Source organism: Entelurus aequoreus, linkage group LG22 (assembly GCF_033978785.1).
Source record: "Entelurus aequoreus isolate RoL-2023_Sb linkage group LG22, RoL_Eaeq_v1.1, whole genome shotgun sequence".
NCBI lineage: Eukaryota > Metazoa > Chordata > Actinopteri > Syngnathiformes > Syngnathidae > Entelurus > Entelurus aequoreus.
In genome coordinates, this window is record NC_084752.1 from 20,255,536 (window position 1) to 20,327,624 (window position 72,089).

Here is a 72,089-nt window from a genome sequence, read left to right on the forward strand (position 1 = left end):
AAAAAGGGCTCGCCGTGTTTACAGCGGTGGTTCCTGGCAACGTGCGTCATTACACGTTTTGACATCCTGGAGGCGGAGCTACACGGACCCCGGCGACCAATCAGCGCCTCGGATCATGTGTGCTCGTCCGAGTGTATAAAAAGAGAGAAAGCGCCGGGCAGCTTTTTATTAGCCAGGACAAAAGACGCACGATCGATCGGACAGATTTAAGACAATAAAAGCTCAGCGACACGCGAGTGGAATGAAAACACCCGAGTTAGTTACCGGACTCCGCTTTGATTCCAACTAAAGGTACAAATCGACGACTTGGTATAGTAGAGTTCCACTATTTTGGAAGTTTTGCTGTTTTGATTTCTCATAACACAGCGGGACTTGCTGTGAAAAGTCGGGACACCTTCACGAACTAATTGTCTGATTTGAAAAGCAAAATATGTCCACACTAACGGAACAGCCTTTTTATGACGACTCCTTTCTCTCTGCTTATGGCCATCCAGGAGCAGCGCTGCCAGACTACAAGTTGCTCAAGCAGAACATGAACTTGAACTTCTCCGATCCTTACCGGAGCTCCAACTTCAAGTCTCAGCAGCACCTGCGCGCCGACGCCGAGTTCTATTGCGCGGCGGCGGCGGCAGCGGCGGACTCGTCCGGCTCTCTCAAGCTCGCTTCCCCCGATTTGGAGCGACTCATCATCCAGAACAGCAACGGGCTCATCACCACCACGCCGACGCCCAGCCAGTACGTGTACAACCGGGGCATCACCGAGGAGCAGGAGGGCTTCGCCGAGGGCTTCGTGAAGGCGCTGGACGACCTGCACAAGATGAACCAGATGGCACCGCCGAACGTGTCCATCGGAACCGGGGGCGTCGCCTGCGCGGCCCCCGGCTCCGTGTTCGGGGCGTCCATGCAGCCGGAACCGCTGGAGTACACCAACTTAAGCAGCTGCTCGACCAACCCCGGCTTGTCGTCGGCGGTCAGCTACCCGTCCACTACCATCAGCTACCTGCCGCACCACCCGGTGTACCAGCACCACCAGCACCACCACCAGCAGCTCCCCGCCGCCTCGGCGCACCCCTTCCACGCCGGGCTCCACGCCCCGCGCTTCGGCGGCCTGAAAGAGGAGCCCCAGACGGTCCCGGACATGCACAGCAGCGACAACAGCTCCCCGCCCATGTCCCCCATCGACCTGGAGAACCAGGAGCGCATCAAGGCGGAGCGCAAGCGGCTCAGGAACCGCCTGGCGGCGTCCAAGTGTCGGCGGCGCAAGCTGGAGCGCATCGCGCGTCTGGAGGACCGAGTGAAAGTACTGAAAACGGACAACGCCGGCCTGTCCAACACGGCAGTGCTGCTGCGGGAGCAGGTGGCGCAGCTCAAACAGAAAGTGATGACGCATGTGAGCAGCGGCTGTCACCTCATGTTGTCTCCCAAAGTCAAGTCTTACTGAGGACGCCAACACTGGACTGGAATTGCACTGACGGCACAAAGAACTGGGATTGTTGTGGCTGAAGTACAAAAAAAAACAACTTTGGGGCATTTTTGGAACTGGACTTGAACTGTTTACATTTTGTACATTGTCTTGTAACTTATTTCTGTTTGTCAGGTTGAGCCTGGCATTTCTTTTTGTATTTGTACAGTATATATATATATATATATATTTAAGTAAAAGAAAAGTCATAATTAAGAAATGTGTTTTTTTCTTTTCACACTGCCTGGGTTTGTCACTTTATCATTTTCCCTGTCAGCAATTTAAAGTTTCTTGACATTCAAAACAGCAGATAGCATTCTTTCCTATTGACGTACGAGCACTCCTTATAAGGTGCGCTTCTCACAAACGTCACAACGCCTAATAGATTTCCGGGAACTCCCTCCTACAATGCTGGTCAGAGGTCGCACCACCGTGTGTGTGCGTGTGTGTGTGTGTTCTTGTATTTATACCCTTCTTGAGACATCAACAAGGAAAAGTACCTTCCATATGAGGACCGGTGAACGAGTTAGAACCGAAAATCATGGTCCCAATATGGAAAACCATTGCATCTAATAGCGAGCCAAATACTAAAGTCCGTGAACATTGCTCCAAAGTCAGGATTTTTTTTTTGGTTGATTTAATGTGCATGTGGTTAGAGCAGGCGTCGGGAACCTTTTTGGCTGAGAGGGCCATGAAAGCCAAATATTTTAAAATGTATTTCCGTGAGAGCCATATAATATTCTTTAACTCTGAATACAACTAAATGCGTGCATTTTTAAGTAAGACCAACATTTTTAGAGTATAATAAGTCTCTTTTTCTGGCTTTGTAGTCTGGTTGATATGTGGTTATTTTTAACACTGTGATGACCAGCGGAATTATTCATTACTTATCGTGTTAAGCAATGTCAGTTAGGATTTTTCTGAGAGCCAGATGATCTGGCTTTAGAGCCATAGGTTCCCTACCCCTGGGTTAGAGTGTCCGCCTAGAGATTAAACCCTGGCCGAGTCATACCAAAGACTATAAAAATGGGACCCTTTCCTGCTTGGCACTCAGCATTAAGGGTTGAAATCGGGGGTTAAATCACAAAAAATGATTCCCGGGCGCGGCCACTGCTGCTGCTCCCCTCACTTCCCAGGGGGTGATCAAGGGTGATGGGTCAAATGCGGAGAATAATTTCGCCACACCTACTGTGTGTGACAATCATTGGTACTTTAACTTTAATACAAAAGTAAACATTGACAGGTGCAAAGGCAGCAGAATATGATAAAACAAGACGGCAGCGAAAGAAAGACTTCCCTATTCGTCCCCGAAAAACAGCTGATTTCTCAACTTCCAGCGCTCACGTAAGACAACCAGCATCCCATATGTGACCATAGGATGAAAAAATACACTACGGTACTAAGACTATAGTGGCCATTAACAGTTAGTTTCTACAGCTGCATTGCCCAAAGTGTGGCACCGGGGCCATCTGTGGTCCGTGACTCGTTTGTCATCGGCCTTAAGCGCATTACAAAAAAATAGAGACTTCATTTGCACCCCTGGTGGTGAAATCTATCAAAGTTATGGTGGTCCCAAAAAGGAGGGATTTCCCAAATTGATTGTGTGTCGATTTTAAAAGTGCTCCCCCTCTGTCCAACATATGTAATAACAAGTGTGTGTAAGATATTGAAATGCACCCCGTTTGGTCAAAATTAATATAAATAATTATGTATATAGAGACACACTGTTATAACTTGAGGTAAATAATGAAGATTAAAAACCAATTACAAACAAAAAATTCAACAAAAAAGTTAACTAAAAGCTTACTTTTTTATATTTGCATAGTATGTATATATTATTAATGTTGTAAATACAAATCTTTGTATATCTAGAAAGGGTGGTCCTAAAGAGGTAGGCATTTTTCGAAGGTCTCAAGAAGGTAACAAATACAAGAATATGTGTGTGTGTGTGAGTGAGTGTGTGTCAATGAGCGATGGGAATTCCCCAATTCTCCCAAACGGTAAACACAAAAGTTCCAGTGAAACAAGTTGATTGTTGTCAACAGAAGCTAGGTTAGGAATTTACTGAAATAAGTGTGACATGATGTGAATTGACAAGTGGGTGTCAAAGTGCCAAAAAAACACTTGTTTGAGACCATCTGATAGTCAGAAGTGTCTGAACAAGTTAAGACCAGCATAGATAATAAGTTATGTATTTAAAATAAAAAGACCAGCATAGATAAGTTATGTATTTAAAATGAAAATACCAGCATAGATAATAAGTTATGTATTTAAAATAAAAATAAAAAACACTTGCAAAGCATATTGTTAGTATAATCAATCCATCCATTATCTACCGCTTATCCCTTTCGGGGTGGCGGGGGGTGCTGGAGCCTCTCAGCTGCATTCGGGCGGAAGGCGGGGTACACCCTGGACAAGTCGCCATCTCATCGCAGGACCAACACAGATAGACAGACAACATTCACACACTAGTCAATTTAGTGTTGCCAATCAACATATAATTTTATGAATTCTTAAGCTGTATTTTCAGAATATATCATGATTATATTATGCTCAGTGGCCTTGTGGTCACAGTGTCCGCCCTGAGGCCGGTAGGTCGTGAGTTCAAACCCCCGCCGAGTCATACCAAAGACTACAAAAATGGGACCCGTTACCTCCCATCAAGGTATTGGAATTGGGGGTTAAATCCCGATTTCCGAGCGCGGCCACCGCTGCTGCTCTCTGCTCTCCTCACCTCCCAAGGGGATGGGTCAAATGTAGAGGGTAATTTCGCCACACCTAGTGTGTGTGACTATCGGTGGTACTTTAACTTTAACACTTTAGGGCAGGGATGGGCAAACTATGGCCCGTAGGTCTTTTGAATCTAGCCCGCCAAATAGAACCAAATTGATCCAAGATCTGTTTTGAGAATTGCCACAACAAAACTGATACTAGACTTTGACGCACCGGCAAAAAAAAGGGTGATCAACAACACTGTGCCCACTGAAAGAATCTGTTTACCTTGTAGTACCATATTTCTGTTTCTTTGAGATCCTGACCTTAGGACTCTTAGTTCCAACAGATATATGCTTTGAAGTGCATCTGTCAATTTTCAAAAGCCAATGTGGGCCCTCAGCCAAAAAAAGTTTTCCCACCCCTGCTTTAGGATCAACTTCAGCCTGGTTTATATTGTATTAACATTCTAAGAAATACTCAGCAATCTGTCTTTCGTTAGTATGCTGCCTTTCCAAGTGTAAACCTATAGTGCCACACAGGATTAAATAAACTCGACGGTCTTCAGACATGTTGATTGTGCAAACAGGTGATGTACTTCAAAGTAACTTTGCTCGAAAGAAATTACATTTTTGGCAGGAAAGTTGATAAAGTTGTGTTGTTTAGACTCAGGGTCCGAATGTCAAACAAGTGGCACCATCTAGTGGTGACCAAACGGTAGGACATTAAAAGCACCACAAAGTACTTTAGATTGGAATGGGACCTTTTTAGTCTTTTCTGAATTATAATTGTTGAATGGATACTTATGTTAAACAATGCCAAAGGTCGAATCATAAGGTTCATGCATTTTGATGTGAGCTCACAGTTTTGGATGCCTTTGTTCGCAGGTTTTATAGTCTGGCTACGTTGTGACCTCGGAGCGAGGTGGACGCACTTATTTACATAAAGTCAAGCTCTTAGCCAGACGGGGAGTAGCTACTCCCTCTCAGTATTATTGATAAAGTATTTTCATATAATCGTGGCATGCGCATAAGACCGCCGTGCAACATGCAGTGACATAAATACTACTAAAAGCAGCTTTTAAAAAACTGCAGAGTCTGGATCAATCGGACAGTGTGCAGGTGTACCTATCGCTGTGACTGGGTGAATCTGTTAAATAGGATTATTTTCGACCAGGTCTGTAAGAATGCAGCTGAGATTGGCTCCAGCACTACCCCGCATCCCCAAAAAAGGGACGAGCAGTAGAAAATGGATGGATGTCTGTAAGGAAAAAAATAGCGGTGATAACTTTTTTTCTTACAAAGATACATTTTCATAAGATAAATGATACTTTTGGTGTGGTTTTATTTGCACTCTGGGAACAATTCTAGGAACGAACATCTTGCAGACAGACTAAAAAAACAGGTTTTTATAGTGACCGGAACCAAATTTAAACCAAAGCATGTACAATACATTATCTAGACCACAAGGAAGTGTTTAATGTAGATTAACATCACCATAGGTCCTCTTTAATGAAGACAAAAAGGAGCACACTTCACCTTCCTTACTGCTTTAATAAATGATATTAGAAGCAGCCAGGAATATTAATACTTTTCTGGAAAATGAATAAATGTATGTTTCAGTGCTTGAGACTTGTCCCCCTCAGTTGTGTACTGGATGCACAAATACAACAAAAAGTATTTAACTGGGAATGGACAACAGACAATATGGAAAGCGGTGTACAACTACTCCACAGAAGCGCCTTCCGTGTGAGGGCAAGTGCACATTTTTACTGCTTGGAGAAGAAATTTTTACTCTTTTCAACGTCAGGAATGATGGTGTCGCTGCCTGGTTTCCAGCCTGCAGGGCACACTGTGAAAGAGAACAAAGTACCCGTTCTCGTATCAGTTATTGACAGAGCAGTATAGACATGTACAAAGTACAAACGTCAACTACCCTGTGGGATTATCTGATCATTCAATGTGTGTTTAGAGTAAAATCAACTTGCCAGCTCAAGGATGGGTTTCAAGTAATTTTCAGTAAATTTCATATCCTACAGTACAAATTATCTAACCTATCTACAATAGTTAAGGTTTGCATGATGAACAAATGTAGTAAAAGACCAGGGGTCACAACATGAGCTACATATGACAAGCTTCCAAGTGACCAATGATAAATAAAACTTTCTGAATATACAAATGCTATTTTGTAAAGCTCACCTGGATTTTTAGTGGAATGTATTATCTTTCTGCTGTTATTCAGGTATTTATCTTAAAAATCTATTTAGCTCACCTTCGCCATGTTTGTCAGTGTGCTGGAAGGCCTGGACCAGACGCAGGGTTTCATCCACGGAGCGACCCACAGGCAAGTCATTGATGGTGATCTGCCTTAGAATGCCTTTGCCGTCAATCACGAACAGACCCCTGAGAGAGAAAAGCAAGATTTTTGTCCCCAAAATAAAGCTTCTTATGTTTGTCATTTTGTGGAAGACAACGGTACTATTGGCAGCACATTAATGCGATATTGCGACATATGTTGTTATAATTCTCTGTTTGTATCGCAATTTTACGTCTGGGCTAATGTAATTGCAGAAACTATGCTACTTTGAGGGAGCATTTTAACGTCACTTTAAAAGGGGAACTGCGCTTCCCCCCCCCCCATCATTCACAATCCCTATGTAAGACATCTTATTTTTTTTTATGCATTCTAACTTGTAATATACGGCAAGTACAAGGTGGTCAACCACCAACAATACTGCATTTACATGTCGTGACTGGAAAATTAACTAAGTATTAGCGATGTTATATGCACTAACGCTGACAAGACTATTTTTAGGGGCACCGTGATAACAGAGAGCTAACTAGCTTATGCTGCTATATTGACATACTGAGCTGCTGCATCGCCAACAAGTTGGTAAAAGTTGATTCTAGATTATAAATCACACCTCTCACTTGTATAGTAGAAGGTTCTGGCTGCAAACCGTAAAAGTGGTTAGCTTTGACATCTAACCTAGACCCGGGGATGGCGAGAAAGACGAAAGAAAACGCTCGTTTGTGCCCACCTCATATAGATATTTTATTTTTTATCTCCAGGTGAATTATAATTAATTCTTTATCCAAACGGGAAGATATGAACGTCCCACTGAGAGCAGACATTGTACAGTGAGAGTATTTTATTGTTCGTAGTTTGTATATCTTGTTCAGCAATTAACAATACTGCTGCTTGATTGTTTCACTAAAGCTGCATCATTTTAGCACACAGCTTCTAAAACTTGTTGCTCATCCTCTTTATATTAAAGTTAAAAAATATAAGTTTCTGGATCATAATTTGTCCCAAATTAGTCTTTGTTGTCTCTATGTTGTGAGTAGTGGTGTTGTTGAAATATTACATATTATTAATGTGCCAGTTACTACATTACATATATACTTACAGCCTGTATATAAAATGGGTGTTTTGGGTGTTTTAGAGCACTTTATAGGTGGAAGGGAGCAATTCCCTTTGGCTCCACTGAGCTAACTTTTGCCAGCGTTTATTTACAAGTGAGAATGCATATAAAAAAACATGTGTTCTTGTCTTACATTAGGTTTGTGAATGATAGGAAGAAAGTTCTTTTTAAAATAATTCTACAACTACAGCATGGATGTCAACATTGCACAGAGACCCCAATGGAAGCTAAACCAACAAAACCCAAAGTGCAATTTGTTCCAAAAAGAAAGAACAGGAACTCCTTGTTTTGGATTTATAAACGATTAGTAAGCTAATCTGCTAAACATACCACCAATGAGTCGTTGCTAGCGACTTGAACATGTCTATTATTTTCTATCACTCGAAGGCACAGCATGAAGGACAGTACAAAAACAATGTTAAAATGTGACAAAGTACCAATGTTAACTCAAAACCACAAAGTGATAAAAAGAAAAACACCAAACGAGCCTAACTGAGTCCTTTTCCAAGGACACGGTCTATGACAAGCAGTCCCACAAACATTGAGAAATTGTCGAAAACAGCTGTTAATAAAAATACTCTTTTGTAATTGATTGTATTGTAATTTTTATACATATAAAATATACGCTTTATAAATAAGAGGAAATATGCAAAATTGGCATTAATTTCATGCATATATGTATATGATTTTAGGAAAAACATATTATAGGTCATATTTGTCCATATCGCATGGAGTCACGCAACATTGTAAAAAACAAGGAAATCCCAAGAAGAGGGCTGGGCGATTACGGCAAAAATCAACACTAATAATTGTACATCGATTTCTGTTAATGCAAAAACCTCCCACACTCAACTACTCTAATTTTTGGTTGATGTCATCCTTATGGTAACCAAAGTGTGTCCAAACAACTGCTGTGAAATTTTGGAGTTTTTCTTAATGACTTCTGCATAACAAACAAACACATGGTGTCGTCAAAGAGCATACAGCTCCAGGATTGGGACACGGCTTTGGCATCTGCTTGTGTTCTGATACCTGTATGAGACGCCGTCATCCTCCTTCAGCACGCCGTAGTCTCTGGAGATGCTCTTTGTCAGGTCTGCCACCAGAGGGATTTTCATCTTACCCAGACCTCCCTGTTTCCGAGGCGTATTGATCCTTTAATTTTTAAAAAAAATACAATAACGAAAAATGGCAATACAGATTGGAACATTTTCACTTTGACTTCAAAAAATGAAACAATGTGATAAACACATTGTCAGAAGGTTGTGATAAGACATTCGATTACAAAATGCGTTTCAAATAAACTACATCAATTGCAAGTAGTATGTGCAATATAGCCTAAATTCTAAATCAAGATATTTACTGCAGTATTCTGTGATAATGTTATACTACTTGGTATATAAAAGATAAAACCCTTTCAAAACGGGTTACAGAGGCACCTAATTTTGCTGCTAACATATGTAGAAACATATTGTGCTATTTTCAGTTGTATTATTCTTTTAAAAATATTAATATACTGTGTGTGTTGATTTTCTGTAAATATCTGGCTAATTTCTGATCTAACTACACTTCTGTTAAAATAGAACTCGCACTCATTCTGTTTGGATACTTTACATTAGTTTTGGGCGATACTACATTTTTGGTTATCGATCCAATACTAAGTACTGGTAGTTACAGTGGCAGTATTGGTCATACCAATGTTCTTACTTAAAATGTTCAGGAAAATATTTTTGATCACAAGTGTAATCCAACCAAAACACAGAATGGCGGTGTAACGATATCAATTGATATTTAAATTAGATCCACTATCCCGTTTAATACAAAAAAAGTGTATCATCAAGTTAAGAGTGCAAATACCTACAGAATAGCAAAATCTACTATTGGCTCTTATTTCCTTAGTTTGTAAACCACAAAAATGACAAAAAACAGTAACGATAATTTAAAAAATATCCACTTCGTTTTGTTGCGGTCAATATTTGTATCGATCTACCCACAAGCTCTAGCTTATCAGTTAGTTATGTTTTTTTAAGCATGCTTAGCTATTTCTTGTCCTTCTAGTGATAATGATACTTTGAAAACAGTTGATTTGTTGCCATTGAAGGGAGGATTAGTGATTTAGAAGCTGCACTGTCGAGGGACATTAGCCGCTAGCTCACGTGCAAGGACCGCTACATTGCGTTGAGGACGCGGTTGTTCGTACGTGGCGGTCAGATTTGCGACACACAGCTAGAATGAGTCATAACATGCATTATCACTATAGGACGATAGTATTAAAACCTTTATCGTCTCCAAATTTTACATAATTTATAATGTACATTGTCTATATTGCGCAACCCTATTTGCGAGTCAGAAATCTTCTAGAAGTTGGACTTTGACAGACTGTTAGCCTATCAGAGCTGACCGCTTATCTTGCGCAAGCAGAAGGGTTAAGTGACAGAAGATAACCAAGTCAACAAGGTGGGTGCTTCTTCATCGTAGCAGGACACACACACAACACTGCAAGATCTGCTTATGAGTTAAGTTGTCTATTAGGTTGTAGAAGCATCTAAATATATATAAATAGGTTTCACTTATGAATCTCAAAGCAAATGTGAGTTCTTGGACCGGCCAACATAAGGCAAAATATTAATGGTTGACATAAAATTTTTGCTATCAGACAACACCATAAAGATGTTATAAAACTTTCTAACAGAGATCAGGACATAAAAACAAGTATCGCTGTTTTCAACAAGCAGTGCATGCTTTTGTGGGCACCGCCACCATCTTAAAGTGCTTACAGGCAGCTCGGTTTAAAGCAGAATGTGTTCATTTGTAGTATAAAACGTATGTGTTGTGCTTTAACGTTTTGTTTTTTTACAATTAAAAAAGAAATGTGCTTTGGTTTATTATGCAAATTAGGCTATGGCATCATTATATCAGTGCTCCCCCCAACCCGTCACAGCCACAAATAGATCACAGTCCTGCAGAAAACAGTGAAATAATTATACCAAACTGTTTTATCAAGTGTTTTTCCAAGACATTCTGCATCTTACAGTGGAATAAAACCGCAAACTATTGTATCCAGCAAATATCGCAGGGCTCTTACCAGGCCAAGTGACTGAAGTGAGAGTCGACAGAGCAGCCGATCACCTCGCAGTCGATTATTCTGAACTCCTCAGCTCTGTCGCTAAATGCCACGATCTCAGTGGGGCAGACAAATGTGAAGTCCAGAGGGTAGAAAAAGAAGATCACATACTTCCCTACAAAGAAAAAATACACAGTAAAGCAGTATTGGCGTTAACGCACGTTTTGTGTCTTTTTACACATTGAAAACAGAAAGGACGCGCAATTCCAGAAGCCCACGCGTCCCCTAGAGGCGGATTTTTTTTTACCACCAGTTTTTTATTTTACCGATTATTGCTTTCTGCCGGTGTTTTGTTTTGTTTATATTTGCCGGGTCAAATTTTCATCCGTTTATTGCGTTTTTTTGGTCGTAAAATTTTGATTAGCCGAAAGTTTTATCAATCACAAATACTGCCTCAGTTTGCACTCTGACAACTTTACCGTGAGGGGCTGTCAAAAGAAAAACTTCATGGTAAACACTAAGGTGAGTGTAAAGTCAACTTTTTTAACTTCATGCTGTGCCATGTCTCCAGTAAATTAGTTGTTGTAGTCTTTGCGAGTCCTTGGAAACTTCACTTTTATCTCCCGCTGAAGCAACATCATTGTTCGAGGATGGAGACAGGCTAGCTGTTAGCTTCAAGCTAACCAGCACCCGACCAGACTCCTCCACCCTAAAACATACCTTGCAGGTCAACAGACGGGGCAAATATTTGCCTTTTGAAGCGTTATTGTAAGAGGAGTGTTCAAAAGGAGTCTCTTGGAGAAGTAGCTGACAAGTTGGCAAGTGTTGCTCGCATCGCTGACAGTGACATCATCACCGTCAATGTTTACTGAAGCAGATATGCTGACTGTGCGTTATGATTAACGCGCATGCGTCGCCAGGCTCTGCTTTATATCGATACTTATCAGATAAAATGTTTTATTATCAATAGCAAGGGTGTCAAAAGTGTGGCCCAGAGGCCATTTGCGGCCCACATCTAATGTTTTAAAGGCCCACGGCACATTCTAAAAATACTAATAAAATAAACAAAAACATAACAAAAGTGGAATAAAAAAGCTTACAGGTGATATGTCACTTAGAAAAAGTTGCAATGTTGACTAATAAAACAAAGCTGTTTTTTTCCTTTAAAACTGTCATTGCTCAAAACATAATATTGAATCAAAATCAATGTTTTTATGAATTTTTGACCGATCCAAGGCTCCGATTACTTCACATTAAATATTCCACTTTGAAAAATATTTTTTGTTGAAGATTTTGTATATTTTGTGTGTTTGCCATAAAAAAACAGTTTCATTTGACAAAAAAGGGCAGAAAAACAAAAAAAAACAACATAAAAAAAACTTTGAATTGACGGATAGATCTGAAGTTCATGCAGACTCTAAAGATTTAAGCGTTGAATAAATGTACGTATGCTGTGACACACGATTATCATAATTTCATGGCCAAAGCAAAAAAACATTTTACACTTTTATAAAGAAATAAATACACCTACAACTTATTAAATAAAAATATAGAAAAAACTACAGGCAGCAATAAAGTTTAGAAGGAAAGAAAAAAGTGAATGAATGTTTATAACTGAATAAATTTACATATGAATAAAAATCTGTTTTCTTTTGTATAATTTTTTTAATGAATTAAGTAACGTTTTACGACAACCTTTTTCCAAAACACAATATAGAATGTGAGAGGTAACAGGATAATGCATATACATTTACCATTTGTTTTCAAAACGGTTACAAATTTTTGAAAATTCCTAGCACCAACACAGGTAAAAACTTGTAAAAAGTAGTGAGTAAGTTAGTAGTAATAACTACTGCTCTTTTCTGCTAAGCTGCAGTGTTCACTGACACCAACCAACATTTTGGGCTTCCTCACGAGGAAACCTTACCATGTATTAAATCCATAAACTGATATAAAATTGATTAGCTTGCAAGTTATTTCAATGTTGTAAAATAGTATAATTTTACCTATTTTCAGATTTTCCATATTTTGAAATGCAAATGTTGATGCTTCTTAGACACACGTCATAAATGGTGTTTGTGATATCTGCTATTGTTTTTGGGTGCCACAAGAACCACAACATTAGCGCCGCATAAAACATTCTGTTGCTACTGACGTTTCTTAAAAAACAATGCTTAAAAAATCATGTAAAGCCTTGTCCTGCTGTAAACTGACCTACTATTCATGTTTAGCACATTTTTACTACAAATGTCCAAATATCAGAAAAAATCGGTATCAGCCCTGAAAAAAAAAATATCGGTCGATCTCTAATATGGATATAGAGAACATACAAACCCTTTATTTATTGAATCAAAAATACTGAAATTCCACGACATAGTGAATTTACAAACAGCTAAAATTACACACAAAGCCAACTATAATCTGCTACCCAAGAATATACAATTCTTCTCACCAAAAGAGGATAAATATAATCATTGAGAAAAATTTAATTTTAAACATTTGTATGCACGTACAACACTTAAGACCTTCAGTATATCAGTATGTGGAATTAAATTATGGAATGGATTAAGCAAAGAAATCAAACAATGTACTAATATGATCCACTTCAAGAAACTCTTCAAACTTAGTGTTTACAAAGTACAAAGAAGAAGAACCATGATAAACATTCTGAATTTCTCATTATCCATTAATTTTCAAGATAATCATCTCACCATATGAAACAACTTACTTCACCAATTACTATTTATCTATTTATTCATTCATTTATTTTTTATTGTTATTACTTATGGAGTATATTGTGAATAAATTGAGAACAGGAAGTGAACAAATGTTTTAGCAACTGCTATGTAAAGGAAAAGGGGTAGGATTAAATAGGCTCTGCTTCTCCTTACTCCTTTTTGAACATGTTGAATAGAGAAACTGGAAATTGTGATGTATCATGTTGTATGCATGCATGTTCAAAATAAACTCAAACTCAACAATATGTATACATGGTAAAAACTGGTGTGTACATTGTTACCTTTGTAGTCAGACAGCTGGATGTCCTTAAACTGTCCGTTCACTACAGCTGTTGCTTTAAAACCTGGGGCAGGCTTGCCGATCTGAGCATTTCCAGCTGACATTATGGTGGTGGTAGATGACTGCAAGAGACAGACACTCAATGAGGCCATTCTCCTCCATTTCCCCCCACTAACCCACAATAACTCCTGCTTTCTGAGGCCTGTTAAAGACTGCTTTGCAGCTGTTTGACAATCAATGCACTGCTTCAATGAGCTAAACCACGATGGAGTCACATGCAAGTCATGTTCAGCCGGCAGGGAATAAAAGCCTATTAAGGAACTTGCATAACTCGATTAAAAAAAAACCCCATAGAAGAGTGGTCTTAAAAGAAAAAGACTTGCATACTAAGTAGGGCTGGGCGATATATCGATATACTTGATATACCGCGGGTTTGTCTCTGTGCGATATAGAAAATGACTATATCGTGATATTCGAGTATACGTTCTCACGCAGTTGCTTTTAGCTGCGGGGCATTACACTGCATGCGTTTCTCACTCTTTCCTGTCCCTCCTTCTCCCAGAGACTTTAAAACAAGCGCACCTTCTTACATACGTCACATACTGTCACATGAGCAACGTCATACGCCCTCTCTGAGCAGACGGGTAACGTTAGCTGTGATGCTAACAGCTAACAGTGTGGTTTGAGTGGTAATACGAGAGAAAAAAGGTGCGAATTTGGTAACAAATGGAGGAATAATTAATTTCCAAGAAAAACAGCACGGGGTCCACCGTCTGACGGTGGTTTGGCAGGAATATGTCTTTACATGTCAACATCTCCGTTCGGTGCCACACCAACTAAATGCCGAAGCAACTATTTCCACATCAACACCGTAGGACATATACTATTTGATATGCAGCTCATTTTTATGTGACACTTATTGAAATATCTTGTGTGTCATCATGCACAAAAGTGCACTTATAGCTTGTTTTAAAATGTCTGACAATCTTGCACTTTTTTGGAAATGACATGAATGTTTGTGCCACTGCTTAATAACTGTTTAATTAATACACTTTTGCTAAGTTGACTTAGTTGTGATTTCCCTCACTGCATGAAAGTTTAAAATGAGCATATATTAATGCAGTATGAACAAGAATGTTTTAATGTAGACACATAGAATCATCATACTGCTGTGATTATATGTATCAAGTGTTCATTCAAGGCTAAGGCAAAATATCGAGATATATATCGTGTATCGCGATATGGCCTAAAAATATCGAGATATTAAAAAAAGGCCATATCGCCCAGCCCTAATACTAAGGATTAATAATCTGCTGTTGTTGCATTTAGGCTAGGTCTACACTAAACCGGATAACCCCTTAAACGAATAATTATTCAACCTAAGCCCCGTTTTAGGTTGCATTCCTCTGACAAATTTTTAAAAGGGTAAGTGCGCCGTGTATTTCTTGAATCTCTGGCTCTTAGCTCTGTATGGACTCGATGATCGTTTACAAACTGAGTTTGGAGAGGAAGTGACGCTAAAAGGAACGCCCCACAGCCAGCTTCATAATAAAGCGGTTTCGTAACACGGAAGTAACCACTGGATTATGGAGGAGAGTCATCCAGACATGCCCGTGTTTCTCATTCGTCTACATGTACAGACGCTTGTGGAAATCACATGAATACCTTAAGAGAAAGCGATTGCAGTTATTTGGGATACAACACTTCTCAGACGGCAAGAGAACTTTCGAATGTCGAGGTCAGCTGTGATTCTATTTACCGAAAAACTTTGTCCATTTGTCGAAGGAGAGTCAACGAAAATGTGGGCTCCCGTGGATGTGATAAAAAATTTAGCGTGTGCTTTGTATTACCTGGCCGACGAGGGAAGACTACAGAAAATCGCAAATGCATTTGGACTGGCAAAGCAGACTATCAGTTATTGTCCCGGACTCAACGTCTAGGTCCAGAGTATATAAAGTCACCAAAAACGAATGGACAATGAAGGTGAAGGCAAAAGAGTGAGGAGTGTCCTGACCAGATATATAGATCCCCGGATTGATTGTTGTCAAATTGTTTACTTTCGTGTCCAATAAAGATTTGATTAATTTATGATGGCTCAGGTGTGATTCACTACAATAGGGCCCCACAGAACACTGGATTCCAGTTAACTGAAATACCACAACACTGGATATTGTTCAGATAAGTTAAATTTAAGTACTTGCACACAAAGCAACACTGGAGGTGACTGATGTGCACATTTTCCGCGCATGCGTATTAGGTCGCATTGTGCCGGCTGGCGGAGGGCGGGGTTTAAACGACCATTGTGTGTGTGTGTGTGTGGACAAGGATAATATTTGGTGGGATTTACCCTGGATAACCTTAGCCTGCTAGGCCAGTGACAATGCCCCTCAAAATTTGAGATACCCCTACCGGAGGTAGAACAAGATCTAACAATGTTTTTCCTCTTGGAGGAAGTTTGAGAGCTCTTTTGCAACTTTCTCTGATGCGACCTGACCACTTGCAATATTGATCAGTTTCTCAGGAACACTATCAAGGTCAAAGGGATTCTGCTTCTGCTCCACAGCTTCCATTATCTTCTGTATGTCTCTCTCGTCTCTGTCCATTCTGGATGCTCCATGCTCCTTGTGTGCTCTCGGGCTCTTTGCAACAGTGTCACAAAGCTCTTTCATGCCATCTACATATGCTGTGGTCACATGTCTTGTCATTAGCCATCTTGTGAGAGCTCCCTTCCGTAGTGTGAAGCCAACAACTCCACCCTGACTCTTGCCTTCTCGGTTGATGGTTTGCTCCAGTGCCTGATCAGTAGCCACACAGTTGAAGCTTCGATCCTCAGACCGGCGAACAACAAATCCCCCTTGTTGCATGAATGTGTATGCTTCTGGTTGTTCCTATTCAAGGGATTTCAGTTCTGCAACATAGACTGGCGTGTACTTGGCATAATTGGTCCTTCCAGCAGCTCTGAACCAAGGCATAACCTCACACATGCAATTCAGGTGAAGTTGAAAGTCAGCTTCACGCTCTGAACGAAGCATCCTTAGCAACAGATCAGCACCATTTAGGAATGTTAACCAGTACCCAAAGGTTGCTGATTGCTTAACTCCCTCATTTGTGAACATCTGGATTCTATTCTGGATCTCAGGGAGTTCAGTCTTCACCTCACTGATGAGCTGTTGAGCAGTGGCCTTGTCATTACCCTCAAATGCACTTAGTGATGTAACACACTGACTATACATGCTATATTCATATATTTGGTATCACTGGATTCAGCACAGCCCCATCTTTCCAAAAAGCCATGATGTGTGTGTTTATGACAATCCCTGGCAAAGCAACTACAAAGTAAATGAGAATATTCTGCATAGATATTCATTTTGTGTATGTCCGCTTATTTTAGGCAAGTGTTCAAAGGTCTTACACACATCAAGATATTCACATCCAGTTTTTTCTAATAGGTAAAGCAACTTCCTGACCACAATTATGTCAAGTTTCAAAGCTGTCAGAGCTTGTGTTATTAATCTACATGAGTTTATATGGCTTAACTCCCATACGGCCAGGCTGTATTTTGGTTCTTTTTTAAGTTTGGGGTGTATGACAATATGTATCAATTTAACAATGTTTGCAGTAAAATATTTTAACCTAAGAACCCATTTCATATATGGGAGACCTTAGAGATGAGGAAAAACATTGTTAGACTTTGTTCTACCTCCGGTAGGGGTATCTCAAAAACTAAAGCCCTTTTTGACAGTCACTAGCCTATAGTTGCAAACAAAGAGGGTGCACACATTTTCATTTTAGTGGCGAAAGGTGCTTAATATACAACCTAAGGTCTAGTTTTAACATGTTTTATAGTTGTTGAAGCTGAGTAGTAAACGATTAGAATAAATTAGCAGCAGCTACGGCACCACAAATAAAGCGTCTTGTCAGTAAGCAGCGCAAAGACAAAGAAAGTAGCAAAGGGATAGCATTAGCATTAGCACTGCCTACTTTAGCTCCGTGATAGCTTATCGAACATCGCTCAACCACATTTCACTTTTTCTTCGTTCCAAATCACACGTTCATAACAACCGTCCGAGAGCAGTGGCACAATCCTAATTTGCGATAGAAAAGTGAATCAGAGGTTTTAATCTCACCTGTCTGTAAAACCGGATAGAAGTTGACAGAAGGACGCAAAGCTGCACCGCGGTGTGAATTTGTGAAATGTTCGCTCAGGAGACTCACTGAGGCTGCGCGAAAAAAGAAGTAGGCGGGGCAGCTGGGCGAAAGGAGGAAGTACAGTATTACTTCAAATTAAGAGTTACTCGCGCTGCCTATTTCGCTTATTTGTTATCTATTATTCAATCAATGTTCAATGGGTGTGTTCAGTACATCTAATTATATTTTACACGTTTAATGTATATTTCAGTGAGTATGGAATGTTTCGAATCAAACCTGTGGCATTACTTTGAAGGGAAAAACACAGCCCCGTGCTGCTACTTCCGTTTAGCATGTCTCACTGATGTTGCCGCTAGTAGAGGTAGTCGTTATTTGTTTACAGGTAAATTAACTTATTTTCTACCAGATATCTATTAGTTTTTTCTTTTTAGCGGGGTGGGTGTGTTACTGCATAATCCGTTACCTCTAAACTGTTTATTTACAACTGCAGTTGATGTGACCTTAGCATGCTTGCATAGCAAAACAAAGGGTGGATCAGAGTGAACATTTGGATCAGAACCGATTTGTAGCACGTTGACTAATCTGTCGATCTACAAATCTGTTTTTTGGTTTATGACTTCCTTATTTATTCCTCTATTGCATAGTTATTGCGTAGCTTTATTTACCATTGCACAATGTAAAGTAACCACCTAAAGCGCCAGTTCATTTTTAATTGTAATAACTATATAATTAATAATAATAAATGTTTTTTTAATGCACTGTCACTTTGATCCTAATAGGTAAATTCGACTCTTCTTATCAAACTCGAAGAAGGAATTAAACAACACATTTATGAGGTAAGAATCAAATACATCATATTTCGTTATAGTTTGTATTTATAATACATTTTTACATTTTATAAACAGCTGCAGTGTTGCCAATATATACTATATCCCAATTATGAAGTCTTGACTTGTCCAAATCTTGTTTTCTTTTATTCTTTAAAAAAATATAATTGAACGAAAAAGCTAAAATAACAGCAAATAACAAAAACATGTATTGTTGTTGTGTACAGGAGGAGTAGACGGCACAGACAGCAGGAATGTAGTTTGGCTATGTTTTATTGGGACGGCGTGGCGAAGTTGGTAGAGTGGCTGTGCCAGCAATCGGAGTGTTGCTGGTTACTGGGGTTCAATCCCCACCTTTTACCTTCCTAGTCACGTCCGTTGTGTCCTTGGGCAAGACACTTCACCCTTTGCCTCTGATGGCTGCTGGCTAGCGCCTTGCATGGCAGCTCCCGCCATCAGTGTGTGAATGTGTGTGTGAATGGGTAAATGTGGAAATAGTGTCAAAGCGCTTTGAGTACCTTGAAGGTAGAAAAGCGCTATACAAGTATAACCCATTTATCATTTATTTATTTACATACAAGTATATATAATAATATAAACCAACAAGGGGAATGGAGAGTGAACTAATCCAAATATGTATGGAGTGTGACTATGTGTTGGAATTAACTGCTAAGTGTTACCGTGAGTGTTGAGCGAGAGAGGCGGAAGTCCAATGGGGGGAAAACAGGCTCGAATGTCCGTGAGACAAGCAGGTATTCGGGGGCTATAGCGAGGCGTAGATGGTCCGTGTCCAGGCGGGAGGTCGAGATCCAAGAGGCAGTCAGGGAAGCAGAAAGAACGTAAGGGACACGAGACGCGCAGCTCGTAACGCGGAAACGGAGGGAGGATTCTGGATCGACAAGAAAACACGAGACAATCAATACGGAGGGGAGAGAAACAAAAAGAGAGAGTTTGCACAGAGCTAGACTGGTTTGGCTTACTGTGCAGGACAGGTCACTACGTTCTGGCCCGGGATAGCAGGTTGTGCAGGCTTATGAAGGCGGGTCTGATGATTAGCTTCAGGTGTGCTGATTGCCGGTGATTGATTGCAGCCTCTGCTGGAGTGGCGCGCACAAGTGCGCTCTTGGAGGCGCAATCAGCAGCGCGCACAGATGAGTGCGCATTGGAATGCGCCCTGGTCGTGACAATCGTAAAGGTAAAAAGATGGGATGTTTACTATCAATTCTCCACTGACCTCCCCTTGTTGCGATTTGTCAGGGGTATAGGGTCGGCTCCCTCAAAAAAACTAATTCTTGTCATTACTGCTTTACTCCGGTTTATAAATATACACAATAGTTACATATGAAAATACACTTTCTGGCAGATATTTTCCAACAAAAAGCAACCAATCATGCTAGGCACCAAGCAAGTTTCCACACGTTGACTTCCTAAAGTTGTGACAACATTAGGTTGGGAAGGGGAGTCTTCATCGTTTAGGATGATAGCCATTTTAAAAAGCGCAAGCACACATTTCTCATCATTCTAAAAATGATTATGCCATTTGCAAACATGTGTTTTATGCAGAGCCGCCCCAGGCTACACTGTGGCCCTACGCAGAATTTTATATGGAAGCCCTCTCTCCCATTACAAAATGTTCACAATGTTTTATATGTGTGAAACAATGTTATTACCTTTTAAAATACACTTGATTTTATTGTGATGCATGTTTTGTAATAAAACTATTTCACTAGGTATGTGCCGATCAATCAGTATCCGCCAATTATCCTGAAAAATATGTGATCGCCATTGCTGATTAATGCCAAAAAAGCGGCTAGCAGCTAATTATGTGCCTCCATACACAGTGTGGAGCGGCTCCAATAAACTAATAATAATCACCTAAATTGCACCAAACAAACTGCATTTTTTAGTATCTTAAAGGGTCTGTTTGCAACTTGCTCACAGTATAGTTTTTCAAAACAAAATGTAACAAGATCACCACCGGCTAGATTCTGTCACCATTAGTTGCGTAACAGAACGCATTTGTTTTAAAATTGTTTATATTTTTCACAATTACTCCTTTAAATTTATGTAATTAAAATGTTTGCCGGCCCGAATAAAATGATTGTTTTTTCACGGCCGTCCTCACCCTGTCCTCAACACATACATGCAGGAAGCACCAAACAGTTTGCAGTCATGTTGTTGTTATAATACACTATGCATTCAATGATAGATAGCACTAATTATCCAAATCGCAACTTCAAGCCGACAACCCCCAAAGCTGATGCACATATACGTGTTACCTAATGGACATCTTTTTACATCCTAGAAGCCGTGGAGGGTGGGGTATACTGCGTAAAATACAATAGAAAGTTAGCGACCTTTATGCATCTGTGTTAACATTGCAAACTGCCCATTTAATTATCATCAAGTAACCTTATCACTAGAGAACGAGGTTACACACTAGCAGGCATGCTAATAGTTAAGCTAACTGCCAAGTTAGTTTGAAACAACACCAAGGAAAAAGTGCTTAGTAAACTTTAACAAGTGTAGATGTACCCACATTACAGCTAAAAGTAAGGAGATTTTAACAATAATTTAAGTAGATTAATAAGCGCCTACAGAGAGGATAATATAACAAGTGTCAGCATTGTCACAGTCAGTACTCAACACGTAAGAGGATAGCTGATTAATCCATTAATTGGTGATGTCGATACCACAGGTAGTATCAGTATATGATCAATACTAGAATGATATTGATATTTTTATTTCCTCAAAATACATTTTCCGTTGTTTTTGTTAATGTTTACAAACTCATTGAGTAATTCCTTGGACACAAGATGACTTTTAAGGACTAAAACCAAATTTTATTTTATTTTATTTTAACCAAGTAGCAGATTGTATTTTTGGCTTTTGTGTAGTTACTGTGTGCTTTTGACTTTGTTTTTCGCAAACAATTGTATGTAATCAAACAATAAGAAACTAGTTGAAATAGTGTGTTGATATTGTTTAACTGTCATTGGGACTCAGAATAAATTGATTGTAAAATTTACAGTGAATACATGTGATCGGTATTGGTATCGGCCGATCTCACTCATGCATGACCTTATCAAAATCGGTCTGTGACACCAACTATCCTCCACATATATGGCGGTCCTTCCAACTCTTCCTAAGAGATGCAGTCATTTAAATATAACAGGACATAGCCACTTTTGGTTATAGTTGCCCCCTTGACTATTGATACAACTAAATGGAATGCTGACTAGAGTGATTCCATTCTAACATCTGTTATGACAAAGTTTGCTCTTCTTTGCATCTCAACAGTTGTCGTTTTGCACAACAATAGCAAAACCATTCTTGTTGGGGCGTGCCCCCTCCTGTAGAGGGTAAATACTTTGAATCTGGCACCTAGCACTCAGTCTTGTTCTATCATATTGAACTGTCCAGTTGTGATTGCTTCAATGCCCTGAGTATGCTGTTTTTGTGTTCAAATATTCTTGTTCCTTTAAATCTCTTAGATGATTTGCAGTACAGCCTTTCTCTTACCTCAACTGTTGTGATGTAAATTGCAATCTTTTATTGTATATTTCTGCATCCTCAGCTTGGTTTATACTCTACCTAAACAAGAAAAGAGAGAGTGCGCAAGAGATCCTCATCAGGCTCCAACAGATTGTAAACCAGCGGTATAATCATGGCAACCCCAAAAGAGATGGCTCAACAACGATCTCCGGTCAGACCATCAGCGGCTTTGGTTTTCGCCACATCTCCGTCAGCTGTAAGACGACATGAGGGCAGTCGTTTGTCTTCTTCGGCACACCAAACAATAACCCCAAAGCCAATGTGGGCGCCTCTTGAAACTGATGCTCCCATCACGCTAGGTAAGAGACCCTCTGAGTGATTAACTACAGTGGTACCTTGAGATACAAGTTTAATTGGTTCTGTGGCGCAGCTCGTACCTTGAAAAGCTCGTATTGCAAACAGTGTTGCCCATTGAAAATAATTTAAATTAATTTGAATGGTGCTTGACGCCCGCTCACCCTAACACCACAATTTTAAAAGGTAGCATGCCTCTTAAAAAGAAAAAATAACTTTTACATAAGAAATATCGTTTGAAAAACAATACCGAGCAATGTACTACAAACAACTGCAGTAGGTGTAGGAAGTAAAGTAGTAATCATTTACAACCTTTACCTTGGAGAGTGGACTATTACGATATCTCCTACAAGCTTTTTCTCAGTCAAAAACACAATCAGCAGCTTTTCTATATTTTCATGGATACATGTCTTTTAGATAATATTTAAACACCCTTGGCTTCTTCAGTATGGTAGAGATTAGCATAAGTGCTGTACTCAGTCCTATTTTTAATTGTTTCTCTAATCCAATGAATATCATTCGCTACTCCCTCTTAGCACAGTCCTCCACACTTTTTTCGTTTCCAGAGTTGAAAAAACCAAGTTAAAACGATATAAGCTAATGCTAGCGAGTCCGACTGTGGATGTTTCCATTCCATGCATTAGCTTCACTACGTAGCGGTGTGGACGCTGGTAACCTGATTTTGGATTGCAACCTAAAGCATAACAATAGTGAAGGGATATGATGGGGGGGCGTTTCCGCAAAGCGTGTTTTGAGGCTTGCGTCATGTATGGGAGAAGTCAGAAATGATGACGTGTGAAGCCTGGGTGCCAGGCCATACCATGTGACCACTTTGGGATGATGCAGTTAAAGGCCTACTGAAACCCACTACTACCGACCACGCAGTCTGATAGTTTATATATCAACGATGAAATCTTAACATTGCAACACATGCCAATACGGCCGGGTTAACTTATAAAGTGCAATTTTAAATTTCCCGCCACACTTCCGGTTGAAAAAGCCTTCGGAGGATGACGTATGCGCGTGACGTAGCCCGGGGAACAGAGGTATGCCTTCCCCATTGAATACAATACAAAAAAGCTCTGTTTTCATTTCATAATTCCACAGTATTCTGGACATCTGTGTTGGTGAATCTTTTGCAATTTGTTTAATGAACAATTAAGGCTGCAAAGAAGAACGTTGTAGGTGAGATCGGTGTATAGCGACTGGCTGTAGCAACACAACCAGGATTACTCACTTGGATAGCAGACGCGCTAGCCGATGCTAACCGGCCACCGCACGGATGATCGGGTGAAGTCCTTCGTCGCGCCGTCGATCGCTGGAACGCAGGTGAGCACGGGTGTTGATGAGCTGGGCAGATGAGGGCTGGCTGGCGTAGGTGGAGCGCTAATGTTTTTATCATAGGTCTGTGAGGTCCGGTTGCTAAGTTGCTAAGTCAGCCTTAGCGTCGTTAGCAACAGCATTGTTAAGCTTTGCCAGGCTGAGATCTATTAACCGTGTAGTTACATGTACATGGTTTAATAGTATTGTTGATCTTCTGTCTATCCTTCCAGTCAGGGATTTATTTATTTTGTTTCTATCTGCATTTGAGACAGACGCTATCACGTTAGCTCATGCTAAAGAGCTTCGTCGATGTATTGTCGTGGAGATAAAAGGGACTGAATGTCCATTTCGCGTTCTCGACTCTCATTTTCAAGAGGATATAGTATCCGAGGTGGTTTAAAATACAAATCCGTGATCCACAATAGAAAAAGGAGAGAGTGTGGAATCCAATGAGCCAGCTTGTACCTAAGTTACGGTCAGAGCGGAAAAAAAAATGTATTTCACTGCATTCTAGTCCGTCACTCTAACGTTCCTCGTCCACAAATCTTTCATCCTCGCTCAAATTAATGGGGTAATGGTCCGAAAAGCTCTAGCTGCGTTGAAAACAATAGGAAAATATGAGGGAGTGAACAACTAACAACGTCACGCTACTTCCGGTAGGGGCAAGGTTTTTTTTTATCAGAGACCAAAAGTTGCGAACTTTATCGACGTTGTTCTATACTAAATCCTTTCAGCAAAAATATGGCAATATCGCAAAATGATCAAGTATGACACATAGAATGGATCTGCTATCCCCGTTTAAATTTTAAAAAATCATTTCACTAGGCCTTTAAGCCTCACTGCACGGTTGTACCACTTGACTGTTTCGGGACGCAGTTGAGATTTTGCCAGGAAATTTCACAACCCATAAAAAACGCCCTAGCTCCATTGAAAATGTGGGCTTTTGGAAGGTGTTGTCAGTTCGGAATGTGGATAGAGAATAAAAACAGTTTTTGAAATGCCAATAAATTCAAAGAATAATGGTGCATGATATTAAATTAAATGGCAAACTTAATTCAAGCCATTCACCGCTTTGTTAGCAATATTAAAGAGCCAAGTAACATTTGGACTTTTCAATAAGACTTTGGAAGCGTAATGGTTTGCACTCTTACATTCGATGCCACATAACACGTTGTGACACTTCACCCTTGTTCTTGCTGGGTCGTGGTTAGCGCCTTGCATGGCAGTTTCCACCATCTGTGTTTGAATGTGTTTGTGTGAATGGGTGAATGTGACGTTCAATGTAAAGCGTATTGGGTGTCATTTCAGGTATAGGAAAGCGCTACATAAATACAGACAATTTACCATAATGTGTGTTCGATCCTCTGCAACGTCAGTTCTCAAATGCGTTTACCACTGTTTTCATTACGTTCAACAAGGTCAAACATGCTGTTCTTATTTTTATTTTTTTTTACCAGCAACCAGAATTCAATAGCTGGAGGGTGGAGAGGTTTTGTCAAGGGAAAAAAAAGAATCGCTTGATGCCAAAAATAAAAATGAACTAAATCTCCCTTGTTCTGTACATCATTGTCTAAGTTACTTTTAATGATCATCTTCCTCTTCATGCCATTTACTTCAAGTTGACAGAAAAACATAATTCAACCTGCCACATCATATTATACTACCATGTTGTCTATAATACATATAATATCTTTTATTATACATGTGTTCATTTAACTAGCAAAACCATTCGGTCAAACATTTATTTGGATTTATTGTAATTTCCAAGAGCCATAACAGATGCAACCATTCAATGCATCACACATTATGCGGTTAAGATAGTTGTTTTTAATTATACATTTGGCCAGCAGCTGGTTTCTTGTCCCAAAGCATGCATGAAGCTTTGAGAGATTCTCCAACCAATGGCTCAAGTGGTTCAAAAGCTTCATGAGGCTTCATCTGACCATCACTACATAACAGTTATCTGAGATACAACTTGCATCCCGAAAAACTCGTAAATCGGTATCGGCAGCATAAAACCCTGATCGCAACATCCCTAATAAGTTATACAGATAATAAATGAAACAAGATACTTTTGACTGATCTTTTTTCCCCAATTTTGCAGCGTCACAAAACAACGATGAAGTCTACGTCTGCAAGCTTTGTAGCTGCTGGTATGAAACGAAGAAAGGTCTGTCCAGCCATGCCCGCTTCCATCTACGGCAGATCGGAATCCCTGAAAGTGAGATCAAGGGCAGCCCTATTGACTTTCTGTACCAGATCATGAATGAGGACAAGCTCAAGTCCGTCAGCAAGGATCAACAGGAGCCCCGTTCTCCAAACAGTCTACTTGGGACTCCCATTAAACGTCCCTCAGAAGTGTCCACTTCCCCCACGTCTCTTCCTTGTAAAAGATCAAAGCCCTCAGAGATGTGCACCTGTACTCTCTGCGGGGAGAAATGTAAAAACCGAAGAGGTCTGGCCAGCCATGCACGCTCTCACTTGCGTCAGATGGGGGTGCTTGACCTGCTGGGGAAGGCAGAGTCAGCTATCGACACTGTCCAGGATCTGGTGAACAGCGGTGTGTTGGAAACCATGCGCCACCCTAAAGTGAAAAGTACGTCCAGCTCCAACGCGATTCCTTCTTCAGCACCAACGTCCCCACTACCTTCACCGCCTCGATCTCCAGTCACAGGGCAATCTAGACCCTCCTTTTTCCAGAGCCCTGCAAAGTCTCCCCAGATTCCAGGGAATCGGGCTCCAAAGGCTAAGAAGGGCTTTCGTCTGGCAGTGGACCCCCTCCTCAAAAAGCCCAAGCCGGAGCCTTTTGAGGTTGATGTTTCTGCACTGATTGGATCCAGCTGTAGCAGCAGCATCACCCCCACTCTGACCTCATCACCTCCTGTAACTTCTTCACTGTCTCTCAGTGCAGGTAACGTTTTTAGCACTTGTTTTGCTCGAGTTTCGCTTGTTTTGTTGCATCAATTTCTCCTTCTTATCGCCCAGCATCTGCAACAGATGAACAATCGCCACCAACAGTCCTTTGCGACTATTGCGGTCAGCTCTTTGAGACCCGCAAAGCCCTCTCGTGCCACGCCCGCGCCCACCTGCGTCAGCTTGGTCTCACCTGGTCAATCAAGACGTCGCCGATTGATCTCCTCTATGATATTATGATGCAGGGTGAAAACCACGATAAGGGCTTTTTTCCCGGTGAGGCTGCATTGTTGAAGAAAGCCTCCTTCAGCCCTCAGCGTTCTAAAAGGACATCGGAGACAACCTCAAATTCCTGCTCCTCACCTCTGGATTACTCCATGAAAGAGAAGACTCCAAGTGGCAAGAGTGAGGCTTTGATCATAGGTAAGGCATCAGTGATTGGACCAATAATTGGTACACCAATACGCATGCATGCAGTGTAGAGTATTTACATTTTCATTATAGAAAGCAATAGAAAAAGTCTACATTAATCTCGAAAGTAAAAATAAAGACATGTTATTAAATTAATGTGATAGCTGCTCTGCACACGATAAACAGCAGATAAGAAATTATAAAGCCATAAATGACACTGTCTTGCAAATAAGACAAATAAGATACTTAATTAAAAACACAACTTATAGACTTGTTCTATATGAAAAGATATTAATAAAATAATTTCTGTTGTGAGGGGAAAGCAGATGAGGCACAGCCTTATGTGCCATAAAAAAATCTAAATAAAACTAGCATAAAATAAATATTAATATTTGTGCATTAAATTGTGTTATATATTTATTTTCTGCATGTCCCTTTAAATAAATAATAATACTATTTGCACATTTCCCGATCAAATTCAAGACAGGATCCTGAAAGGAGGTTACAGCAAGCAGCACTCTACCCTCTGATTGTACATTCTTTTAAGTGGTTTCTTTATTTTTATGCTCTGTTGAATAAATGCATGACTCTGAATGCATTTTATATCCAAGCTCAAATAGTTTTCAGTGTGAGAAACAAAAAATATAAAAATGGTAAATGGGTTGTACTTGTATAGCGCTTTTCTACCTTTTTTTTAAGGAACTCAAAGCGCTTTGACACTATTTCCACATTCACCCATTCACACACACACATTCACACACTGATGGTGGGAGTTGCCATGCACGGCGCTAACCAGGCCCATCAGGAGCAAGGGCGAAGTGTCTTGCTCAAGGACACAACGGACGTGACTAGGATGGTAGAAGGTGGGGATTGAACCAGTAACCCTCAGATTGCTGGCACGGCCACTCTCCCAACTTCGCCACGCAACTAAGAAGTACAGCATTTGAAACTCTTGCGATAATAAAAAAAAAAAATATATATATATATACAGTATATATATATATATATATATATATATATATATACAGTATATATATATATATATATATATATATATATATATATATATATATATATATATATATATATATATATATATATATATATATATATATATATATATATAGGACACTAGGATTTCAAAATAATAATTAATATCAATTAATTAATAAATAATCCCCACATCTGCGGTCCCCTCCAAGGTTTCTCATTGTTATCCCATTGGGTTGAGTTTTTTCTTGCCCTGATGTGGGATCTGAGCTGAGGATGTCGTTGTGGCTTGTGCAGCCCTTTGAGACACTTGTGATTTAGGGCTATATAAGTAAACATTGATTGATTGAATTATTTTTCCCAAAATGGAAATATAATTAATATTTTCCAGAGTCAAACATTAAGCTTTATTTACTTTACAAGCACATTTTTGATTCATATTTTAACCTTGTTAACTCTCATACTTAACCAGTGAAGCACTTAATAAAGTTACTAACACTCTGACTTTATTGATAGGGTGTGATAAGAGTAACTAACCTCAGTATTTGTATAGATTGAGGTCATTGCGTAATAAACTTGACTCTTGTGCTTGTGTCCATGTCAGACAAATCCTGCGAGGTTTGCGGCTTCGTTTTTGAAAACCGCACAGCGCTGGCCAGTCACGCACGGGCCCATCTTCGTCAGCTGGGCATTAGTGAATGGAAGGCGGAAGGGGCGACCTCGCCGATCGAACACCTGAGCGAGGTGATGCAGAAGCACCCTGCCAAGGTGGCTGCTCTCAGAAAGCGCTATCGAGAGGGAGACCTGAGCATCAAGAAGGTGACTTATGCACTGCTGTAAACTCGTTTTACTATAATGGAGCAATATTTATGTTCTGATACCTATCATCGATGAGTAAGATAGTCTGATACCGATCACATGTATTAACTGTATATTTTTAAATGTATTTATGGTGAGTGCTATTGCCAGTTTAGCACTATCAACACAATATTTGAACTACTTCCTTATTATGTTTTATTACATACATGACCAAAACAAAGTCAGTAGTGCACAACAACTAATTAAAAGGAAAATGTATTTGCTATTACTCATTTAAATCATTTTCAGGGGTGTCCAAACTTATATAATGGATATATAATAAAAAAATATTATACTTGGGTATTAAGAGAATGTGAAAAGTTAAAGTCATACCTTGTTTACATGGTCCTTAAAGTTTTTTAATCAATCAGAAATATCAAGCAGCTAAAATGCGTCCAACATGTATAAGTTTGGAAAGACTGTTTTGCATTTTCACCACAATGGATTTAAATGGGTGTAATTTAGATTTAATTTTATTTTTATGTTGATTGGATTTTTTTTATAATATCTACAAAGTTCAATAAGCAGGTTGTGTTATGTGTGACCATGTTTGTTGATGTTGTGTGCTGGTTGATTTTTTTTTTCTGCACCATTCTCTTCCCAGAAAGGGTCTTCAATATTCTATATGTCGTCAGACTCTGAGTCTTTGCCTGCTCCCAACATGAAGATTTCAGGACATTCATTGGGCAAAGAGGACCAGGGCATTTCTCCTGGTTCATCCAAAAAGCCACCAGGCCACACCCACCCTGAAGCACCATGTGGAAGCACTGGTGTGCGCTCTCCAAGAGGTGTGCAATGAAACAGCAAGATGACTTGTCTATTTGTCGTTAATTCCTTTCTCTTATACTGTAAGCGTCATTATAACTTCTGTTTTTGTTTTTTTAACAGAACGTACGGTCCCAAAACAACCTCCACCTGCAGAAGAAGAAAATCAAGACACCAACTCCCAGCAACTATCAAAATCCGGCAACATCCCGGCACTGCTGCCCAAACCTCCTTTAACTCCTTTGGTCAAACTTGTCGGAAAAGTTTACTCCCTCAAGTGCAGGTTAGTGGGGAAAACACAAACATGCTTTGCTAAATTTACATACAGAAAGTAGCTTTATACACTGTACGACTATAACTTAAAAGGGGACCTATGATGATTTGAATTCCTTGTGGTCTAGATAATATGTATTGGATATGCTTTGGTGTACATTTTGCTCCACTGTCACTTTTATAACTAGTTTTTTGATTCTGTCTGCAAGAGGTTCGTTTCTGAAGGCATTCCCAGATTGCAAATGAAACCACGCCTATCTTTTGAAAATGTACACCGTTTAAATATCTATCTTGAAGTCGTCAATGCTTTTTAAAAAATGTATTCTCTTGAAAAGCGTGTTTATATCCATTTTGTGTTGAGCTGATTCAAAATGCATAATTTTTAAAACCCTTAATTAAAGCAAATTATTTGTCTAGTCATGGTATTAAAAACTTTAAAATGATCTGACTAAGATACACTTATTAATGATTTAAAAAATTGTATATCTTTCTGCGATTAATTTTGAGTTAACTATGAACAAAATGCGAATAACCGGGTTAAATATTTTAATATTTTGACAGCTCTAATGTATATACACATATGTATATACATATATACAGTGTTGGGTTAGTTACTGAAAACCAGTAACTAGTTACAGTTACTAGTTACTTTATTTCAAAAGTAACTCAGTTACTAACTCAGTTACTTACACCAAAAAGTAATGCGTTATTGTGAAAAGTAACTATTTAGTTACTTCTTTTTTTCCCCTTTTTTTTAAGGCTCCCATTAATGCCCTTCTAGCCTTCATTTCAGTACTGTTATTGCACTGGAGAATAATACAATCTGTTGATCAACTTGACATGCATTTGCATCACTGAACTCAGAAAGCAATGTGGTCTACATACAACACACAAAGACAAAGATATGTTTCAAAGGGCCAATTTATTTCAGGCCAGAAAAAATTGACAAAACTATTTTAAATAGCTGCAACATAATGGGACTTTAATTTTAACTCTAAGTAGATAGGATCTTTGATCCAAGACACAACTTACATTTAACTAAAATGTTATTTTCTTTGTGCTCGACAAAAGAAAAGTATTGAGAATGTCTCCATGTTAAAAAACTCGACTTCTGGCTTCGCCATGATGTCTTGTTAGTTGTTATGAGAGTAGCGTATGTGTGTGTGTGTGTGTGTGTGTGTGTGTGTGTGTGTGTGTGTGTGTGTGTGTGTGTGTGTGTGTGTGTGTGTGTGTGTGTGTGTGTGTGTGGCCCTTTAAGATATGACAGCATGTGAGGTGAGTGACGTCAGTGAGTGAGTGGGCGAGAGAGGTGAGGGAGCGGCGACAGTGAGTGCGTGCAGGTGCTCTAGCTTGGTGGATGGCTGCGTCCAATAAAGTCACAAAGTTGCAGCAAACCGCCGGGCTCGTCATTCACCCTCAGCTGTAAAGACCCTCTTCCGGGTAAAGTGAAGGTTGTTAGCCCCGAAGTACGGCTCTGGAGGCACATCTCCCCTGCGGGGAGGCGTGCTTTCCCCCACCCACAGAAAGCACGCCTCTTCTTTTCCACCGGAGCGCTCCAATAAAACACACTCAAATCTTCTGTTTCTAGCCGATACTACATAAAAATAACGTAAAATAACGCAGTAATGCATCATGCAGTAACGGTAACTGAGTTACTGCATATAAAAAATAACGCGTTAGATTACTAGTTACCGCCGAAACTAACGGCGTTACAGTAACGCGTTACTTAGTAACGCGTTAGTCCCAACACTGAATATATATGTGTGTGTGTGTATATACACATATATGTATATACATATATATATACATATATATATATATATATATATATATATATATATATATATATATATATATATATATATATATATATATATATATATATATATATACACACACATACTGTGTGTGTATAGACACACACATATAAATATATACACACACACACACACACACACATGTATATGTATATATATATATGTATATATACACATACTATATATACATATATATACACACATATATACACATACTATATATATATATATACACACACACATATATACACATACTATATATATATATATTCACTGTGTGTCTATATATGTGTGTGTGTGTGTGTGTGTGTATATATATATATACATACACATACAGTATATATATATATATATATATATATATATATATATATATATATATATATATATATATATATATATATATATATATACACACATACACACACATACATATATGTATTTATATACATATATATGTACACATACACTGTATATAAAGATATAGGGAATAAGCGGTAGAAAATGGATGGATGGATAATGTGTATATATATCTATATATACACAATAATTCTTACTTAGTAACGCGTTAGTCCCAACACTGAATATATATGTGTGTGTGTGTATATACACATATATGTATATACATATATATATACATATATATATATATATATATATATATATATATATATATATATATATATATATATATATATATATATATATATATATATATATATATATATATATATATACACACACATACTGTGTGTGTATAGACACACACATATAAATATATACACACACACACACACACACATGTATATGTATATATATATATGTATATATACACATACTATATATACATATATATACACACATATATACACATACTATATATATATATATATATATATATATATATATACACACACACATATATACACATACTATATATATATATATTCACTGTGTGTCTATATATGTGTGTGTGTGTGTGTGTGTATATATATATATACATACACATACAGTATATATATATATATATATATATATATATATATATATATATATATATATATATATATATATATATATATATATATATATATATATATATATATATATATATACACACATACACACACATACATATATGTATTTATATACATATATATGTACACATACACTGTATATAAAGATATAGGGAATAAGCGGTAGAAAATGGATGGATGGATAATGTGTATATATATCTATATATACACAATAATTCTTACTTATGGAATTTAATTTAACACGGTCAGACTCTGAACAATTAACGATAAACAAGGGTTTGCTGTACGTCAAACCACATTGTTAAAGATAATTAAAAACCCACTTAATAGTGTTCACAAAAAAACGTATATATTTTTTCCTATATATTCTATCAATGAAATGAAACCATGTTGCAGTTGAAGTCTTCTGCCTCCAGGTGGCCACACAATGCCTCATTTTCCACTGCACTATTCTGAGCACACTTCTTTGTGTTTGAACTTTTTTTTGGACAGATTTTGTGAAAAAGTGTTTCACGGGCCACTGTCTGTCCAAGAGCAGTGGATCACACACCTGCAAGAACACATCCTCTCTCTGGGCTACAAAGGCAAAGAGTCTCCTCCTGCAGCTCCAGTCGCTTCTGCTGCTCTTATGCATCCAGTAGCTGTTTAGTTTCAACAACTCTCCCAAAAGAGAAGTATGGATGGATCAATATTTGTTTTTTTTGCTAACTATATTTTAACGAAATATAACTGCCCTTCACGGTTCTATTTAAAGGGGACCTATTTTGCCAAACCAACATTTCCTACCTATTGGTACCTGTTTTTGTGTATTTGGTCCCGGAAAATTAAAATCAGGCCGTGGAGGCCTTCCCGAGATATTTATAAAATAATCTTCATACTTCCGCTAAACGAGCTGTTTGGAATTTGCACAACTTCTGACGTTTTTCCTAGGTATGGTAGAAATTTACCAGAATAATTCACCATTTTAAAAATACGTTTAAAATATATGTTTGTAGTCTGCCCGACAACAAGCCCAAAGTATGAGCCGAGGAACGAAAATGCTGAATTTTATTTGTTGTATTAACCAACACCTGTCACTCCACACACTTCCAGTTTCATTTGAAGAACTAAAAATTGCCTGGCTAACTTTTTCGTTTTGCGGCGATGTCCCTTTAACTTGTAAGTAGTGTTTCTTCGTGTGTGCCGACCACTTCGAAGATTCCTGCTTCACAAACGTACGGCAATATAAAGATGGATTTATTAACAGTAGATTGGCATTGTTTGAAGGATACGTTAGCAATGTTAGCTTGATTTGTAGTGTAGCTTGTAGCTTAACCTTCTAATTTAGAACCACAGCTCCGCCAACCTGCGGGAATATAAAGAATGATTTTCCTATGACATACTTTTAAGAATAAGATTAATGGGGCGACAGATATAGTATGAACCATTGAGATGCGTTTATTTCTAGCCTTTCTTCATCGGTTCCTTTTTGCTCCGGGTCTGACTCTACATCATACGTATTATTGGATGTTAAAATTAATCGCTGTTGCCGTTAATGTTTCATCTTAAAAGTTAAATATACTTAGAATAAGAGATTTTTCAGTATTTTGCTTGTGGGAAGCTTCTCTTTTAAACTACAAATATGGCCACCGAGGCGGGAACGAAGTTTCAGTCAGCGGGAGGGGGTGAGGTGGGGCAGCTAAAAAGTGGCTTGAAGATATGTCTTGACAGCAAAAGGTATGCAAAACTATGACCAAATAACCATCATTACATGTTATGTAGACCACTATACCCCAACCACCGGTCCATGACACATTTGCTACTGGGCCGCACAGAAACAATAATTAATTTAGAAATAACCGCATTTTCTCTGACTTAACTTTCGCCTGTCCCACTAAACCTTGGGTGTCAAACTCATTTTAGATCGGAGGCCACATGGAGAAAAATCTACTCCCACGTGGGCCGGACTGGTAAAATCAGGGCACGATAACTTAAAAATAAAGACAACTTCAGATTGTTTTTTTTTAATTAAAAATAATGTTGGTTTTTATACACTTACATGTTGCGGTTAATATTATTCTCTTTATTTGTCGTTTATACTTTCTGAAAAAATCATGTGATAATGTTCATCATACTTATGTATATTGCTCATTTTCCTTAACTGGTGCACTAACATGTGGTTTACATATGTAGCATCATCTACAAAGATACAAAGAATTGCTATTGTGACATCTAGTGGACACATTTAGAACAGCTGTTTCTTTTATTCAAAAATTTCGGCTCATTTTTATACTTAGCAAACTCATCCCGCGGGCCGAATAAAACCTGTTCGCGGGCCTGATCCAGCCCGCGGGCCGTGCGTTTGACACCCCTGCACTAAACACCAATAAGCCTTTTAATAGATGTATATTACACCTCCTTTGTTATAGTACATGGGACAATGCACATTAATGGACATATACAATGTTAATGTGACAGATTGTAGCCAAAAGCTAATTTTTTTGCTCTTTTTATCTGCCACACGTAGAAAGCAGGTCCCTGAAAATAATGCATACATTAAACCGGTCCCTGGAAAAAAGGTTGGGGAACCCTGATGTAGACCATCAAATCAAATCAAATCAACTTTATTTATAAAGCACATTTAACATTTATCACAGGGGTAGCCAAAGTGCTGTACAATGGGCAGGTTAAAAGATAATACGAGAACCGAGCAAACACAACACAACACAAACAGAACACGATAAAAAATAAATAAATAAAATATAAAAACAGGTGCACAGCAGGTGTGTTATGGGGCGCCATTGCAGGATGGATATCACTCAGTGTTAAAAGCCATGGAATAAAAGTATGTTTTTAAGAGAGATTTAAAAACAGGAAGAGAGGAGGCTTGTCTAACACTCAGAGGTAGGTTGTTCCAGAGCTTGGGAGCAGCAGCGGCGAAAGCTCTGTGACCTCTAAGCTTCAGCCTTGTGTCAGGGACCGTCAGTAGCAGCTGATCGGCTGATCTTAGGGATCGGGTGGGGCAGTAAGGCTGAAGGAGGTCGGAGAGATATGTTGGCGCGAGGTTGTTTAGACATTTAAAAACAAATAAAAGGAGTTTAAAATTGATTCGGTAACGCACAGGGAGCCAGTGAAGGGACGCTAATATAGGGGTGATGTGCTCACGTCTGCGGGTCTGTGTTAGCAGACGACCATGTTAGAGTACCACCTCAAAAAACATTTGGCTTTCCAAGTACCACCATAATTACTAACATTAGAATACAGTAGCATAGCAGGCATAAGTATTCATTATAAAACAAGGCAGAGGTTTTATTTAAGAAGTATTTCATGGCCACTGTAAGATTACACACAGTTTGAACAGTAACACTGTTAGGATATTGCAAAATAAAACGCTGTACTTTAATCAAGTGATTCTTTGGCGTACCACAAGATGGAGCCTGTAACACAGTTTGTGATGTAGACCAAAAGAAAGTGTTTTGAAAATTGAAAAAAAAAACGTCATACTAGGTCCCCTTTAAATGAATAGCCCAACGTTTTGCTGCTTGATTTTAAGCAATTTTATGAGGGACCAAATCTTGCACCAGAAACATTTTTAAAGAGTTTACTGTGACAAATGTTCAAAAGAGTCTTTTACTTAAACATTGTCCTGCCAAACTGGACTTTCTGTACTTAAGATAGTCTGCAGGTACAGAATAAATGTTTTTCTCTACTCTTTTTATTATATCTGCTCATTTTCACTACATGTAAATTAAATCTGTCTAGTGTACATGGTGTGATTTTATTCAATCTGCCCCTTTTGGTCCCATATATCATTCTTGCATGGGTTCTATCATTAATGAAAATAAAAAAATATTGTGCATGTACAGGTGCATCTTGATAAATTAAAATATTTATTGATTGACATTTATGAGTTTAAGTCATTCACTTTACAACATTGGACTTTTTAAAAAATTTTTTTTACAGTTTTTCAAATAATATGAAACCCTGAATCTTTTTTTCTTTTCTTTTTTTACAAATATTTCAAAAAAGGTTTAATTAAGAGTAATATGTCGCAAGTAAAAGTAAAAAAAACGTCATACAAGTGATTACTTGAGTATGGGTAAGTATTTAGTAATGTAGGAATGTGTCTGGGGGCCAGTATATCTATTTTTAGGAAAACTAACTCAAAACCTCACAATAATGTCTGATTGAATGCTAAAAACGTTATGACAGACCGCCTTAAAAAACGGAATTGAATTTTGAATGTTTTTTTATTGAATGAAACACCCAGAATATACATGAAAATAAAAATGTGGGAATTACAATATTAAATATGAAGGATAAAACACTGAATATTGACAACATATGAACGTCACACCCCCTATCCATCGACATATTTTACAATCAAACAAAAATGCAACAAACAGCGAAATAAAATAAAAAATAAAAACCGCCTACAATCTTATACATGTGATATATCACTAAGCTTTAGAACTTTGTTGTGAAAATCTCCTTCCGCGTCTGTCCCTGACACCCACATTTCAGGCTGGCCGCTCTGGAAACACTCTGTGGAAACAAACCCCGCCCACACTGCTTGGTGCCTCGTCTGAGCTGCTGTGATTTAGATGCCCATAATAACTAATTAGATTACCATAGCAACTAGTATATCATGCAAAAGCGCAGATTCCAACCATTGAAATACTTTGTATAGTTCAAGACTTACGGTCATTTTAAAAACTCACTGCACATCATAATGGCAGCTACAGTTTCCATTTTAAAGATCTAAAAAAAATTTGGAGGAATGTCCGGTGGGCCACATTGAAAAGCTTAACGGGCCGCATGCCTTAATTTGCCCAGGTCTGCTCTATTGTTCTGCAAACAGGAATATTTTACTAATAGCAATAGGATGATGTTTCTATATGTGGGACGTGATTGAGACTAGAGTAGTCAGGGTGCTACGTAGTCCGAACAGAGCTCCTTGTACCAACGCGTGCCTCTGGCCGACTGAAATCCCATCGTCGACCCCGGTGAAACTGGCCACAGCGTGGGCCCTGGGACACGCCGCCTTGCCCAAAATGTGTAGCTTTCCTTTTAAAAAAGGTCATGATCCGTCGACAAGTTCACATATATAAACTTTGTTACCTTTACTTCCTCTATTTTGTCAAGTTTGATGTCCTCTTGGTGCTGCACCAGATCCCAGGACCTTAAAAACTGTAGTTTAGCATTTTTTTGAGGTGGAAATAATAATGAGATCTTTGTTTCGTTCACTTTCATGTATTCCTTTTATAAGCGTCTTTAATTAACTTTGGAAAATACACGTATAATTGCAGATGTTACTGACCCTTAATGAACAGTCAGTATACACTATTATATGTTATCTCTTTAAAAAAAAAAAAGTGATTGTCAACGATGGGGAACAAATCAAATTGGACAATGAAAATCCTTAGTTGAAGACAGACCTATAAAGATGATATTCATGTAGCGATCAGAATGAAACTCAATGTAACAGTAAAAGTAGTGATTTTACTACTTTGACAAGTATAATTTATCTAAAAAGTTTTTTGAGTAACTGTATCAGAATAAATGCAGCGCGTTACAACTCGACGCTGTCTGGTAATGTTTTACAATTAGCAGCTGGTCCTGAGCAACATTAAATCGCATATCTGGGGCATTTTACCAGATTAATGCAAAGTATTGTCCCTTAACCCAAAAAAGGATTTAATAAAACAAATTAATTGTTCAGACATGGATTTTTACTGAAATTATCATGATCTGTTTAAACCCAGAGCATTAAGATACCGTAGTGACAAGATAAATAAATACAAAATCATCTTATATCGGTTGCTTTTTACAAACCCCAAACCTAGTGAAGTTGGCACGTTGTGTAAATGGTAAATAAAAACAGAATACAATGATTTGCAAATCCTTTTCAACCTATATTCAATTGAATAGACTGCAAAGACAAGATACTTAACGTTAGAACTGGAAAACTTTGTTATTTTTTACAAATATTAGCTAATTTGGAATTTGATGCCAACAACACGTTTCAAAAAAGCTGGCATAAGTTGCGAAAAAGACTGAGAAAAGTTGAGGAGCACACCTGCCGCCTCTCTTTCTGCTGAGCGCACCTCGGGACACGCCCACGGGCATTGCCCTCCGGCTGCGGTCGCGCCTCCACGTGGCTGCAAACGCTCTGCAATCAACACACCTGCCAGTGATGAGAGACCTGGCTACATAAGCCAGCACGTCTTGCGTTCCAGTGCCAGAACGTAGCTACTCGTACACGTACAGTAAGCCTTATTACGTCTCCAGCTCTCCTTGCATGTGCTTCCTCGCTCTTTGTGTTCTTCCCCCGTCGTGCTCATTGTGTCCTGTGTTGTGTCGTCATCCATCTTCCAGTCTTCCTTCCCCGTTTTCGAGCGGTGTGTCTCGTCTTCCCGGATCCCCTTTGGACTCTACTGGCTCTCCGGATCTAGACCTCACGCCTGCCCTCTGACCACGACGCCTCGCTCCAGCCCTCAACCATCCACCTGTCTCTGGACTTCCGAGCCTGCCTGGACTTCCGCCTGGATTTCAATACTTACCTTCAACATCCCCTGGTAACAACCCTAATATATTTACCACACAGTCACACCATATTCATTTGGATTACGTACACACTCCACACACATTTGTGTTTTGCAAACACTGCCAGCTGAAGACTCCACGGTACCGTTACAAAGATAGAGGAAAAAGAAGAACGCCGTCGGCGCGGACACACGCAATATTTCAGGATTTCTGCAGATCCCAAATACAGATCAGCAGGTACCAGAAGGTAGGAAAATTTGCTTTTGCATAATAATGCAAAACAAAACGCCAGATAATATGTCTTACCTTATACACACACCGTAATAATACTCGTATGTTTAATGTGCCAACAATCCTTCAAGTGGTGCGTCTTCATAGCTTACCAAAGTCATACTAAAACATTTTGATAGATTTTTTAACGGCGTGTGTAATGTTCTATAATTTCAATGGAACATTTAAAATGTTGGTGTTCTTTACTTGAGACATATTGCCATCATAGTGGCAGTATACACTTATCTCTTATGTTTGACTGCCATCTACTGGTCAAACTTATCATTACACCATGTACCAAATAAAATAGCTTTGAGGTGGGTAAGCTCAACCAAATGTATTCCTTACATTAGGTCAGGGGTGTCAAACGTACGGCCCTGCGAACAGGTTTTATCCGGCCCGCAGGATGAGTTTGCTAAGTATAAAAATTAGCTGAAATTTTTGAATAAAAAAACAGCTGTTCTAAATGTGTCCACTAGATGTCGCAATAGCAATTCTTTGTATTTTTGTAGATGATGCTACATATGTAAAAAAACCAAAAACACATGATGTTACGTTAAAAAGTTAAAGAACCAATGATTGTCACACACACACTAGGTGTGGCGAAATTATTCTCTGCATTTGACCCATCATCCTTGATCACCCCCTGTGAGGTGAGGGGAGCAGTGAGCAGCAGCAGTGAGCAGCAGAGGTGGCCGCGCCGGGGAATCATTTTTGGTGATTTAAGCCCCAATTCCAACCCTTGATGCTGAGTATCAAGCAGGGAGGTAATGGGTCCCATTTTTTTTATAGTCTTTGGTATGACTCGGACGGGGTTTGAACTCACGACCTACCAATGTCAGGGTGGACACTCTAACCACTAGTTAGTGCACCAGTCAAGGAAAATTAGCCATCCATTCATCCATTTTCTACCGCTTATTCCCTTCGGGGTCGCGGGGGCGCTGGAGCCTATCTCAGCTACAATCGGGCGGAAGGCGGGGTACACCATGGACAAGTCGCCACCTCATCGCAGAGGAAAATTAGCAAACTACATAAATAACATCCTGTAATTTGATTTTGATATTATTGTTTTATCTTGATAGATTGAAAATGAACACCAATGAGTTGACTGATGAACATTATAACATAATTTATTCAGAAAGTATAAATAACGACAAATAAAGGTAGATTACTATTAACCGCAACATGTAAGTGTAAAAAACCCCAACAACATTATGATTTGTACATTTTCAGAATGTGGTTGTTGTATTTTTAAACAAAGAAAACAATCTGAAGTTGTCTTTATTTTTAAGTTATCGTGCCATGATTTTACCAGTCCGGCCTACTTGGGAGTAGATTTTTGTCCATGTGGCCCCCGATCTAAAATGAGTTTGACACCCCTGCATTAGGTGCACCGGGTTATAAGGCGCACTGTTGAGTTTTGAGGGGGGAAAAAATGATTTTAAGTGCGCTGTAACGGTCTCAAGCCGTCGTGTGGGTTCCAAGGACCACCAACCACAGACATCACTTTGAGCATAGTTTTGACTTCGTTTATTTGTCAATAAACCTTCAGTCCCGTCGGGTCGCTTTTCAGTTCTGCCGCTTTCACTGCTCGCTCCTTGGTTCGCTTTTCAGCCTTCCGCGTCACCTGCATCTGCCTCTCGCTCTCTTCCGCACTGCATGCGTTGCTTTTGGCTCTCAAACTCCTTCTGTCCCGTCGTTCTCGGCTGCCGCCCTTTTACACACTGAGGGGATTACTCAATTATGCCCAGGTGCGCGATCCACGCACCTGATCTTGTTTGCGGCGTCGAACCCGACGCGCCCCGCCTCGCTGCTCGCTCGTCGTCCACGCCTCCTCGCCGCCATCTTGGAGCGGGCTCCGGTGTGCCCTGCCTCGCTATCGGACTGACGACCCCGCCTCTCCACATGCGCCTTATAGTCTGGAAAATACATAATACAAGTGGACTTGTTACATGCAGATATAGTGGATACCAAATAATGCAGGGACGATAGCTATAGCAAAAAGGTCTTCCTCATTATTCTTGAGGGTAAACTCAGAAAGGCGGCAAACAAAAAGCGACGGCGGCAAAAACTAACACACCATGAGAATACGACAAAGGAAAAAACAAAATACAAAAATAAGGATGCTAGGCAAAGCTCGGAAATACTGGGCAGACCTGGGAAAGACAAGGACTCTCTCCAGGGATACCAAGGACAATGAGTCTGTGGTACAAAGCTCCGGCACCCAAATGCTGCACCAGCTCGGTTAAGTACTATAAACCAATTTGGTAGAATGGCTCATCTACGATAATACCAAACACGACAATTTTAAGCTTCTGGCACAAGATTTTGACATTTCCCATCTGGAAACAACATGCAAGTGATACATGACTCCATCAGTTGCAGGAGTGCCATTGTAAATATACACTTTGCTGTATAAGTGTTGTTTTGTCCAACACAAACAAAAACTGTGCTGTGGTCCACCATTGTTGTACTGCTTGGTATTAAAAAACATGAAAATGTAGCTCAGAAAAAAAGAACATGAATCTACCAGTTACATGCATTTTCATGAAATTTCACATTTACATATTATCCACACTGACAAGACTGTGTTGCATGTCGGTTATGTAAATGACCACTCAATGAAAAAAAGACTGTTTAGAGAGATTTTCTTCAATCCTATAGCTTTCCGGTGTTATCTTCTAGCTACTATCCACATGCTTACAGGAGTATTTCCTCCACGCTTTATTGGTGCAACACAAATCTGTGCTGCAGAGAGATATCACAAATTGGCTGCATAAGCGGCATTTTACTCCAAAAAATAACCTCCAAAAACAGACTGTAGCTGAAACATCAGCGTAGTATAAGACATTAACCCTGATTTGTTTGTTGGGTTCATTGGGTTCACCTTCCAAATGCCATGCAGTATGGACATTGTATCCATAAGCCAGGGTTAATAAATGGACTCAAAAGTGCAGCACAGGCTTTTTCATGCATTCCACTCCACTATTGACCGTATGCTCCAATAACTGAAGTGCGGAGGGGGAATTTAATAAAATATATCATTTATACTACCCATTTTTATTTAGGAGGAGGCCATGTAGGAAATTAGAGTTGATGTCATATATTTGTCAGGAGCACTGGAGGCCATTATAGCTCCTATTTACTGCACGAGAGATAACAAGTGTTGTGCTTGTTCCCTCACGGATGTATTTCACTTGTAAGGGAGATTTATTCACAACAACACGGCCATGTCTTGCATATTGATTTTTGCCAATAGAAACACACAGAAGTAGCGTATTTTCTGGACCGTAGGGCATACCGGATTATAAGGCGCACTGCCGATGAATGGTCTATGTACGAGCTTTTTTCATATATAAGGCGCACCGGATTATTAGGCGCATTAAACGGGTCTAATTATTATTATTTTTTCTAAATCGAAAACACTTCCTTGTGGTCCACATAACATGTAATGGTGGTTCTTTGGTCAAAATGTCGCATAGATGATGTTTTACAGATCATCTTCAAGCCGCTTTCTGACGGTCGCTTCAGGATGTGCTGTTTTGTGGGTGGTGGCTCCTCCCCGTCATATTTGTTGTAGCGGTGTTGCGTGCAAGGACGGGAGTGGAAGAAGTGTCAAAAGATGGAGCTTACTGTTTTAATGACATTCAGACTTTTCTTAAATCAATAACGGAGCAGCATCTCCTCACCCGCCGGAAATGTGTCCCGTGAAAAACCGTCCGACCGGAACTCTCTAATAACTAAAGTTTCTTGGGTGAATAATATAAACTCACTACACCGGTATGTTTTAGCGCTTTAATGGCTTTTTTGATTGATTGAAACTTTTATTAGTAGATTGCACAGTTCAGTACATATTCCGTACAATTGACCACTAAATGGTAACACCCGAATAAGTTTTTCAACTTGTTTTGAGTCCACGTAATCAATTCATGATAAATATGGCAGATATAAGTAAGAACTTTACACTACTTTATATTAGAAATGGCAACAGCGGAGGATGAATGTCCCATAACAAGAAGATGGCGAAATGTACTTATTTAATTTCATTCAAAAATGAATTTATTACATGCTGTAGCATAACAAAATGTGGAAAAAGTGAAGCTCTGTAAATACTTTGTAGATGCACTGGGTATCATCTATTGCTCAACTTTCCCAGCAGGCACAAGACATCGATACAATGTTGGTTATACATACATGTTTTTTTAAAACTGACTTTTAAACAACGTTGCAAAATACTTGTAAACTGAGACAGCGTTGATGTCTGATGTTGGCTCCACCTTATTGGTTGGGAAACTACCTAATTTCAATGGTCAAATCAACGTCACAACCTGACATTGAATAAATGTCGTCCATGTTGTTTCAACGTTGTATTTGTGTTGTACAACATTGGTTGGAAATTGACCACATTTCCATTGTCAAATCAACGGCAGAACCCAACACTGATTAAACTTGTCAAAAAGCTTTTTTGTTTCAAAGTTATGTTTGAGTTGTTCAACGTCACGACATAATTCAACAAGTTTTCAACGTTGTTTTTATGTCTTGTGCCTGCTGGGTTAGTAGGTAAATAATGCAAGCCTTAAAAAGTCCTAATGTTGAGCAGCCCTTTACTGTGGAAGCAGCATTGTCTTCTGGTGACATTTTAATAATAATCTTTTTTTTCTTTTTTTAATATATTAATCAGTCCAACAAAATAATACACAATAACACCATAATAATACTATTCCAATTCCAAAACCAAACCCCGGCACAGCAACATTCAGAATAGCAATCAACAGAGCAATTGAGAGGACACACAAACATGACACAAAACAATCCAAAAGTAGTCAAACAAAAATGAATAATATCAACAACAGTATCAATATTAATAAGAATTCCAACATAGCAGTGGTTAGCAATCCCTCATTTACATTGTCATCACAGCCATTTATAAAAACATTAAAAAAATGAACAATAGTGTCACTTAATAATCTGTCATGGCCCGGGCGCATGCCAATGCGCACTCATCTGTGCGCTCTGTTGATTGCGCCTCCAAGAGCGCACCTGCACGCGTCACTCCGGCGGCAGCAAGCAGCTGCAAGCAATCAGCACTCAGCGCACCTGTGGTTGATGATCTCCCTGGGCTTCTTAAGCCAGTGCAGACCTGCGTTCCGGGCCAGAACGTAATCTTCTGTTTGCGTACAGTAAAACACGTCATGCTCTGGGATTGTGTTGAAAATCTTAATTTCCCCTCGGGGATTAATGAAGTATTTCTGATTCTGATTCAATGCTCTCTCTTGCTCTCTGTGTTTGTTTGCTGTATTCCTCTGCTCCTTGTGCTCACTTGTTCCCAGTAGTATCTTCCGTCGCCTTGGAAGTGAGCTGTGCGCCTCACTTCCCTGGATCCCCCTCTGGACTCTGACTGCCTCCCTCGATCCTCAACCCCTCGCTTTGGACACGGACCTCAGGTTGCTCTCTCCAGCCTCACGGACCTCCCGCTTGGATCACGGATCTATAAGCCTGCCCTGCCCCTTTTGGACTTGCCTCTCGCTCAACACTCATGGTAACACTCAGCAAGTAATTCCCACACATAGTCACACACCACACACTCTTGGATTTTTGTCACACTCCATTCCCTTGTTGATTAATATTATTATTGTTTGTTATTATATATATATATATATATATATATATATATATATATATATATATATATATATATATATATATATATATATATATATATATACACACTACCGTTCAAAAGTTTGGGGTCACCCAAACAATTTTGTGGAATAGCCTTCATTTCTAAGAACAAGAATAGACTGTCGAGTTTCAGATGAAAGTTCTTTTTTTCTGGCCATTTTGAGCGTTTAATTAACCCCACAAATGTGATGCTCCAGAAACCCAATCTGCTCAAAGGAAGGTCAGTTTTGTAGCTTCTGTAACAAGCTAAACTGTTTTCAGATGTGTGAACATGATTGCACAAGGGTTTTCTAATCATCAATTAGCCTTCTGAGCCAATGAGCAAACACATTGTACCATTAGAACACTGGAGTGATAGTTGCTGGAAATGGGCCTCTATACACCTATGTAGATATTGCACCAAAAACCAGACATTTGCAGCTAGAATAGTCATTTACCACATTAGCAATGTATAGAGTGTATTTCTTTCAAGTTAAGACTAGTTTAAAGTTATCTTCATTGAAAAGTACAGTGCTTTTCCTTCAAAAATAAGGACATTTCAATGTGACCCCAAACTTTTGAACGGTAGTGTAATATTGTGAAAGTATAATAAATAAATAAATATATAATAAATCATAGAGTTTAACTACGCCCCCTTGTGGTCTGTGCCGTCTACTCCTCCTGTACGTAACATCATCTTAATAATCCTTATTTTTCATTAGATGGATTGTCTGTTTACTGCTGTTTATATTATATTTTAAACACAGCAACCCCCCCCCCCCCACACACACACAGAACCAGTGAAGGTTAGATTGACTCGCTAAAGTCGTCCAAGTAAACCTCTGTGCTGTGGGGGGTTGATGCCTCCGCCAGCTCTCCTCAACACTGCAGCGAGGGTCGTTCGAAAGTCAGCAGTTGGCTGATTGCAGCAGCACTCAACTTGTCAGAAAGGTCCAGACTCAACAGATTAGGCTGCGTTGGGGGAATCAAATTTGACAAAGGTTCAGAAATGTGTTCCAGCATGTTAGTTGTTTTTCACCATTGAACAAAAAACAACTGAGGATTTATCACTTAAAACAAAGTGTGTGTTTCAAGTTTCAAGTTTATTCACAATACCATAGAACAATTACAGTAGTAGTGAATATCATTTAAGGATGGTGGTAAGTGTTTGGTAGGTTATTTCCCAGTTATAACAATGCTTGTTGACAAAGCCTGTTTCTTTCTCTTTTAACTGATGCCCTCTTTGTAAAAAAAAAAAAACATGCATTTGTGAGATGAGCAGCACAATTGAATTGTGTTGCTTTGTGCCGCATCTTGCTGTTGCCATTGACTTGATTTGTCAGTAACATGTGGAGGAGTGTTGTGTTCAAATTCTGCCTCAAAAGTTGGATCGAATTTTGGAGAAAACAGGAGGATTGCATTGCTGATTGTTGCACTGGTAGCATAAAACCCGGCTGCAAAAACAAGACTTGTCATCGTCGAAGGCAATATATCAGGACTATTGAACTGGCTGCTCGGGGTCAAATTCGGCTGGGGAATGACGCCATACCGACCCCCGGAGTTCAGTTCAAAACTTGGCAGACAAACATTTTTGCAACAAATTCCTAAAAACCCTATAGTGATCCGGTTGTATAGAGTAACTTAGACCGTAAACACATGGACAGATCCTTGCATTGACATTTTAACTTTGCGCGCAAACATAGAACACTAGGATCCAAACTTGTGATTTACATAACTATGGCGTTCCTCAAGGCACCCTTTTAAGTCCTCTCCTTTTTGGCAGTGTGGTTAATTATATCATGTATAATTATCTTATAGGATTGGAAGTAGCATGTGTTTGTATTTGGCCACATAATCTTTTAAAAGTATTCTACTAAGCTCAAAGTGCAACGGTCCATAACCGGCACTGAAGAGAGTCTTCACAGGAGATTGGGAATTCCATAAGAATGTAGGTGTCAGGAGGAAGATTAAAGACATTAGCAACACCTGGTAGAAAGTCCACAGATAGGGACAGAGGATAGCTTTGGTTTGGTTTGGAGGTTACCTGACTTAAACTAATCATAGGAATAAATACAAGGAAAGATAGACAGGCCAGACTGTCCGGCATCAAGATTAGACCCACAAGGAGAGGGGATCTATTAGAAATGGTATTTAAACACAAGTGTTCCAACAGGACAGCAGAACGAAGAGATTCGACACACTTCTTCTCCTAGAGCTACAGCTCTAGTCCGAGGCTCGCTGAAACAAAATAAAACTTTTTGTTCGACGCACCCATCACAAGACCATCAAATATACAACAATTGTTACACATGTTTTTCCTAATGTGATTTATGCAACTAAGGTGTTGTAGTATGTTTACTTCAGATTTTGATTCATTGATTGAGACTTTTATTAGTAGGTTGCACAGTGAAGTACATATTCCGTACAATTGACCACTAAATGGTAACACCCGAATAAGTTTTTCAACTTGTTTAAGTCGGGGTCCACTTAAATTGATTCATGATACAGATATATACTATCAGATATATACTTGATGCAGTCAGTAGTCATTTGACTGGACTCTCACTATTATGGGGTGCCTTAAGGGGTGCCTTGAGGATCTCACAATATTAGGCTAGATCCACTCGACGTCCATTGCACCGGTCGCCCTAGGGGAAGGAGGGGGTGTCTGCAGTCCTCTCCAAGGTTTCTCATTGTCCCCTTGGGTTGAGTTTTTCCTTGCCCTGATGTGGGATCTGAACCGAGGATGTCGTTGTGGCTTGTGCAGCCCTTCGAGACACTCGTGATTTAGGGCTATATAAATAAACATTGATTGATTGATTGATTTGTTCAACTTCTTTAGTTAAATGGGTTATAAATGGTAAATGGGTTATACTTGTACAGCGCTTTTCTACCTTCAAGGTACTCAAAGCACTTTGACACTATTTCCACATTCACCCATTCACACACTGATGGCGGGAGCTGCCATGCAAGGCCCTAACCGTGACCCATCAGGAGCAAGGGTGACATGTCTTGCTCAAGGACACAACGGACATGACGAAGTTGGTAGAAGGTGGGGATCGAACCAGGAACCCTCAGGTTGCTGGCACGGCCACTCTCCCAACTTCGCCACGCCGTTATACTCGTGGTGTTCCTCAAGGTTCCATTTTAGGTCTTCTCTTTTTCATCATTTGGGCTATTCAGCTGCTGGGCCGCGAGTTCAGTTAAAACTATTTTTTGCAGAAGGTCCTTAGAGAGAACAGTGCGCTCCTGTAACTCTGACAAAATACATATTAAATAAATACAAAATCAAATGTTTACTGAAGAGGACACTGGATTTTCTGGAATATACAAAATAAGAATAATAGTGAAGGGAGAAGTCCGGCCCCCAAAACAACTTACCTGCCATCTGCCCAGACTCCTGACTTCAACCCAAATGAACAAAGTAGGTGTGCTTTTGTTGCTGGAATTAATTTGATTTAAAAAAAATTGGATTTGTATTTTATTGATACATTGATTTGTTTATTGGGTTTAAGTCATAAAAATATATAACATCCAGAGTGGAGTGCCGAGAATTTAAAATACGCAGACCGTGTTTCCGCAAGACAGCTCCAAAAAGCGCACATCAGAGCAGGGGTGTGTGAGAGTGTGGTGGAAAACCCGCAAGAAAAGTCAACAATGGCTCAAAGAAAAACGGCAAGGGGGAAAGAGAGCAATGGACCCAAAGAAAACCGGAGACGCTGTCAAAAGTTTTGCAATCATTTCCAAGTAAAAAAGACATGGTGGTCAAATGTTTGCACTGTCAAACAGAGCAATAGCACTACATCAATGATGCAACTTGTTACCAGAAAGCATCATGGATATTTAAGAGCAGCCAAAAAGCAGTAACACGGTAAAAGTCTATTTTGGCAGCTAACAACATCCTATATGTTTGACTTGCATAACAAATGTTTTATTCAAACATTTTATTATATTTTAAAGCTAACCAGTTGTTTGTCGAAAATTCTAATGCCACTTCTCCAATCAATACCTTTCATAATGTGCATGTGTTAAAGGCCTACTGAAACCCACTACTACCGACCACGCAGTCTGATAGTTTATATATCAATGATGAAATCTTAACATTGCAACACATGCCAATACAGCCGGGTTAACTTATAAAGCGCAATTTTAAATTTCCCGCGAAACTTCTGGTTGAAAACGTCTATGTATGATGACATATGCGCGTGACGTCAATCGTTGAAACGGAAGTATTCGGACACATTGTATCCAATACAAAAAGCTCTGTTTTCATCGCAAAATTCCACTGTATTCTGGACATCTGTGTTGGTGAATCTTTTGCAATTTGTTTAATGAACAATGAAGACTGCAAAGAACAAAGCTGTAGGTGGGATCGGTGTATTAGCGGCTGGCTGCAGCAGCCCAACCAGGAGGACTTTGACTTGGATAGCAGACGCGCTATCCGACGCTAGCCGCCGACCGCATCGAGGATCGGGTGAAGTCCTTCGTCGCTCCGTCGATCGCTGGAACGCAGGTGAGCACGGGTGTTGATGAGCAGATGAGGGCTGGCTGGCGTAGATGGATAGCTAATGTTTTTAGCATAGCTCTGTCCCGTTGCTAAGTTAGCTTCAATGGCGTCGTTAGCAACAGCATTGTTAAGCTTCGCCAGGCTGGAAATTATTAACCGTGTAGTTACAGGTCCATGGTTTAATAGTATTGTTCATCTTCTGTCTATCCTTCCAGTCAGGGGTTTATTTCTTTTGTTTCTATCTGCAGTTAAGCCCGATGCTATCACGTTAGCTCCGTAGCTAAAGTGCTTCGCCGATGTATTGTCGTGGAGATAAAAGTCACTGTGAATGTCCATTTCGCGTTCTCGACTCTCATTTTCAAGAGGATATAATATCCGAGGTGGTTTAAAAAACAAATCCGTGATCCACAATAGAAAAAGGAGAAAGTGTGGAATCCAATGAGCCCTTGTACCTAAGTTACGGTCAGAGCGAAAAAAGATACGTCCTGCACTGCACTCTGGTCCTTCACTCTCACGTTCCTCATCCACAAATCTTTCATCCTCGCTCAAATTAATGGGGTAATCGTCGCTTTCTCGGTCCGAATCGCTCTCGCTGCTGGTGTAAACAATGGGGAAATGTGAGGAGCCTTTCAATCTACTTCCAGTACAGGCAAGGCTTTTTTTTATCAGCGACCAAAAGTTGCAAACTTTATCGTCGATGTTCTCTACAAAATCCTTTCAGCAAAAATATGGCAATATCGCGAAATGATCAAGTATGACACATAGAATGGATCTGCTATCCCCGTTTAAATAAAAAAAAATTCATTTCAGTAGGCCTTTAAAGCAGGGGTGTCAAACGTACGTCCCTCGGGCCAGATCAGGCCCGCAAACAGGTTTTATCCGGCCCGCGAGATGAGTTTGCTAAGTATAAAAATGAGCCAACATTTTTAAATGAAATAAACCGCTGTTCTAAATGTGTCCACTAGATGTTGCAATATAAATTATTTGTATCTTTGTAGATGATGCTACATATGTAAAAACAAATAAACCAAATGATGTTAGTGCACCAATAATAGCCATCCCACAGCAGTGTGTGAATAGGATTGTGACCAGCAAGAGGGAAAGGTGTGTACAATTTTGTCACAGGCAACCATCTCAATCATCCAATCTACCAAAGAAGAATTACAATTAGTGATGATTTCGGCACGTTTTACATGAGCACAATGCACATACTCACTACTATGCATGTTCCTTATAAGTGAAGCATCACTTAAAAAGGGAAATAAACTGACTTTTCTATGCTATAAAATTTAATTGCAACAGTTAAAAAAATAAACGAAACGCATATTTTTGAATGCTTTGTTTTATATTCCGATAATGTTAACGGATATGAATGATGCACACCTTGCGTCATACATTGAGCAGAAATTGTACGTCATATGCAGGAACGTTTAAAAGTGTCACATAAACATTACGACTCATCCACAGATGCACGGCAGACAAGTCAAGTTCCAAATATGGAAGCAAAATACAAGGCAGCCATGAGAAGGTCAAAAACCGCCTTAGATGATTTTTTTTTTTGTTTTCACCCAGAGTTGTTTTTGCAGCTTCATCCAGCAGCAAACAGAACATTGCAGCTGGTGGACTCCTCTTTATCTCACGGAGAGAAGAAGCAGGTTTTGGCTCATGAACAGACATTGGCCCGCCTTGTTTCATTACAGATTGTTTGTGGATGTGACGCCATGCTGCGTGGATCCTTCAGAAACAACAAAATGTACGAAAACAGCTCTGAAGTCAAATAAGCCAGTGGTCCCCAACCACCGGTACCGGTCCGCGGACCGATTGGTACCGGGCCGCACAAGAAATTTAAAAAAATAAATAAATAATAATAATGTTTTTATTTTTAAATTTTTTATTAAATCAACATAAAAAACACAATATATACATTATATATCAATATAGATCAATACAGTCTGCAGGGATACAGTCCGTAAGCACACATGATTGTATTTCTTTATGAAAAAAAAAAAACAAATTTTTTTTTTTTAATTTCACCCCCCCGGTCCGTGGGACAAATTTTCAAGCGTTGACCGGTCCGCAGCTACAAAAACGTTGGGGACCACTGAAATAAGCCATAAAAGCGTCGATTTTAGCGTTTAATATCTCTGATTCATTCACACTGACATCCCACTGGGGTGAGTTTTCCTTGCCCGTATGTGGGCTCTGTACCGAGGATGTCGTTGTGGCTTGTACAGCCCTTTGAGACACTTGTGATTTAGGGCTATATAAATAAACATTGATTGATTGATTGATTGATTAGAACGCCAAATTGAATGCACACTTTTCTGCCGAGGCTAAACAGTAGACAAGTGTGCTGCGAAAATTGTTCGGCTCTGTTAAAGAAAAAGTTTAACCTAGTTGAAGATTGGATCAGTCCAAACAGTTCTGTAGTTGCTACAGTGATGGGAGTTACAAAAAAGGTGGTCATTTGCCAGACAAAGTCATATTTTACATTCAGTATATTTCTGGATCTTCAGATTCTCATTCAAATAGAATGTTGTTGTTTTTGGTGTATATTGTTTAGGTCAGAGGTGTCAAACGTACGAATACTACTAACCGCAACATGTAAGTGTAAAAAAGACCAAACAACAAGATGATTTGTGTTACGTATGTCAGGGGAAGGAGACGACACCACAAGGAGGATCAGGTCAACAGGTTTATTCAAACCTTTGATGAGTGTGTGGGAGGTGTATGCTACTCTAAAATGTTTGGTGCCAAAACGATGTGTGGTATTAACCATGGAAATGTTACCAGGGTTTGTTGTGAGTGCGTGTTGCATGAATCCTTCGTCAGTCCAGAGGGGCGAGGCAAGTAGGAAGTCCGTGGGCAAGCAAGCGGTCGGGGGTTGGAGAGAAACAACGAGGTCCGTGTCCAAGCAGGGGTCGAGAATCGAAGGAGGCAGTACAGAGTCCAGAGAGGAGTCGAGGCACACAGCTCGATCACAGCTCTACAGCGCTGACCCATGGTATAAAGCATAGGGGAAAAAGCAGGTTATAGTCAGAAAATGTCGGTCCATTGTTTTATTAATTCCAGCTTGCATTCTGCTCAGTGGGACTTTGTTGTCAGCGCCTGTTTTGGTATTCAAATAGCATAAGTACAGGTGGAATCTAGAATCCAGTTGGAATTGGTATTCAAATAGCATAAGTACAGGTAGAATCTAGAATCCAGTTGGAATTGGAGACATTAATGATTGTGTCCTACAAACTTTTCATAGCAACAATAAACCAGGCAAATGTGTCAAGAAATCTAAACATTGGTTTGGACATGTGACACGATGAGTGGGCAGACGACCACATGGGGGAGCTTTACCAATTCAATTTATGTCGAGCTCAGATCATTCCTGTCCAACATAATAGGGACATGGCAGGAAAATCCCCGGATGTTAATTCACAACACACTTCTACTCTGTAGTCACAGTGAGCAATACCAACACCTGGACTTTGGGCAGCTGGATAGGCAAACTAGGCAATTGCTAAATTGCAATCCCCCTTGAGGAGGCTCCTCCCAGCAGCCAAAAAGTCTGTGCATGGCCATTGGTTGTGACATAATGTTATCATCTCTGAACTTTTGCTGACTCAGCGCGTCCAACTATGTGGCAAAATTACCCCACGGGAAACCAGAAGACACTTTGCTATATCGGTCGGGACCCTTATGGCCACTTGCCATCATGCACAGATCCCACCTCACTTTTACCCACTTCTCCAAAGTAGGCTGGCTCAGGGTGGAGGACAGTGTAAAACAACTTGCACTGAGCCTAGTCTATAAAATCCGCTACACCTCCCTGATACCGAAGTACATGTCAAACTACTTCCTTAACGTAAATGACCGCCATAACCACAACACCAGGGGGAGCTCCACTAACCACGTTAAACCCAGATTCTGATCTAACAAAGGTCTTAACTCATTCTCTTTCTATGCCACATCAATGTGGAATGCGCTCCCAACAGGTATAAAAGAAAGGGCATCTCTATCCTCCTTCAAAACCGCAATAAAAGTACACCTCCAGGCAACTTCAACCCTAAACTAACACCCTCCCCGGATTGTTAATAATCAAATGTAAACAATCAAATGTAGATACTTTTTCTTATGCTTTCTGATCTCTCTCTCTATGTCCACTACTTGCTGTACATATCCTACCAAGTCAGATCTACACTGTTTCAATATCCATTTCTCTGTTCTCAATTGTTGATGACTGATGATAACAACCAAACCTAACCCCCCTCCACACCCCGGATTGTAAATATTGTAAATAATGTAAATAATTCAATGTATATACCCTGATGATTATCTTGTGTGATGACTGTATTATGATGACAGTATATATCTGATAGTATATATCTGTATCATGAATCAATTTAAGTGGACCCCGACTTAAAAAAGTTGAAAAACTTATTCGGGTGTTACCATTTAGTGGTCAATTGTACGGAATATGTACTTCACTGTGCAACCTACTAATAAAAGTCTCAATCAATCAATCAAAGCACATCAAAATGGATGTGCGTCATGCTTTCAGTTTGCTTTGTCAGCCCCAAAGTAAGTGCATAAAAAATAAGAATAAGCTCGGATATTTGGATTTTTTTTTTCTACATTACAAACACTTCCTTGCGGGCTACATAACATGTAATGGTGGTTGATTGGTCAACATTTTGCATAGATTATTTTTTACAGACCGTCTTCAAGATGCTTTCCGACCGTTTCTTCAGCATGCGCCTGTCAGCCATCTTGTAGTTTTTAGCGCTTCCAAATCCAGTCAAACTATACGCTACTTTCCAATAGAAATGGCAACAGCGGAGGAAGCATGTGCATGTACGAGCCAGTCTGCCCCACAACAAGAGGATAGACAGAAAGAAGGAACCATTTCACTACAAGGACGGACTCGCGCAAAGCTCTTCGGGTAAAACTTTACCATATATGGAGATATCTACTGACGTCACCAATGGGAAAAACATCACAAATTGGGCAAATTCCAGGCGGCAAGGAAGGCAAGATTCTTTTATAAATATCTTCGCCATGTCTCCATGGTTTGATTTCAAATTTTCGGGACTCATGCAGATCCCAAATGCACAAAAAGAGGCACCAATAAATAAAGAAAGTTGGTAATATATGACTGCGATGAGGTGGCGACTTGTCCAGGGTGTACCCCGCCTTCTGCCTGATTGTAGCTGAGATAGGCTCCAGCGCCCCCGCGACCTCGAAGGGAATAAGCGGTAGAAAATGGATGGATGGATGGATGGTAATATATGAATAGATAAAAACGTGCGCAACATTCCTGTTCTTTGTCATTTCTATTTTTTGGGGGTGGCCCAAATACCTTGAGACAGGTCTGACTTCGGGCAGTAGTTATGTATACTGTAGACCTTGACCATATATGGCACGATATTTACGGCACACACCCACACACAATAAAAAAAAACAAGGAATACAGCACACTTTGACCATCACGAAGACATCATGATTGATGCCCTACTTTGAGATCAGTGCCAAGATGAGCCGTTTCTGAAGCCTCCTTCAATAGAGGGCAGACACAAATGACCTTTTCGCCAACCATATATCTTGTTTCCTTCTCCAACATTATTGGCAGATTGGTTTTTCTGTATAAGTCAGGGTGAAAAACAGATCGTAGCGTCTTTAATGCCTAGAATAAAGTGTGAAACAGCCATTATGCTGCTGGTCTGATGGATTGTAACTGAACTGTTCATCAAGCATTATCATCATTTCAGGCTCACAGACTTACAGTAGATAGAACACCTTCAGTCTGAGAGAACGGTGCAGGAGTATCTATCTTCTAATGCTATTTTTTCCTATCCTATCTTCCATCCATCCACTTTCTACCGCTTGTCCCCAGCTGGGATAGGATAGAATAGGCTCCTATCCTATCCAATCCCTAGGATAGGCTCCTATCCTATCGTATGATGCTAAAACACACCACCATTTCTATGTAAAATGCAAACCATAGAAACACATTAAACACACAAATATCAGACCGATTACTTTAAATATATAAAACACAATATACCATCCTGAAAACCAGCGTCTTTGGCAGTTCACATTTGTATATGGATATATAGATTTTGGGGACAAAATAGTCATGTTGTGCAAAAGACAAATGTCCTCCGACGGTGACTCTCGGGTGGATTATGATACTGTGTCCACAACAATGCGATACAAGGTGTCTACTGATGAAAAATGACCAGATCCGTCTGACTCATGTAAATATCAGTGCAGTGTCTATGATGCATCTTTAGCTGCTATCCTTCAAATCTCTCAGGGGCTTTTTTTAGATTGTGGCAGGCCGCCCACTCCCTGTGTGACTGTTGTCTCCTCTGCATCCATCCCCAGAAGGTCAGAAATAGCATCAAGGGATTTTTAACGTCACCTTATACTTCAATGAGCACTGCGCCTGCAATATAATAGTCAATGGTTATTTCTTCATTTTCATGTAAAACCTCCAAAGATGTAACCCAAGCCAACATAACAACACTGCAGATCTCACATGGGATGCTTTGAAACATAGTGTGCAGCCAAGTTTTTCCACCCTTCACAGATGGCTCCATTCCCTCCCTCTCTCCCCCTCTCCACTGGGATCTGATTCCTGGGTTCAGGCATCATTGAAGTCCAAGGAGAGACGAAGCCTAGAAATAATCTGGCGTGATGACAGAGAGGCGCAATGCAGTGCTCCAATGCTGTTCTTTTTTTGACCACAATGGACGGACATTAGGAAACATGAGCACGCCAACCTTCCAGGTCGTCATGTTGAAATTAATTTGACTAATCTACAACATTTTTTCACCACGCTTTCATGGCGATGTAAACACACGAAGACACGCACCTGTAGTGCATGGGAAACTGTGGTACTCGTACACTAGACAATTCATTAGGTACAACTATTTACATCTTATGCAATTGTTGTATCAGAAACTCGGAAACTTAGATAATATGTAAAAGGCACCCAACCTTATTCAAGGCACTAGGAAATAAGACTGGAAGACATGGCGGTGCACAGTGGTTTGTTTGGTTAATGTGAATGTGAGTATGACTTCTTGTCACTCTTGTGATTGATGATCCATCCTCTCATCCAAGGTCAGCTGGAAAACACTCCAGCTTCCATGCTACCTGGAATGGATAGAATAAACAGTACAGAAAATAGAAGGATGAAAACATTTTCATGGTTTATTGATTTTTTTTCTTCCTAAGCCAGTTCATTTTTCACATGAATGCCTTATACTGCAAAGTCTCCGGTCATGGATCCATGCAAGCATTGGATGCAGCAAATACACTGGGGTGTCCATTTCATGACTTGTTTGTTACACAGCCAAACAAAAAGCAGAACTTTGCACAATTAACATAAATCAAGGTCATAATAATGAATGATTTTCTTCACAATGACAGATTGACATACACTATATGTGACCCGTGCTGGCAAAGTGAGTCGGAATACGCACAGGCTAATTTTGACTTACAGGCAAATAAGTGAAAAAAAATGTATCTTGGTTGAAATTGAGATTTTCACAAAAATGAGTCCACAAAGCCACAATCTAGCAATCCCAATCATCGAAATAGCAAGAAAACATCTTAAATCACCTTTATTTGAAGGTTTTGTACGCGGTATGTCTTCAGAAATTACCGTAATTTCCGGACTATAAGCCGCACCTGACTATAAGCCGCACCAGCTAAATTTAGGGGAAAATACAGATTTCTCCATATATAAGCCGCACCAGACTATAAGCCGCAGGGTTTTGATGTGTAATTACCGTAGTATATAGGGGTTCCTGCTACCACGGAGGGGATTGTCGGGACAGAGATGACTGTTTGGGAACGCAAAGCGTCCCATTTATTAACAATAAATCTTTCAATCATTCAATCAAACTTTCACATCTTTGGCATGGCAAACAGCATTCGTGCAGAGTACAAATAATACAACGGTGCAAAGTAATACAAAGTGCTCGCCTGTACGTTATCAAAATAACCAGCCTACCGGTATATGAAAAGTCAGTCTTTAATCATTGTGTCATCGTCTTCCTCCTGCGTACTAAAACCACCGAAATCCTCTTTGTCGGTGTCGGAGAAGAACAGGCCGTAAATAAGCCGCACCCTTGTATAAGCCGCAGGGACCAGAACGAGGGGAAAAAGTAGCGGCTTATAGTCCGGAAATTACGGTAGTCCTTTGTGTTAAAATTCCTTGAGAAAATCAAGTGTTTTCAACGCTCACTCGCGGCAATAAGGGGGAATCCCCCTAGCCATATTTGGTATCATTGTGACGCCAAGTTTACGTACTTTCTAAAAATGAGCATGGAATTCCCGATGACGCCATTCTGAACCAATATAATTCGAGTTTTTAAACCTGTCCCGACGTAAACAAATCCGGCTTGTTGCTAACCGGTCGCTGTGAGGCGTACCCTCATTGGTTGGATCACCCCGCGCGGTGCATTGCGGTATCATGGCAGCGCCCTGATGAAAAACAACACACAGTAATTCGAGCGGAATATTTGGTGAAAAAAGGTGATTTTCGAACATTTAATTATTATTTTTGTGGATAAGTTAGACTGTTTTACATTCCGTAATGGATTTAGAAGGTGGAGAGGGTACACAGGCGGTTGCAAGTGCGCTAAATTCACTGCAGTCGGCGAATCTTCTTAGTGCTGCTGGTCAGGAATATTACGGACAGCTGACCAGCTGACAAACTGACCAGTGAACAAAAAAACTGTGACATAACAGTGTTGAAATTTTTGTACATAACCGTTTTCAATAGACTTGAATATATATTTTTCCTTTAGACATGGGATTTGACTTTAATTGTACCAATTTTGGTGTTGCTACAAGGACTTTTAAGGTATGGTTGCTATGGAGTTTTGTTTTGGAACATTCTGTTCTGGAACAGTAAACTTTAAGCTGGTTTTTCTCAAAACGGACCCTCAAACTTGGTCGACTTCAAATCGGATGTAACTCGGTCATTTTCTGTCCGATTCCAACAAACCATATATCATTTTGAAGGTCTTTAGATGGAGAATGTGTAAATAACAATAACTCAGTTTTTAAAATTTCCTCATTGTGACTCATTTTGCCAGCAAAGGACACATATTGCCAAAAATATTTGGCCACCCATCCAAATGATCAGAATCAGGTGTCCCTATCACTTGGCCCGGCCACAGGTGTATAAAATCAAGCACTTAGGCATTGCGACTGTTTCTACAAACATTTGTGAAAGAATGGGCCGCTCAGTGATTTCCAGCGTGGAACTGTCATAGGATGCCACCTGTGCAACACATCCAATCGGGAAATTTCCTCGCTCCTAAATATTCCAAAGTCAACTATGGGCTTTGTTATAAAAAAAAGTGAAGAGTTTGGGAACAACAGCAACTCAGCCACGAAGTTGTAGGCCACGCAAACTGACTGAGAAGGGTCAGCGGAGACTGAAGTGCATACTGCAAAGACTTTCTGTACAGTCAGTTGCTACAGAGCTCCAAACTTCATGTGACCTTCCAATTAGCCCACGTACAATGCGCAGTGAGCTTCATGGAATGGGTTTCCATGGCCGATCAGCTGCATCTAAGCCATACATCACCAAGTCCAATGCAAAGCATCTGGCAATCTGATGGACGAGTCTGGGTTTGGAGGTTGCCAGGAGAACGCTACATTTGGGACTGCATTGTGCCGAGTGTTAAATTTGGAGGAGGAGGAATTATGGTTTGGGGTTGTTTTTCAGGAGTTGGGCTTGGCCCCTTAGGTGGACCGACATCATATTGAACTCTATGGGTTAGGAATGGGATGGCACTTCAAGTTCATATGTGAGTCAAGGCAGGTGGCCAAATATTTTTTGCAATATAGTGTATTTTTGATTACACCAGCCTATTAATAGCAGGTATGGAGTGAGTTAGGCAAACCTTCTTGTGATAATAATTATGCGTAAAGGGTGTGTGGTGAGTTAAATGTTTTTAAAAATCCATCGCTCAACCTCCTGTCCGTGGGAGAGGAGGTCAAGGTTTTTTTTCTCCTATTAAGTTCTGCCAAGAGAAACAGCTTTTCATGCACACTTCAGTTCACTTCCATTCTTGCAGCTCGGAATGCTAAACTTCCCTGTGGATGGGGACTGGAAATAAAAGCAGGACTAACACCTGCTGATGCGTGGCCTGTGTAGAACATGACACCTAACTAGATTCAGATGTTCAAACATGTTTTAGTCCCTGTGTGCTTTCACCATTTTAAATGACAGCAGTCACAGCACGTAGACTCCAACGCTAAACTAAACTTATCTACCAGTATTTTCCGGACCATAAGGCGCACTGCCAATAAATGGTCTATTTTTGATCCTTTTTCATATAAGGCGCACTGGATTATAGGGCGCATTAAAAGGAGTCATATTTTTATTTTTTTCTAAATTGAAAACACTTCCTTGTGGTCTTCAAAACATGTGATGGTGGTTCTTTGGTCAAAATGTTGCATAGATTATGTTTTACAGATCATCCTCAAGCCACTTTCTGACAGTCGTGTAGTGGATTGTCCGAAGCTTAAGCAGGCAACAAAAGTAGTTTAGTACAACAAATTTATTTACCCATTATCAGAAGTGCAGGTTGAATTGAGTTGGTCGTGCAGACAACCCACAAGTTACTCCGGAGCCAACAAGACACACACAAGCCAAAATCACTCCCTAGTTCCGGTCTTCTGCCATTTTTTATATGTCTGTTGTGCGTCATCGTTCCTTATCGAATGCGTCTGTCTTGTTTTGCTTTTCCTATCTGTTCCATAACAACTCGAATCCTTTAGACAGTCAACACATTCTATAGACAGGTTGGCACGACTTAATATTCACGGATGCTCCGTTTTGTGGGCGGTCTTATTTACATGGCTCACTTTCGGCAGCGTCTTCTCCCCGTCATATTTGTTGTAGCGGTGTAGCGTGCAAGGACGGGAGTGGAAGAAGTGTCAAAAGATGGAACTAACTGTTTTAATGACATTCAGACTTTACTTCAATCAATAACGGAGCAGCATCTCCTCATCTGGAAACAACACCAGAAATGTGTCCCGTGAAAAACCGTCCGACCGGAACTCTACTAACGAAAGTTCCTTGGGTGAATAATATATACTCACTACACCGGTATGTTTTAGTGCTTTCATGGTGAGTTAATTGACAGATATAAGTAAGAACTTTACACTACTTTATATTAGAAATGGCAACTGCGGAGGATGAATGTCTCACAACAAGAAGATAGAGAAAAAGAAGAAGCTATCGACTATGGGCGGACGCACGCAATTTTTCAGGATTCATACAGATCAGCAGGTACCAGAAGGTAAGAAAAGTGTCTGTTGCATAATATTGCGAAACAAAATGCCAGATAATATGTCTTACCTTATACACACACCATAATAATAATAATTGTATGTTGAAGCACTTCAAGCGGTGCGGCTTCACAGCTTACCAAATTTGTACTAAAACATTTTGATAGATTTTTGTGCACCGCGTGTAATGTTCTATATTTTCCATGCAACATAAAAAATGTTGGTTTTGTTTACTTGAGTCATATTGCCATCATAGTGCAGTCTACACATATCTGTTATGTTTGGCCGCCATCTACTGGTCACACTTATTACACCATGTACCAAATAAAATTGCTTCGAGGTCGGTAAGCAAAACCAGAAATATTAGGTGCGTTAGGCGCACCGGGTTATAAAAGGCGCACTGTCGAGTTTTGAGGGGGAAAAAAGGATTTAAGTGTGGCTTATAGTCCGGAAAATACAGTAGAATTCTATGAGCGCTCCATGTGAGGATCATCATTTGTTAGAATGTCAGGACACACTAAACCAGTCCTTCTCAAATAGTGGGGCGTTCCCCCCTGGGGGGTGCGGAACGATGTGACCTCGGGAAACTTTTTTTTTTTTTGCCATACTAGAATATGACGAAGCGTATGTAGCCCTTGGCTTTACTGAGGAATATTTTGTTACGTTTTGACAGGACGTTGTGTTCTAAGGTTGCGGAAGGACAGGGAGGAAGCAAGTTCAAGTTTCAAGTTTATTCACAATACCATAGAACAATTACAATAGTAGTGAATATCATTTAAAGATGTTGGTAAGTGAAAAGGTCCCCCAAATAAGCTAGAAGAAGCTTTTGACAGGGGGTCCAGAGGACAGTATATACATGGAATGCTGAGACATGGTGGCAAGCACAAAAGAAAAAAAAGAAAAAAAAAAGAAAAGAAAAAAAACGCTATATAATAAACACAAGATAATAGTACTAAAGCAAGCATACACATACATACATACACACATACATTCATTCAACCATGCAAAACCCAACAGTAGTCTACCCCACATGAGGCATTAGAGATAGGTGGTTAAAAGGTAAGTTTTCAGTTTCTTTTTGAAGTTGGAGAATGAATACAGCATCTTGAGGCTCTCATCAAGCCGGTTCCAAATTTTTGGTCCCCTGCATACAACACTTCGAGCGGTACAAGCCAGTAGACGATGTTTACCTGATACCAGATCTAAGTTACGCATACTTGCCAACCTTGAGACCTCCAATATCGGGAGGTGGGGGGTAGGGGTGGGGGGGTGGGGGCGTGGTTATTTACAGCTAGAATTCACCAACTCGAGTATTTCATATATATTTCATATATAATAATAATAATAATAATACCTGGGATTTATATAGCGCTTTTCTAAGTACCCAAAGTCGCTTTACATGTTAAAAACCCATCATTCATTCACACCTGGAGGTGGTAAGCTACTTTCGTAGCCACAGCTGCCCTGGAGTAGACTGACGGAAGCGTGGCTGCCAATTTGCGCCTACGGCCCCTCCGACCACCACCTATCATTCATTCTATATATATATATATATATATATATATATATATATATATATATATATATATATATATATATATATATATATATATATATATATATATGAAATACTTGACTTTCAGTGAATTCTAGCTATATATATATATATATATATATATATATATATATATATATATATATATATATATATATATATATATATATATATATATATATATTTATTTTATTTACATAAAATAAATACTTGAATTTCAGTGTTCCGGTGGCTATCCATTAGATGGCAGTATTGTCCTGTTTAACTTCTCCGTTCATGATGAGTATATCATTTCGGCCACCGTGTTCAATGGAGAAGTCTGTTCTATATATTTACAGGCAACATACACCTTCCCCTTCGAACTGTCCTGGATGAACTGAAATTCTTGTTTCCATTCGTTTGAATTCATTAGGCAAGCTGTTTATATTGTGGGAAAGCGGACGTGAGAACAGGCTGTCCCCACTCAGTCTCAGGTCCGCATTGAGCTGGAGGGGGCGTGGCCTCCAGCTCCGGCTGAATACCGGGAGTTTGTCGGGAGAAAATCTCTGCCGGGAGGTTGTCGGGAGAGGCGCTGAATACCGGGATTCTCCCGCTAAAAACGGGAGGGTTGGCAAGTATGAAGTTACGAGTGTTGTGGGCATGTTGGGGATGATAGATAGGAACCAAGCTACAGAGCCTAAGATTCAGCCTGTGGATGACTTGATAGGTTAGACAAGCATTGGGATAAATATTGAACTCTGTCAGTCTTAAGAGATGATAATTATGGAATAGATGTGGAGTGGGGGCATTAAACTTGGACCATGACAGGGCCCGTATGATTTTCTTTTGCATGGATTCTAATTTGTGAAGGTAGGTAGGGAAGGTGTTACACCAGATGACATTACAGTAGTTTAGATGTGGTTCAAAGAGAGTTTTACATAGCGTAAGTAGAGCATAAAGAGGAAGATAATGACGAAGGTGAAAGAACAGGCCAACATATTTGGATAATTTGTTTAACAGATGGCTAATGTGACATTTGAAATTGAGGTATTCGTCAATGATGACCCCCAGGAATTTTGTGGAGTTCACTCTCTGTATTTCCTGCCCATTGATGTTGATATGGTAGTGCTCAGTATTTGTCCGGTTTTTATTAGAACAAAATAAAATATTTTTTTTTATTAACATTAAGTGAGAGCTTATTGCATTTGAACCAGGAATCCACTTTCACAAGCTCTGAATTGACAGTTACTTGTAGATCGTGGAGGCTCCTGAGTGAGGTAAACAAATTTGTATCGCCAGCAAAAATTATTTCATGAAAGGTTTCGGAGGAGTTTACAAAATCATTTATGTATAGGATGAAAAGGAGAGGCCCCAAGATGGATCCCTGGGGAACCCAATAATTTATGGTCATACAGGGTGAATTGGGATCATTGACGCATACACATTGTTGCCTTCCGTATAGGTAAGAACGGAACCAATCGAGAGGTACCCCTCTCGATAGCTTATTCAATAAGATCTCAAAGTCTATTGTGTCAAAGGCCTTGGACAGATCCAAAAAAATGCCAATACCGCATTCTCCTACTTCAATACAGTCATTGACTCTTTCCAAGAGGTCGGGTATAGCCATACAGGTGGTGCTTTTTTTTACGAAAACCATATTGGGAGGGGACAAGGATATCTAGTTTTTCTAGAAAGCCATTCAGTCGGTTATAGACCACTTTCTCAAATATTTTTGAAAATGTTGGTAAAATTGAAATTGGCCTATAATTGTTCATATCATTTTTATCACCTGAAGCAGTGTGCAGGTAAGAGAAATCTTTTAATAGACAAAAACAGCATACCTGAAGCTTAAGGCCAAACGTAGCATTGCATAACTAATAAGAACCAAGGTCATAGTGTAAAGCCAGCATAATAAACTGTAGAATGGACTGAAACAAACGTAACTGTCGTTGGCGAACAATGGACCCGCCACCTTAGGCAGGGCGACACCTGGATATAAAGCTCTCTCTGATTAGTGATCAGGAGCAAGTAAGCCTCCTCCTGTGCAATTGGGGAACAAGTCACCCACATGGAACAATTGAACGTCAAAGAGATTCTCCTAAAGCGGGGGTCGGCAACCCGCGGCTCTAGAGCCGCATGCGGCTCTTTAGCGCCACCCTAGTGGGTCTCTGGAGATTTTTCAAAAATGTATGAAGAATGGAAAAAGATGAGGGGGAAAAAAATCTATTTTTTTGTTTTAGTATGGTTTCTGTAGGAGGACAAACATGACACAAACCTCCCTAATTGTTATAAATCACACTGTTTATGTTAAATATGCTTCACTCATTCGAGTATTTGGCGAGCGCCGTTTTGTCCTACTTATTTTGGCGGTCCTTGAACTCACCGTATAGTTTGTTTACATGTATACATTTGTCCGACTTTCTAGGACGTGTTTTATGCCACTTTTTCTGTCTCATTTTGTCCACCACACTTTTAACGTTGTGCACAAAGGTGAGTTTTGTTGATGTTATTGACTTGTGTGGAGTGCTAATCAGACATATTTGGTCACTGCATGCCTGCAAGCTAATCGATGCTAACATGCTATTTAGGCTAGCGATATGTACATATTGCATCATTATGCCTCATTTGTAGCTATATTTGAGCTCATTTAGTTTCCTTTAAGTCATCTTAATTAAATTTATATCTCATTACACATGTAATATGGCTTTTAATTTTTTGCGGCTCCAGACAGATTTTTTTTTGTATTTTTGGTCCAATATGGCTCTTTCAACATTTTGGGTTGCCGACCCCTGTCCTAAAGTGAACGTCTTCTGTACCGTGCCTCAAAACAAGGACTCGCATGGCTGCGGTAGTTGTGACCCCAAGATGCAGGAGGCAGGAGGATGACGTGCAGGTGAGACAAGTCTTTAATTATACTCAACACAGGAGGAGCAGTTATGCACAAAGCATGCCGCTAAAAGTCAATGACATAGATTATCCTCCAGCTCGGACTGGAAGGCGAGGCAGGCATAAATAGCAGCCTGATTGGCAACTGCAACCAGGTGTGGCAGGCTGACAGGTGAGGGAACGAGCGCTCAGGGAGACGTGCAGGAAGTGGAACTAAAATAAGAGCGCTGACCAAGAAATAAACACAAAAACTAAGGAAACATGACAAACAAGGCTTTCTATTGTTTTTTATTTTTGAAAGATCGAGTGATAACACCGTTTGTTATTAAAATATTTTCTTATGTGATAAAAAAATTCTTAAAGTATGCATTTTTTTTGCTTCTCAGGTGGAGTAAGTGCAGCCTCTCTCTAATGCGCGCACCTTCGGGAAAAAAAAAAAAAAGTTTCAATGTAGATGCATTGCAAGACTGCTTCTTAAATCCCCATAAAAAGTGGTAGATGTCCCTTGCATGTTTGAAAACACAGCAAAACACCACAAGTAGGAGCATGATAACATGAGTGTGCAGTAAATGAGAGTGTCTCGGTGGTGATGCCTCGTATGGTACACACTAGGGTTGTACGGTATACCAGTACTAGTATAGTATCACGGTACAAATGAATCAAAAACGGTACTATACTCTGAAAAGTACCGGTTCCCCATTTTGTTTCACAGGCATGACAGTGCGTCGTCACGTCGTGACATTGCTGGTTTTGTGAGCAGAGGAGCATGTTCGGCAGCACACAATCACGGAGTACTTACAAGCAGACACAGTGTGTAGACCAGTGGTCCCCAAACTACGGGCCGTAGTTTGGGGACCACAGCGTCCAAAATCAGGCCCGCGGGAAGTCCCAAGTATAAAAAAATAAAAAATAAATGAAAAAGTAAAAAAATAATATTTTTTTTCTCTTTCTTTTCTTATCCACTTTGTAACGCTTGCTACTCACGGTGTCTCCTAGCCGCTCAGGCAAATCATATTGTCTAAAAATGCATTTTCTCATCGTTAACGTGACATCATTGCGCGCGCGGAAAGTGCGCTATATATATATGTATGTATGTATGTATGTATGTATGTATGTATGTATATATATATATATATATATATATATATATATATATATGTATATGTATATGTATGTATGTATGTATGTATATATATATATATATATATATATATATATATATATATATATATATATATATATATATATGTATATATATATTTATATACAGCCCGGCCCCCGGCCAAATTGTTTTAACCCAATGCGGCCCCCGAGTCAAAAAGACAGCGTGCAGGTAGGAAATGAATTATTTGCATAAATCATGCAGGAAATGCAGGAAAAACAAAAGCGTGCCGATAACACGCGAGGCAAAGCTAAGGAGGCTAGCGCGGGACTTAGCATATAAAGAGGAATGAAAAACTATATCGTTGTTAGCTGTTGCGTGATGCAAACAAGGAAGCCAGACTGATTGTGGAGAGACACGGGAATAAATAGCCCTCTAATTAGTGCCTAGGAGCAGGTGAGCGTCCCGAACACTAATCAGAGGCAGGTGAAACTAATCTGCAGTCATGCCAACTGAAACACAAACCCAGGGATGCAGAAAACAGAACTGAGGTAGTCAAAACAAACAGAACAAAACATGATCCAGGCAACGGATCATAATAGATACCAAGTACAAGAGCGTAACTAGTCATTACTACTAAGATTACATCGATATTTTTTATCGTCACAAAATCTTTTTTAATTTTTTTTTTTTCAATTCATATTATACTTATAATCTTAGGAAATATGTCCCTGGACACGTGAGGACTTTGAATATGACTAATGTATGATCCTGTAACTACTTGGTATCGGATCGTTTTCTAAGTTTGTGGTATCATCCAAAACTAATGTAAAGCATCCAAACAGAAGAATAAGAGATTATTACATTTTAACAGAAGTGTAGATAGAACATGTTAAAACAGAAAATAACCAGATATTAACAATAAATGAACAAGTAGATTGATAATCAATTTTACAGCTTGTCCTTTATAATGTTGACAAAATAATAGAATGATAAATGAGGAGCCTTTGTTTGCTTACTTATTACTAAAAGACAAGTTGTCTTGTATGTTCACTATTTTATTTAAGGACAAAAATGTTCTTCGATTGCAATAAGAAACAAATGTTTAATGTACCGTAAGTTTTTTTAATTAAAATAAGGCAAATAATGCCATATTTGTGGTATTTAGAAAAGTATCAAAATACATTTTGGTACCAAAATATTGGTATCGAGACAACCCTAGTACACGCAAAGTCCTCATATAATTAAATAACACGCAGTCTTAGCAAATCACACGCAACACGGCCACTAATTTTATAGATTGCACATGCTCTTTACCGCGTTGTATTTGGATTTGAAAAAATCAGGCCCTGTTTACGTTTGAATAGTTGCTCTGGCTCCTCAAATCTGACCTTGACTTGAACAATAACCCAAACTATAATAACAATATCTCAAAAGGTTTAAAGCTCAGCGTGTGACAGGCAGCACATTTACAAGGGAACTGTGACTCGTAAAGAGCTCCCATGAAACTTCTATAGATCCCACAGACCAGGACCGAGTCCTCAATGGCGATGACAAATGCGCAAGGAGAAAGGAGACCTGTTCACTTCAAAGCCTGCATCTAGCGAAGCACAGTGTACCATCGAATATATAATATAATATGTAGGGATGTCCGATAATATCGGACTGCCGATATTATCGGCCGATAAATGCTTTAAAATTTAATTTTGGAAATTATCGGTTTCAAAAAGTAAAATCTATGACTTTTTAAAACGCCGCTGTGTACACGGCCGTAGGGAGAAGTATAGAGCGCCAATAAACCTTAAAGGCACTGCCTTTGCGTGCCGGCCCAGTCACATAATATCTACGGCTTTTCACACACACAAGCGGATGCAAGGCATACTTGGTCAACAGTCATACAGGTCACACTGAGGGTAGCCGTATAAACAGGTTTAACACTGTTACAAATATGCACCACACTGTGAACCCACACCAAACAAGAATGACAAACACATTTCGGGAGAACATCCGCACCGTAACACAACATAAACACAACAGAACAAATACTTAGAACCCCTTGCAGCACTAACTCTTCCGGGGAACTACAATATACACCCCCTGCTACCACCAAACCCCCAACCTTCCCCCCATCTCCCGAATTCGGAGGTCTCAAGGTTGGCAAGTATGCTCTAGTATACTCTGGACTGAAGCTGTGTGCCTTCATTGTTTTTGTAGCTGTTGTTTTGAGGCATGTTTAAAAAAATAAAAAAATAATGCACTTTATAAAAGTCAAAGTATAGTATTTCCCATAGTTGTAGTGGGTATTAGGATTATTTCAGGGAGAGCATGTCCCAAATTCCAAGCTGCTGTTTTGAGGCATGTTAAAAAAAAATAATGCGCTTTGTGACTTCAATAATAAATATGGCAGTGGCCTGTTGGCACTTTTTTCCATAACTGGAGTTAAAGTTATTGTCTTATTTTGGAAAACCTTGTTTTTGATTGATTGATTGAAACTTGTATTAGTAGATTGCACAGTACAGTACATATTCCGTACAATTGACCACTAAATGGTAACACCCGAATACGTTTTTCAACTTGTTTAAGTCGGGGTCCACGTTAATCAATTCATGGTAAAGTTAATAATAATAATACCTGGGATTTATATAGTGCTTTTCTAAGTACCCAAAGTCGCTTTACATGTAGAACCCATCATTCATTCACAACTGGTGGTGGTAAGCTACTTTCATAGCCACAGCTGCCCTGGGGTAGACAGACGGAAGCGTGGCTGCAATTTGCGCCAACGGCCCCTCCGACCACCACCTGTCATTCATCATTCAATTCACCGGTGTGAGCGGCACCGGGGGCAAAGGGTGAAGTGTCCCGCCCAAGGACACAACGGCAGCGATTTTTGGATGGTAAGAGGCGGGGAGCGAACCTGCAACCCTCAGGTTTCTGGCACGGTTGCTCTACCCACTACGCCATGCCGCCCCTAAAGTTACATTGTTTAATGCATCCAGCGGGGCATCACAACAAAATTAGGCATAATAATGTGTTAATTCCACGACCGTATATATCGGTAACGGTTGGTATCGGAATCGGTAATTAAGAGTTGGACAATATCGGAATATCGGATATCGGCAAAAAAGCCATTATCGGACATCTCTTTTTATTTTATTTTATTTTATTTATTTCTATTTACTGTTTTAATTGGTTTTACCCTTTAAAATCGTTTGAAATCATATTCATTTTTATATTGTTTTTATATTTATTTATTTTTTGTTTTTATTCAGTCATTGGTGGAGCTAAGGATATTTGAATATTGTTTTTTAATATTGTTGTGCAGCACTTTGGAAACATTTTTGTTGTTTAAATGTGCTATATAAATAAAGTGGATTGGATTGGATTGGATCTCTAATCATATGCAATAACGAACTGCTGTGTCACCTAAAGCGGTGAGCAGTGGTGTTGCGGTGTCACCACAGGACTCTATGTTCTCTGGGTAAGGACTCTGCTGAGCACGTTTACCGGCAGACAGAGTTTAAAGGTAGCGTGACTTATCTGTGCTCTTGCAGTGTGTGGCCTCTACTAAATCGCCAGGATAAACTCATCTCTGCGGGGAAAAGTCTGAGCTGGCAGCTTCTTATCAAACCTGGTGAATCAATTTGGATAAATGGAATGCTTTCACTGGCCACAGAAGCCCATTGTGATAAATCACTGAGAGGTGTGGTATTTATACCAGCTATATTTTTTTATTTATTTTTTTATTTTTATTTATTTATTTATTTCGTACTTGGATGTGTACATTTCAACAACATTTCAACAATCTCACATACCTTACTGCATTCAATACACAGCCATGTCGAAAAGGAACAGGATGAAGAAAATCTTATATTTCCTGCCCCTTCGCACAAAAGAAACATTTTCTTGGTATTTCTTTGCCGGTAGTGCATTAGAACATCCAATGCAACAAATCAATACAAAACAATATATCACATATGCACACACACATCCCGGTTCTGAGACAAACAAGGAAATGAATTAGAGAGAGCGATCAGATGCTCTCATCATGAATCTCAGTGTCTGAGTGACACTGATAGGGCCTTCTCCCTCATGCGCTTTTTATTCATTGGCCGATCAATAACCGTCTGCAACTCTCAATTGATGTGCACAGCCAGTAAGGAAGCAGTAAATGTTACCTTTGACATCAACGCTCACCGCCGTAAAAATTCTACATTTTCCAAGCTGGTGAAGTACAAAGTGTGCATTTTGGTGGCCTGTTGTATGTTATGTACGACAGGGGGGAAGGAGATGGCACGACACAGGAAGTATCGCTCAACAGGAATTTATTGAGCTTGATGAGTGAGTGGAGTGTGTATGCTGCTATGTGTGTGCATGTAAGAAGACTATGTGCAGGAATCAACAAGGTAATATTACCAGGAGGTTGTTGTCAGTGCATGTTGGTTGGAAAGGCAAACAAGTCCGAAGGGGCTGGGCAAAAGAAGGTCCGTGATCCGTGGGGCTGGAGAGAGGCGTCCTGAGGTCTGTGTCCAAAGCGAGGGGTAGTCGAGGATCGAGGGGGGCAGTCAGAGTCCAGAGGGGGATCCAGGGAAGTGAGGCGCAAAGCTCACTTCCACGGCGACGGAGGATACTGCGGGGACAGAGAAAGGACAGGAACAAGTGAGCACAAGGAGCAGAGGAATACGGAGAGCAGACACAGGAGAGGAGCCAGAGACGCGAAGCTTACTGTCAGACAGAGAACTACGTTCCGGCACTGGATCGTCGGCTGCGTTGGTCTTTATGCTGTCGATCCTCATTAGATCCGGGTGCGCTGATTTCCGTGTAGGCGTGTGGCCGCGGTCTGAGCGGGACGCGCAGGGGCGTGTCCGGCTGCACTCACAGCGGAGCTTCTAGCTGCTCCTGCAGCGGAAGGAATGGCGGTACGCGTATGCTCCGTGACATTGTAGTTGGTAATGTGCACTTCTGAGTCTCATTTGCAAGTATTGTACCCAAAACCAGGGAGGTCTTGGGTATGACGTTAAACTACATCCAGGCATGAGATGGGAGGTTGTGTGTGGGGTTAGTGAGTCCCAACTAACGTCTATAAAATGCACACAAAGAACCGTTTGCACCTTCTCTTGTGACTGGCGGGCGGTCAGCGCCATAAAGCTGAGCGGGTCCCAGGGTAATTGGGGCACGGACAACCAACAGGACAGACTAAGTTCAACAGCCCAGTAAGGCAATTAGTCTAGGAGAAGGATCTCTCATATAAAATACCCCTACCAATCCGCACCAAGCCAGTGTGGAAGGTGTAGGCTAATTACCAGCATGAAGAGTACGCCAAGAGATCGTTCACTCTGGCAGAAACATGCTGAGGCTTTCGTCCAGCAGTGGACTGACAACGGCTGATGATGATGATGAAA

The 72,089-nt window shown here is 39.8% G+C and overlaps 3 protein-coding genes across 5 annotated transcripts; 2 read left to right on the forward strand and 1 right to left on the reverse strand.

Moving 5' to 3' along the window:
- The first annotated feature begins 152 nt into the window (after positions 1-152).
- Positions 153-1,652, forward strand: junba (JunB proto-oncogene, AP-1 transcription factor subunit a). Of its 2 annotated transcripts, XM_062033271.1 has the most exons (2): positions 157-291; positions 495-1,652. In XM_062033271.1, the coding sequence occupies exon 2, from the start codon at positions 533-535 to the stop codon at positions 1,439-1,441; it is 909 nt and encodes a 302-aa protein (XP_061889255.1). In that variant the 5' UTR covers positions 157-291; positions 495-532; the 3' UTR covers positions 1,442-1,652. The 2 variants fall into 2 exon arrangements, with proteins under 2 accessions (XP_061889254.1, XP_061889255.1); XM_062033270.1 differs by having other exon boundaries at positions 153-1,651.
- A 4,055-nt stretch (positions 1,653-5,707) lies between these two features.
- On the reverse strand, positions 5,708-17,924 carry prdx2 (peroxiredoxin 2). The gene is made up of 6 exons (XM_062032751.1): positions 17,808-17,924; positions 13,682-13,802; positions 10,684-10,837; positions 8,631-8,753; positions 6,446-6,576; positions 5,708-6,025 (listed from the first exon to the last, which is right to left on the reverse strand). The coding sequence occupies exons 2-6, from the start codon at positions 13,782-13,784 to the stop codon at positions 5,943-5,945; spliced, it is 594 nt and encodes a 197-aa protein (XP_061888735.1). The 5' UTR covers positions 13,785-13,802; positions 17,808-17,924; the 3' UTR covers positions 5,708-5,942.
- Positions 17,925-17,970: 46 nt separating this feature from the next.
- On the forward strand, positions 17,971-36,787 carry wiza (WIZ zinc finger a). 2 transcript variants are annotated; one of them, XM_062032572.1, is made up of 11 exons: positions 17,971-18,029; positions 18,125-18,211; positions 18,609-18,665; positions 19,748-19,851; positions 22,234-22,510; positions 25,933-26,739; positions 26,814-27,164; positions 28,747-28,961; positions 29,605-29,788; positions 29,889-30,048; positions 33,385-36,787. In XM_062032572.1, exons 5-11 carry the CDS (start codon positions 22,324-22,326, stop codon positions 33,539-33,541), a joined length of 2,061 nt encoding a protein of 686 aa, XP_061888556.1. In that variant the 5' UTR covers positions 17,971-18,029; positions 18,125-18,211; positions 18,609-18,665; positions 19,748-19,851; positions 22,234-22,323; the 3' UTR covers positions 33,542-36,787. The 2 variants fall into 2 exon arrangements, with proteins under 2 accessions (XP_061888556.1, XP_061888555.1); XM_062032571.1 differs by lacking the exon at positions 19,748-19,851.
- The last annotated feature ends 35,302 nt before the right edge of the window (positions 36,788-72,089 follow it).

What these genes read in the sequence shown, in the direction of transcription:
- junba (XM_062033270.1), top strand. Translation starts at nt 431, where the DNA reads ATGTCCACACTAACGGAACAGCCTTTTTATGACGACTCCTTTCTCTCT.
- prdx2 (XM_062032751.1), bottom strand. Translation starts at nt 13,784, where the DNA reads ATGTCAGCTGGAAATGCTCAGATCGGCAAGCCTGCCCCAGGTTTTAAA. An exon ending in CCAGCTGTCTGACTACAAAG is followed by an intron (nt 10,838 to 13,681) that starts GTAACAATGTAC and finishes TTTTCTTTGTAG; the next exon opens with GGAAGTATGTGATCTTCTTT. An exon ending in CACTGACAAACATGGCGAAG is followed by an intron (nt 6,026 to 6,445) that starts GTGAGCTAAATA and finishes TCTCTTTCACAG; the next exon opens with TGTGCCCTGCAGGCTGGAAA.
- wiza (XM_062032572.1), top strand. Translation starts at nt 22,324, where the DNA reads ATGGCAACCCCAAAAGAGATGGCTCAACAACGATCTCCGGTCAGACCA. An exon ending in GAGTGAGGCTTTGATCATAG is followed by an intron (nt 27,165 to 28,746) that starts GTAAGGCATCAG and finishes TGTCCATGTCAG; the next exon opens with ACAAATCCTGCGAGGTTTGC. An exon ending in GAGACCTGAGCATCAAGAAG is followed by an intron (nt 28,962 to 29,604) that starts GTGACTTATGCA and finishes TTCTCTTCCCAG; the next exon opens with AAAGGGTCTTCAATATTCTA.